This window comes from Amblyomma americanum, chromosome 8 (assembly GCF_052857255.1).
Source record: "Amblyomma americanum isolate KBUSLIRL-KWMA chromosome 8, ASM5285725v1, whole genome shotgun sequence".
Lineage (NCBI taxonomy): Eukaryota > Metazoa > Arthropoda > Arachnida > Ixodida > Ixodidae > Amblyomma > Amblyomma americanum.
The window spans coordinates 215,441-276,388 of record NC_135504.1 but is presented as its reverse complement, the minus strand read 5'-3'; the positions used below and the strand labels follow the sequence as shown (position 1 = coordinate 276,388).

The window sequence follows — 60,948 nt, the reverse complement described above, 5'->3', positions numbered from 1 at the left end:
GCGCGCGGCTGTGATATTTTGTTGCAGTGGGTGCCATCCCGTGTGGGAGTGCCAGGAAACGAAGCTGCTGACCGACTCGCCAAGGCAGTCCACTCCAACCCAGCAGCTCCAGTTTGTGAGGCTATCTCGGCCTTTGACGCAGCGCGTCACATACTGCGCCACAAGGTTCCACTTTGCCACCCAGACCCCCGCGTCGCATCCGGCAAGCTCCCAAGGCCTGTCCCGTACACTGCCTTCGGACGCGCGGCATACTCTTTACTCCTGCACATCAGGATTGGTTGTGTCTTCACGGCAGACCGACGCCACCGCCTCATGGGAGAGGCCGACACAAACTGTATTGACTGCGGAGAGACAGAAACAGTTGAGCACCTGCTCTGTGAGTGCCCCGTTCATGCTAACGTGCGCTCCATAATGCGCGCCGAATACAGCAAGCTCGGCCTGCCCTCTGCCACTGCCGGCGACCCAGTCTTCCCTGAGGCATCGCCACACAAAAGGAAAGCTGCCCTGTCCGCTCTCGTCTCCTTCGTCGATGAGGCAGGCCTTCGCAGGCGCATCTAGTGTCACCCAAGTGCTTTGTGCTGCGTGCTGTGAACACAAACCTTCTGTGCATTGTGCCCCAGTGTGCTGAATTTTCACCATCGCGCGCTACATTGTGTGTGCCCGCAAACCCCTTTCCAGAGACTCTTTGGCGTCTCCACTTCCCCTCCTCCTGCACTAAGAAACATACTGTGATCAATGAGTGCATGGGTGTCTTCTGACTCACACCAGTGCGCGCTTCGCAATGTGTGCCCGCCCACTGTTTCTCGTGCCTGTGTATCGCGCTTTTCGTGCCGCATTCTGCCGTGCACTTGCCGCCCTTTCCGCCATCTGACCCGTCCTCTATTCTATCTCTTTAACTCCCCTCCCCTAACCCTGTGCAGTGCAGCGAAGGTGTTCTCCAAGAAACAGTTGCACGCCCTGCACACAAATTTTTCGCCAACAACCAGAACCACTTACGACAGTTAAAAGGCAGAGCCTTGTGACACTCCCGTGTCAGCGTGTCACCAGGCACTGCAGTGTTAAAAATGTGGTGGAAGTAACGCCAAAATTTAGGCTTAGAAAGTCGGGCCATTAGCAACGTTGTCGTTTTTGCTATGAAAAATCGGGCCACTAACAACAGCGTACTGCGTCATTATTGCAAAGGGCCAGAGAGCGGTGGGTGCGAGTAGCCCGAGTTTTTTTCTCGGTGGCGGCGAGTGGGCTTTCGAGGTGATGTGCTCGGCTTTGCCTTGCGTCTGAAAGTCGCCTCGCCTCGCCTCGCAGCGGTACGCACTCATTGACGATTTCTTCTGGATGTGTCGAATCACCGTTTAGCGGAAATTTTTCTCTTCAAAGCTAGTGCAGTGATGCGGAGCGATCGGGCTGTGCAGCACCGAGCCGTCGTTTTCTGCAGCAGCTTACTGCATCCTTTCGAACTATGCAGACACGCAGAGGCTTTCAGCGTTTTCCACGTTGCCCTGCTGTGTGTCAAAAGGAAGTTTGCGTAGCAGGCGTAGAATAACACCGAGCGGCACGCTTTTGCGATCGTATTCCTCGGCGTCGGAAGGGCTGCCGGCGGCTCTACGCCCGTGCGAGGGGAACGACTGCGGCGGGCTGCGCGCTTTCGAGGCACCTTATTTCTCAAAACCCTTAAAATAACGGTCGTCCGGCCATTGCAGCCCGCAACGGCTCAGCGCTCTGCACTTGATCCCATTGCATTCGCTCGATCTTGTGTGTCTGAAATGGATCACCTTGCGCTTTGGTGTATATATTAATTGCGCTGTACCGACTGCTGCAACGCTAAACGCTCACCGTAAAATGCTTCTCTCTGTTACGCTCGCTTATTCTCGCTGGAATTTCACTCAGAGATGTTATACGACAGTATATACCAAGCTTATAAATCCGCGTCGTCCGGAGCGCAGGTGGCCCCCCCCCCAAGTAGTATTCGCACAGTGCGAGTTTAGCACTGCAAAACTATGTATATATAGATTAAGTGAAAAACCTCTCTGAATGCGCCGCTGCCATGCGCGCGAGAGCACATGAACCCTGTACAATACGCGCGCATGCAGCTCAGCTTCTGTAGCATGGGGCTATTAATTGTTAACCCCGCAGCTACGCGTTCGGACCAAACCTAGCTCTGTCATACAGTTATTCTGCAGCATAACTTCAACGGTGCTCACCTGGTCGGTATTCTCAGTCAGCCGATAAATATCAACTTGGCTAACATATATGCGCGTTCAGAATAAACGATACAGCGTAGCCGATACGACCTAGCTGTGCAACTTGCACCACCTTTCTCAACCTTGTTTACAAATCCCCAAGATATTGCTGCAGGAACTAAGGTGGAAATGGTTCTTCTTGGTCATATAAGCAAGAGGCCCCGTTGACCTACCTTAGTCTCCACCTCTTGTTGAAAGGATTTCATCAGTTCGTGCTGGCCTGCAGGGCCTGTTTACACAGTTTTGTGCATGTCCAAATGTATAATAGTGAAAGTAGAGCAGTGACACCATGTTGCATAGTCAGAAACATTTATTTGGGCTCTTGACCAACCAATATGGCCAGTAAGCAAATATAGGAGGCATTATTTACATTATCAGCGTGCAATCAAACAATAGTTAAATATACATGGTGAATGCTATGCACAAAAAAAAAGGGGGATTCAGGGTTTACTAACCAGTCATTGACGAGTGTGAGCTGAACAAAAAATTTATCCGCAAAAACTAGCAGAGGATACAGACTGAGGACTTATGACTATTGCAAGATTAAACTACTGGCCGCAGTGCATAGCCAGAACCCTCCTGAAATGATGATAACCCCTTCCCCCTCTCTCCCAAATGATGCTCCACTGGACATGCATTCCTTTGCCTCACTGTTTCGGAAAGAAACTCGGTAGCTACATGCCCGCTACTGGCCCTTAAACTGGGTAAGCTTCCTAAAAATTAGTCGCACATGGCTATCCTGGTAGCTTTCTGTGACCTTCTTGCCTACGTGATAGAGCCTATGTTTAAAAAGCACCCTGCAATGCTCTGCACTAGAAGGACATAATGATCCTCAAGCGGAAACATGTGGCCATGAAGCTCCAGAAACAGATCTTTGCTGGAATGAAACCAAAACTTCATGCACAAGGTTAGTTAACAAAGTTCTTGATGACAGGCTTTTACCGTGCAATGGCAATCGAACAAGAGACTCAGATTTACGACAGATTTTAATTACACTCTCTCTCTGATGGGTAGCTCAGCCCTCCGCTACTTTTTCTCTGAATGAAAGAGTATGTGTCACCCTGTGGTCGAGATGCAAACAACGCTACCGCGCACTGGTCGCACAGCAGCTTAGTATGCAACTTGTGTGAAACGTAACCAGCCAGGTACGTCACTACTCTGTCTCCCCATTCAGTATTATGCTCTGGATGTGAGATACAGTCGTGATCTCTGGCTATTTGGTGCTGCGCAGCAGTGTCCGCATCCAAGATGCGCCTCCTGCCTTTTGACGCGTTTAGTGTCTCAGTTGCTGAAGCAATAATAGCACTACCGCACGACAAGATTGCTGCAGTTTCTAAAGGCAAGCAGTTCCCTGTTGCTACATCACCGAGCTCATTGTGAACTACTACTTTTCTGAAAGCAGCACGAAATTGTACAACAGTTGGGTGGTCGTTGTGGCCTCTGTGGGACCTGATAAGTCCGAAAAAAAGTTCCAGGCAGTCTTGACAAATTTTGTGTGCTTATATATATTTGAGGACTTTCTTTTCCATGACAGTGAAATTGTAGAGTGCAAGTAAGCTTTTCATACATGTGGTGAAATCTAAAAATCCCGTTTTTTGTGCCGTCTCAATCATGCTGTGGCCACTGGTAGACTTGCTCAGTGATGACAGGTAAATGATGGAGGCTCTAAACATGGCTTCAACATCTTTGAAATTTCACTCATTTAAAACTTTCTTGAATCCCTTTTGCTGTATGGACCTTCATTTCAACGCATCAAAGGTATTGTTAATGCACCTCAAAAATTCTTCACTTGGCTGTGAGTCGGCAAAACCATCTACTTTGAGCACTCGACATTCAGCAAGTGCTGTGGCCACAGAAGTGCTCATAACTTGGGCCGCACACCTGACCTTCCTCGGCTGCCTCTGCCATAGAATATGCGCTCTGTGCAGCTTGTTGGCCAAGTGAAGCCCTTCTTTTTGTTGCAAACTATGTAGCCGCTCAATATGCTGCCATGCCACCGTGTTTCCCTTGTTGATTTTTTGTGCGCTAGAGCATTTGTGACAAGTTTTAACATATGACAAGGGTCAAGAAATGCTGCCGCTGGTTTTTGGGTGGCAGGATGAGAGAATGTCGTCTTCAGTTGGTCTACATTTTTGAAGCTGCAGCCCAGCTCCTCTGACATGGCTGTATTTGCTGGAGCTCCATCGCCTGTTAGAGCTACAACCATTGCCCCAGCATCAAGGGCAAGAAGCAGGCTTTGTGTATATAACTAGATCAGCTCGCTGCTCGCCGAGAAGACCATCTACTAAAAAGTATCCGAGCGGCAGCTTCCACCGTCCGTTAATTGCTACTGCCATTACAACAAAAAGCAGCTTTTGCCTGTGGCAGGCAGTCACCATCAACTCCTGTGCCCTTGTCAGCAAACCCCTCAGAATTGCCCCTGTTCCACTGAACCTGCTGCCTGACTGACATTTCATCAGTCATCAGACTGCATACAGTTTGGTGGCCTCGGCTGCTCATCTCGGTGCATTTCATTTTTAGAGCATTGAATGCCTCAGTTGAAAAGCCAGCATTGCCATCTACAGTCTGATACCACTCTCGCAGTGTTCTTTGGTGGGGCAAGCAGGTGTCGAAGACCTGTCTCACGTAATTGTATGCTTGTGGCGAGTAGAAATTGAGTGACAGCGCAAAGGCCCTGAGCTCAGGTGAAAACTGCCTCGGCACATCCCGGCCAGGGCGCTTGGATATCTGTTTTTTAGGGAGGTGTTGATTGGCTATTCCAAGGGTGTCAAGCACAGCCACCTGATCCTTCAGCACGATATTTTGCCTCTGTAGCATTTGAATCTCAGCCTTCAATTCTTCAAGCGTTTTTTTTTTCTGGGGTCTTCTAGACTGCTGCAGCCGCTTGATCCGCTTTCGAGTCTTTATGTGCTCCGAGGCAAATTTTGCTGCACGTGCTCTCAAGAAAGCTTTCTCCGGAGTGTCAACCTATGAAGCAGAATCAAAATTTAGTCACCTTCTACAATCACAAGCTGCTCGGTTCCAGCCACGTGTACTTTCTTCAGGGGTAACAAAAATGCAGGAGGTTCGCACTGAGGTGTAGGAAAAAAAATTTCCTTTGCACTCGCCGTTGCTTGTTTTGCTGGACACCCATTTCCAAGCCGAGAGATCTGGCAGGGGCTCTCTCAGCTTGATGTGGAGGACACACACACTAAAAAATTTATTGGTTTATTGATAAAAAAAAGGCATACAAATGTTTTAAGTGTGTTAGCAAGAGTCATGGGTGTAAAATCAAGCTGATCCAGTCACTCAAGACCCCTTACCTATGCGCTGTAAATAGGTTGCAGTAATAAAAACATGCCAGAAATAAGCCATTCACATACACATGTGAAAGCTCTGGTGTTGTATGTTGTTTTCAGGTTAACCTTGCCTGCCTGCCTTACTTACCACCGCTTGTTTTCTCTTTTCTGGTGTTTGAACAGAACTCGAAGTTTGTGGAGGCAACATTCCCTGCACAGATTGATATTCAAAGGGCATTATTTGATTGCCAAGATATCCTTTGCCAGATTAAGAGAAGTATACGGTATACAGAAGATTATATTGTAGTGACAGCTTGTAATTTTGCTCACATCGTGTCCATTGTCCGAAGATTCATTTTCCTACTGAAGCTTACCTAACAGAAAAGAAATGTCACAGTATATCAGCCATAATTGATTGCCAAGATATCCTTTGCCAGATTAAGAGAAGTATGCGGTATACAGAAGATTATTTTGTAGTGACAGCTTGTAATTTTGCTCACATCGTGTCCATTGTCTGAAGATTAATTTTCCTATTGAAGCTTACCTAACAGAAAAGAAATGTCACAGTATATCAGCCATAATCAGCACGCATATAATTTAAAGAATGGCAGTTAGCTTCCCCAGACAGCACATGGAAACCAAAAAGAGATAATTCTGTTGGGGTACAAACAGCAATTACCCATGTGAAAAGGTTTTTTACTTTAACAACATCTCAAACATTTTCAAACAAATTAACACCGTGGAAAAAAGAAGAATGTATAATTCACTGTGCAACTCGCAAACCGATATTCTTTTACCTCTGCAAGGCCTCTCTGCCTTGATGGGAAGCAACACTGATATTACATTCTGAATCTACTGGATATTTCTAAAGACCCCACAAAACAAAGCACTTATTTTAGTACTTTCTTTTTTATCTACGTAATGTTGCAACCAGCATTGGGAATTCACAAACGGGAATTCTTAACATTCAGAGCTGCAACGGATATACATATGGCATGCAATGTTCCGCACCACCATGCAGGCTCTGAAATGAATTGCAGTGCATATTTATGTTTGTTTAATTCTATGTGTGTGTGAGCAAGGTTCTCATACATGCAATAAAGCTTCAGTAAGTGGACATTGGCATAGTTGCTGTGTCACTTGCCCATAAGGCCCTGGACGCGCATTAGTAGAGGTTTTCAGCCACATAGTCTCGGTGCATGCTCGCTGAGGCATAACATGTGCAATCAGGAAGAAAACAGTAGCACTGAAAATGCAAGACATTTGTCATGCAGTTGCATTTTTGTATTACAGCCGCATTGAAATTTAGTAGCTTGAGACAGTTGTTTATCATGGAAGTTTCTGCACTAAATATGCCCTAAGCCATAGCAAATATTGAACAAAAGCAGTTAATTCTGACAGGGGCATGTACCGACAGGAAAGCAGACTGTGTGCCGCTGGTAAGCACACAAAACTTTCAAGAGGAAGAATTCAACGTGCCGCATGTGCCAATTTTAGCACAGAAACTAAAATGCGGTGTACCAATTGCTTGCAGCCAAAGGCAGCTCACGTGATACCGCGCGGCAAGAAACCCTTGCAGCTCCGATGCAGTGCACATGAAAGCTCTACAAAGACTAGAAGATGTGAAAAAAATTGTAAATTGTGGGACACGTCACGAAGCGACACATTGTCGGTGAGGGACGCCGTAGTGAAGGGATCTGGATTAATTTCGACCACCCGTAAGTCTGATATTTCACAGCACACTCCTGCCTTTCGCCTTCATCGAATGGCGCGGCCGCGTTATTGAACCCGAGTCGTCGGCTCAGTCGCCTCGAGCGCTCCTACGTACCACTGAACCGGCGCAACAGGTGTTGAAAAACTACCGATATTCCTCCAAGGATTTGCATGATATAAGCTCTCTTCGCAGCCATTCTGTTACAAAAAGCGGTCGCTCGTAATGGGCAGCGGTTGCTGGTACTGTACTGTACATCAAATATTCAGCTCCGCGCTGTAGCAGTCGCGCTGCGACAATATATAACAGGCCAACTTGCAGCGAGTGAATGAAGCGTCCTAAACCACTGCCCAAACTTAAGCGCGAACAGACGACGCACTCCGAAAAGTTCGCACTTGAATTTTTAATCAAGAATTAGCCCGCATTGCCCGAAGGTGTTATAGCAGTATAGCAGGGTCCCGGATTCACGGATTGGCAAAAAAAAAAAAAAACGTCTTCGTTTACAGCGGACACTTGAACCTCCGAAAGTCGATTCCACTGTTGCACAGTTTCAACAAAAAATGAATTCGCGAACAAGTTCGTCCTGGGACGGTACTCGCAAATTTTACAAGACTGGTCATGTCGTTTAGAAGCAGCAAGACTTTTCCACGTCAATAATAATAATAATAATAATAATAATAATAATAATAATAATAATAATAATAATTGGTTTAGGGGAAAGGAAATGGCGCAGTATCTGTCTCATATATCGTTAGACACCTGAACAGCGCTGTAAGGGAAGGGATAAGGAGGGAGTGAAAGAAGAAATGAAGAATGAGGTGCTCTAGTGGAGGGCTCCGGAATAATTTCGACCACCTGGGGATCTTTAACGTGCACTGACATCGCACAGCACACGGGCGCCTTAGCGTTTTGCCTCCATAAAAACGCAGCCGGCACGGTCGGGTTCGAAACCGGGAACTCCGGATCAGTAGTCGAGCGCCCTAACCGCTGAGCCACCGCGGCGGGGCTTCCACTTCAAGACATTATTAATTTCTGTACAACTTTCCCTGCGCCCGGCCGTACCTGCCCGAGACGAATCTTGCTGCCCTGTTGTGAATTTGCTCCAATTGCTGTGCAGTGTCCCATACAGTAGAGGCGTATTAAATAAAGGGACGAACACAGGACAGAGAAAGTTTTGTTGAGATTTGGCCGTGAAAATTCATTAGCGGGAATTGAAACAGCTTGGCAGCGCCGTAGTTACAAGCGCACATAACCGAAAGACCCGGAATACAGATTGAAGTACTCGATTCAATCCATCCGCCAACATGAGTAATGGTTGCGTTTAATTTTGCGATTAGTTTCTTTTTATAATGCAAATTAAAATGCAATTTTTGCGGGCATGTTGCTTCAGGGAATTTAGCATGTCATCTCTCTTGCATAAAAGTTTGTATAACAGGTGGAGAAACCTCTATGCTTAAATAGACGTTATCAAGTAGTTGCAGCGTTGCAAGTGCCCCCTGCTAAATGTTGCATAGGTACAAATCTTCTTTAATAAAGTGAGCCACACTAACGTTTTTTTATTTGCGATTAGTTTCATTTACTTCAAATAAATTAGATTTTAAGCAGGCAGAATACGAGTAAAGCTTGGACCCCTGCAGTCAGTAGGGCTGCTTCAGACAATTCAAGTTGTCATCAATCTTGCATACTACTTTGTAAGATACATGGAGAGACAAACAAGACCTAGCACATGGCAAGAAGTTGTTGCTTTGCATGTGCCCTCTGTTCAAAGTTGCAAAGGTTAGTATTTTTTAAATACATTCCGCCAACGCAAATAGTGTTTGAGTTTGCTATTAATCGTTTTTTTATTACTGCAAATAAATCGTTCCTTTCGCGGGTAGATTACTTAAGGCAATTTGGCTTGTCATCTCTCTTGAAGAGAAATTTGTATAACATATGGAGAAACAAAACTAAAATAACCCTTAGTACGAAGTTGTAGTCCTTCTGGTGGCCTCTGATAAAAGTTGCAAAGGTACATATTACCGAAAATATTGTCTGTTTTTATGTTACTATTAGTTTGTTTTTACTTATGGAAACTAAAAAAGAATTTAGGCAGATAGTTACGTGGGACGTTAGTACTCCTGCTGTTAGCTGGGTTGCTTCAGACAATTAAACATCTCATATCTCTTGCATTCAACTTAATATACCAATGGAAAAACAAACACAACTTAGCACATTGCAAGAAGTTGTTGCTTTGGAAGTGCCCTCTGTTCAAAGTTGCAAAGGTAAGTTTTTTTACATCAAATCCGCCAAAGTAAATAATGCTTGCGCTTCAAAGTGCTTTAACTTGAATGGCATTTTGCAATGATAGCTACACTGGGCTACCAGTCGAGCATTTTGCGGTACATGGCAGAGGCCAGTTGGGATTCAATATGGCGGAGTCTGTTAAGTTGTCTCCCCCCGGCGCTGGTTTGAGACACCCAAGGCCTTGTTGTTGTGTGCCGCCATCTATCAGCACGCTGCAAAACTGCGAGATTCCTCGCGCAACGTCCGGAGCATAAGACAAGCGGCGCCGTTGGTACACCTATCTATTCTTACACCGTGCTCTCGGCCGTCACCGCGCGCTGTTGCCTAATATTTATAACGCGTAATCTTTAAGCAGCGACACCACAAACTGTGTACGCTCAGTGCGCGCGGCTGTGATATTTTGTTGCAGTGGGTGCCATCCCGTGTGGGAGTGCCAGGAAACGAAGCTGCTGACCGACTCGCCAAGGCAGTCCACTCCAACCCAGCAGCTCCAGTTTGTGAGGCTATAGGCTCCGTACAGTCAAGTTTGGTCACGATCCTTGCGCCACCTAGCGCCGCTCCAGCGAGTCTGTGGGCCGGCTGAATGGAAGCACCGCCGCCGTGCTCAGCTGCACCGCCTGCACGCACTTTCAGTCGCGTTGCAACGATGGCAAGCAGTAGTAGTGGCGGTGGCCTCGGCAAAAAAAATGCGAAAATAAAAAGCAGTTGTCGGTATTGCTGCGTGAAGGATTGCCATAGCCGCGAAGGACAGTTTGGCATTAAGCTGTACAGATTTCCAGGTAGGCCGTACGAAAGAGATCGACGAAAGAAGTGGATCACGGCAGTGCGGAGAATCAAGTAAGTTCTTTGTCGCATTTAACACCAGTCTTAGCGTCTTTTCAACATAGTACGTTTAGGAGTTTCATACCGCGAGTGGTAATTTTAAATGTGAACGCCTCGCCGCGCTCCGGGCGGTGAAGTTTGCGGAAGTTTTGTTCGAACCTCGTGCATATGTACCTACGCATACGTGTCATTCTCATCGCGGATATATCGCCGCACTTAACTTTCTATGGCGTATGTCCGCGCTGCATTTCTTCGATTGTACTTCTTTAGTCGCGCCTACGTACAAACTTCCTCACATGTGTGTACATACTGCACTTGCCTAGGAACGTTCGTACGGCGCACCGGGTTGGGTACGGAAGAAGTTATCGTGCATGCACATTCGCTAGGAGTGCGGTTGGCTCATGTGTCAAAGCTATTTTGGGCCCTGCAAATGGCGAAAAGTGTGGCAAACATGATAGAGCGTGCCGGTAGAACTTTTATGCGGTGTACGCAGACCACTTCTCCGTAGTGTAAACATCTTGTGTTCTGTAAAATTGCAGGCCAATTAGGGAAACATTATGCATGTATTGTCTGCCTCCGCCCTCTGTGGGTTGAGGATTTTGTGGTGTAAACAATGCTGTGTCGTCTTTTTCAGCATGGCCGACGGTTCCGAGTGGGTGCCGAATGAGAGGACAAGAATATGCTCTAAGCATTTCGTCAACGGAGAGAAGAGTACGATCGCATCGCATCCAGGGTACTACCCAACCATATTCCCGGATGCATACAGGGTCAGCCACGTCGATGCGACTAAGCAGCTTGCACGATATGAAAGGTATGAAATGTCTTTTAGCACTGTGAACCACCTATAAGAATTCAATATTTGAACTACTGTGTGCAATTCTAAGTTCAATTAGTCTGCAGAATTTGAATGCAGCTGGTAATTTTCATTATGTAACGTTCAGAAGAAGGACCACAAGGAGAATATGAATTTTCGAATGTTTCATATGCTTCAGGTTGCATAGGAGGAGGAGGGCTAGGGCATCGTCTGCCTCAGTAATGCCAAAGCAGGCATCTGCCACTGTTAGCGAAAAAGACACGGCATCAAGCACTGAAGAAGACACCTCTGAAACGGATCCCCTGAATCAAGAGCCATCCAACCTGGAGGTACTTTGCATGGCTGTTGACGCAGCACAAAAAGACGAGGTAAGCAACCGGGATGGGCATGGAAGAATGACGCTGCCATTCTTTATTTTGATGCAAAGCCGTCTCTGTGTACATGTTACATGCAGAGTTTAAGTGTGAAATTTCAGCAGCTTACTGCCTGCTCTCGTTACTGTGAATTAAAGTGTTTAACCTCTAATTTATGTATATGCATCTCACTGCAGTGCAGGTGACATAGCTGTCCAGTTTTATGACTGATACCTGTTTTTTCTTTTCTACGCAGTCTTGCCAAACCGACGACATTGCAAGATGTTCCGGCACATTTTCGGTGTTCCTGTGTTCGGCACGAGGCAATGAGGCGTGCACTCAAGTCAACCACAAAATTGTTCGCGACGCGGAAGTACAGTGCAAGCCTGCAGTGGTTTCCCGCCAGTCTGGTAGAGACAGCAGGACAGCTTGCTTCACAGGATACGACAGTGTCCAAGCATGTGCAGCTGCCATGAAGGATCTGTGCGGTGTGTCCCCCGACATATATGCCCTCCTGCTTAGCATAATGCCCCGTTCTGCTGAGCGAACTTGTGATGTGCCAATAACCGATAGGCTTGTGCTGTTTTTGATGAAGCTTAAACTTGGGATCACTTACTCATCTCTTGCAGTGCTTTTCTGCGTGTCCAGGAACACAGTCTCTCGTCATTTTAAGAGTGTTCTTAAAACACTTAGCATTGCCACGCAGAAGTGGATATATCGCCCTCCTGATCATGTCATTAGACAGACAATGCCAAATTGCTTTAAAGTTCACTACCAGGACTGCTCGATGATAATTGATTGTACAGAAGTCCGTACAGAACAACTGTACACTGTACAGCAACAGCGTGTGCTGTATTCACATTACAAAGGAGGATATACTCTGAAATTCCTCGTTGGAATCACGCCATGTGGTGCAGTCTGCTTCTGCTCAAAGGCATACGGAGGCAGGTGTTCAGATTCCTTTATTACAGTGGATTCTGGGTTTCTAGACCTAGTGCAACCAGGCGATGTTGTGATGGCCGATAAGGGGTTTCCGGGTATAAAGGCAGGCCTTGAAGAGGTACGGGCTGTATTAGTGATGCCCCCATTTTTGCATGGTCAGGACCAATTTTCTGGAAGTGAGGTGCATGAGACGTACCAAATTGCACAGGTGCGAATTCATGTGGAAAGAATTATCCAGCGCATAAAGATGTTCAACATCCTCAACACACGCATACCCACAGAGCTGATTGCAGTGATGAGCGACGTATTTCATGTCTGCTGCGTCTTGGCAAATCTCCAGCCGCCTATTATAAGCTCCGAACAGTGAGGTTTGAAGTGCTGCGCCATCTACAATCAGCAGACCTACGCTATATTCTCATTTCCACACATCTTTTTATTCAAACGAAAGGTTGATCACACTCTCGTGGACTTGACAAGGGCGGGGAGCAGCCACGTAAAGTAAAAGTCCTCCAGTGCTCGCACAGCTGAACATAGGAAGTCATCGTCTTTCTCTACAATGATGGTGATGCTTTGTTGTTCAGAATAAACAAAAAAAAAACATTCATTGAGATTACACACATACATTAACAGTTGCACCTGTGTGTAGTATCGGTGACTTGCAAGTAGCGTCAATTTGCCATTCTTGTACTTAATGTACGGCACAAATGTAATTTCCTGGTCTACATCAATTATGTCTCTGTTCCGTCTTGAAAACGGGCACTTTATCTCTAAAAGGCAAACACCCTTTGCCGTTTCAAAGAGCCCGTCAGGGCTTCCGCAAAGCCACGGCTGGGCTGTATGGACCACAAGTCCAGTCTGGAAAAAGAAATAATATTTTTCTGAAGCAAATGAAAATAGAAAAAGTACTTTTCTGAAGCGTATGTCCCACAAGTACACAATACAAATAATGCAAACGCAGACATAAAAGTGCAATGGTCATGTGCAAATATGAAAGCAATGAGGCTACCAAATGTGAAATCACAAATTTTTAAGTCAAGCAGGTTGTACACATGTAGCTTACCTCTAACACATCTGCACAAACTTTCTCCTCAAAGTTCTTGCGTGCCACTGGCTCCATTTTCATGCCTGAAAAGTAACTTTCAGTCAGCCCAACGTGCGATGTTGTGATATTGGAAAACGTACCATATGATGTGGCCTCAGAGCAAAACCCTCGACGATGCAGAATTGTCTTCAAGAGGTCTTGAGGAGGCTTCCTTGTTCTCAGTATCATGTGTGCTTGCGAACAAGTTATTCTTAATCTTCTTTCTCTGTGCCACCTGTTATAAATTTTAACAGGATAATTAGGAGATACGTTACATTGCAACTCTCCAAGATGACATATGAACAAGGAGGTGAAGCACCTACCTGTGATTATTAGCCTGCCCCTTTGTCAGTGCACATAGGTGCAGAGCACTTAAGCATTTTATGTTCTTGGCGTAGTACGCTGCCACTTCTGCTGGCATTTCTTCTTCGTACTCCTTTTTTTTAATTAATATTTTTGGAAACTTTGCTGTTACCATTAAAGAGTGCAGAGCCTTTTTTGGTTCTTGCAAAAGACTCCTGAGTTTTTCTATTTCTTCTTCAAGTAATACTTTATCTATGATATCTTGCAAGACTGTCTTGCATGCACTTTCATCATTTTCATTTTGTGCTTTCAGAATTCTAGACATTGGACATTGAATGTCAGGGAAGTGCTTTATCAGAAAGCTTGGGTCCAATGGTTTGGGAGGCTCTCCACCACCAACATGTGGGTGCTTGTTAGCTGTAAGAAAATATGCAGGTGCATTAGCTGAAATAAAGCTGGGGCATGCTTTGTGGAAACAGACTGAAAAGCACAAGCATTATTGTCTTCTACCACTGCGTAACAAGCAATAAGTTTCTGAACTAATGCCGAAATGTCGGGCAATACATAATAAAAATAGGTACATTTAACTTCCATTACTTCAGCAGTGAAATGCAATGCTTACCACCAAAAAGTTCTTCAATCGACGCTTTATCGTCCACACGGGCCTTTTTCGATGGTCTTCCCCACCTCTGCCTCTCAGATGTGCAGGAGATGTCGTCGTGCATGTTGACATGCAGCGCGACAGCCGCGCAGTGTTTGCAAGACCCTGCAGCGCCGTACCTGCAACTGCAAAGTCCAGCTTGCAGTTCGCGGTCATTCTTGTTTATCTGCGGTGAACACAATGTAAATGCAACAGTAGACACAAACTATGACCGCCAAACCAGCCACCCAACAACAAGAGAACGTTCGCACGTGATGCCCGCATATTAAGATTAATTACGTTCCCACCGCGCAATACATTTACAAACCCTCCTAAGAGACTTGAAAAACTCCACTATGCAAGGCAATCATATTCCTGAGAAGCGATGTTGCTTATTCGTGCACATGATAATGTCGCTGAAACAAGCCTCACGGAGATTTGAAAAGCGGTTCGCGAATCCACATGCTACGAACGATACAAAACGTGCACCGCCGACAGCGGGGTCCGTATTCAGCAGTGGCTGTTGCCACGTTAAAAATGCCACAACTTTACTCACGTGCAAAGAAACGTCGTAAACTTGTTTCCCTTGTTGAGAGCGGCACTTCGCCCGCACGTTGACGCCGTCAACTTCCGTCACAAAGGAAACGTGTCCAGCGTCGTACAACTTCTTCCCGCTCGTCAGAGAGGCTGGATGAAAATATTCTGCTGTACCCTTAATGGGCCTAAACCCCGCTAAAACCACCTGGGACATAGCAGAGGATCGTGCCGACCGTGGATGTAACACGAAAGCGGACGCTGGCCGTGCACACGAAGGCGAAAAGAGCAAGTGGGCAGCTTGCGCCCTGCCGCCCCCGCCGGCTCAGTAATGCGGAATCTGCCACGGCGGCGCTGAGCGCGGCGCTGCTCCGTAGCGCCCTCTGACCAGTGTACGGAGCCTATCTCGGCCTTTGACGCAGCGCGTCACATACTGCGCCACAAGGTTGCACTTTGCCACCCAGACCCCCGCGTCGCATCCGGCAAGCTCCCAAGGCCTGTCCCGTACACTGCCTTCGGACGCGCGGCATACTCTTTACTCCTGCACATCAGGATTGGTTGTGTCTTCACGGCAGACCGACGCCACCGCCTCATGGGAGAGGCCGACACAAACTGTATTGACTGCGGAGAGACAGAAACAGTTGAGCACCTGCTCTGTGAGTGCCCCGTTCATGCTAACGTGCGCTCCATAATGCGCGCCGAATACAGCAAGCTCGGCCTGCCCTCAGCCACTGCCGGCGACCCAGTCTTCCCTGAGGCATCGCCACACAAAAGGAAAGCTGCCCTGTCCGCTCTCGTCTCCTTCGTCGATGAGGCAGGCCTTCGCAGGCGCATCTAGTGTCACCCAAGTGCTTTGTGCTGCGTGCTGTGAACACAAACCTTCTGTGCATTGTGCCCCAGTGTGCTGAATTTTCACCATCGCGCGCTACATTGTGTGTGCCCGCAAACCCCTTTCCAGAGACTCTTTGGCGTCTCTACTTCCCCTCCTCCTGCACTAAGAAACATACTGTGATCAATGAGTGCATGGGTGTCTTCTGACTCACACCAGTGCGCGCTTCGCAATGTGTGCCCGCCCACTGTTTCTCGTGCCTGTGTATCGCGCTTTTCGTGCCGCATTCTGCCGTGCACTTGCCGCCCTTTCCGCCTTCTGACCCGTCCTTTATTCTATCTCTTTAACTCCCCTCCCCTAACCCTGTGCAGTGCAGCGAAGGTGTTCTCCAAGAAACAGTTGCACGTATTGGCTGTAGCATTTGAATCACAGCCTTCAATTCTTCAAGCGTTTTTTTTTTTCTGGGGTCTTCTAGACTGCTGCAGCTGCTTGATCCGCTTTCGAGTCTTTATGTGCTCCGAGGCAAATTTTGCTGCACGAGCTCTCAAGAAAGCTTTCTCCGGAGTGTCAACCTATAAAGCAGAATCAAAATTTAGTCACCTTCTACAATCACAAGCTGCTCGGTTCCAGCCACGTGTACTTTCTTCAGGGGTAACAAAAATGCAGGAGGTTCGCACTGAGGTGTAGGAAAAAAATTTCCTTTGCACTCGCCGTTGCTTGTGTTGCTGGACACCCATTTCCAAGCCGAGAGATCTGGCAGGGGCTCTCTCAGCTTGATGTGGAGGACACACACACTAAAAAATTTATTGGTTTATTGATAAAAAAAAGGCATACAAATGTTTTAAGTGTGTTAGCAAGAGTCACGGGTGTAAAATCAAGCTGATCCAGTCACTCAAGACCCCTTACCTATGCGCTGTAAATAGGTTGCAGTAATAAAAACATGCCAGAAATAAGCCATTCACATACACATGTGAAAGCTCTGGTGTTGTATGTTGTTTTCAGGTTAACCTTGCCTGCCTGCCTTACTTACCACTGCTTGTTTTCTCTTTTCTGGTGTTTGAACAGAACTCGAAGTTTGTGGAGGCAACATTCCCTGCACAGATTGATATTCAAAGGGCATTATTTGATTGCCAAGATATCCTTTGCCAGATTAAGAGAAGTATACGGTATACAGAAGATTATATTGTAGTGACAGCTTGTAATTTTGCTCACATCGTGTCCATTGTCCGAAGATTCATTTTCCTACTGAAGCTTACCTAACAGAAAAGAAATGTCACAGTATATCAGCCATAATTGATTGCCAAGATATCCTTTGCCAGATTAAGAGAAGTATACGGTATACAGAAGATTATTTTGTAGTGACAGCTTGTAATTTTGCTCACATCGTGTCCATTGTCTGAAGATTAATTTTCCTATTGAAGCTTACCTAACAGAAAAGAAATGTCACAGTATATCAGCCATAATCAGCACGCATATAATTTAAGGAATGGCAGTTAGCTTCCCCAGACAGCACATGGAAACCAAAAAGAGATAATTCTGTTGGGGTACAAACAGCAATTACCCATGTGAAAAGGTTTTTTACTTTAACAACATCTCAAACATTTTCAAACAAATTAACACCGTGGAAAAAAGAAGAATGTATAATTCACTGTGCAACTCGCAAACCGATATTCTTTTACCTCTGCAAGGCCTCTCTGCCTTGATGGGAAGCAACACTGATATTACATTCTGAATCTACTGGATATTTCTAAAGACCCCACAAAACAAAGCACTTATTTTAGTACTTTCTTTTTTATCTACGTAATGTAGCAACCAGCATTGGGAATTCAAAAACGGGAATTCTTAACATTCAGAGCTGCAACGGATATACATATGGCATGCAATGTTCCGCACCACCATGCAGGCTCTGAAATGAATTGCAGTGCATATTTATGTTTGTTTAATTCTGCGTGTGTGTGAGCAAGGTTCTCATACATGCAATAAAGCTTCAGTAAGTGGACATTGGCATAGTTGCTTTGTCACTTGCCCATAAGGCCCTGGACGCGCATTAGTAGAGGTTTTCAGCCACATAATCTCGGCGCATGCTCGCTGAGGCATAACATGTGCAATCAGGAAGAAAACAGTAGCACTGAAAATGCAAGACATTTGTCATGCAGTTGCATTTTTGTATTACAGCCGCATTGAAATTTAGTTGCTTGAGACAGTTGTTTATCATGGAAGTTTCTGCACTAAATATGCCCTAAGCCATAGCAAATATTGAACAAAAGCAGTTAATTCTGACAGGGGCATGTACCGACAGGAAAGCAGACTGTGTGCCGCTGGTAAGCACACAAAACTTTCAAGAAGAAGAATTCAACGTGCCGCATGTGCCAATTTTAGCACAGAAACTAAAATGCGGTGTACCAATTGCTTGCAGCCAAAGGCAGCTCACGTGATACCGCTCGGCAAGAAACCCTTGCAGCTCCGATGCAGTGCACATGAAAGCTCTACAAAGACTAGAAAATGTGAAAAAAATTGTAAATTGTGGGACACGTCACGAAGCGACACATTGTCGGTGAGGGACGCCGTAGTGAAGGGATCTGGATTAATTTCGACCACCCGTAAGTCTGATATTTCACAGCACAATCCTGCCTTTCGCCTTCATCGAAAGGCGCGGCCGCGTTATTGAACCCGAGTCGTCGGCTCAGTCGCCTCGAGCGCTCCTACGTACCACTGAACCGGCGCAACAGGTGTTGAAAAACTACCGATATTCCTCCAAGGATTTTCATGATATAAGCTCTCTTCGCAGCCATTCTGTTACAAAAAGCGGTCGCTCGTAATGGGCAGCGGTTGCTGGTACTGTACTGTACATCAAATATTCAGCTCCGCACTGTAGCAGTCGCGCTGCGACAATATATAACAGGCCAACTTGCAGCGAGTGAATGACGCGTCCTAAACCACTGCCCAAACTTAAGCGCGAACAGACGACGCACTCCGAAAAGTTCGGACTTGAATTTTTAATCAAGAATTACCACGCATTGCCCGAAGGTTTTATAGCAGTATAGCAGGGTCCCAGATTCACGAATTGGCAAAAAAAAAAAAAACGTCTTCGTTTACAGCGCACACTTGAACCTCCGAAAGTCGATTCCACTGTTGCACAGTTTCAACAAAAAATGAATTCGCGAACAAGTTCGTCCTGGGACGCTACTCGCAAATTTTACAAGAATGGTCATGTCGTTTAGAAGCAGCAAGACTTTCCCACGTCAATAATAATAATAATAATAATAATAATTGGTTTAGGGGAAAGGAAATGGCGCAGTATCTGTCTCATATATCGTTAGACACCTGAACAGCGCTGTCAGGGAAGGGATAAGGAGGGAGTGAAAGAAGAAATGAAGAATGAGGTGCTCTAGTGGAGGGCTCCGGAATAATTTCGACCACCTGGGGATCTTTAACGTGCACTGACATCGCACAGCACACGGGCGCCTTAGCGTTTTGCCTCCATAAAAACGCAGCCGGCACGGTCGGGTTCGAAACCGGGAACTCCGGATCAGTAGCCGAGCGCCCTAACCGCTGAGCCACCGCGGCGGGGCTTCCACGTCAAGACATTATTCATTTCTGTACAATTATCCCTGCGCCCGGCCGTACCTGCCCGAGACGAATCTTGCTGCCCTGTTGTGAATTTGCTCCAATTGCTGTGCAGTGTCCCATACAGTAGAGGCGTATTAAATAAAGGGACGAACACAGGACAGAGAAAGTTTTGTTGAGATTTGGCCCTGAAAATTCATTAGCGGGAATTGAAACAGCTTGGCAGCGCCGTAGTTACAAGCGCACATAACCGAAAAACCCGGAATACAAATTGAAGTACTCTATTCAATCCATGCGCCAACATGAGTAATGGTTGCGTTTAATTTTGCGATTAGTTTCTTTTTATAATGCAAATTAAAATGCAATTTTTGCGGGCATGTTGCTTCAGGGATATTAGCATGTCATCTCTCTTGCATAAAAGTTTGTATAACAGGTGGAGAAACCTCTATGCCTAAAATAGACGTTATCAAGAAGTTGCTGCGTTGCATGTGCCCCCTGCTAAATGTTGCATAGGTACGAATTGTCTTTAATAAAGTGTGCCACACTAACTAATGTTTTTTTATTTGCGATTAGTTTAATTTACTTCAAATAAATTAGATTTTAAGCAGGCAGAATACGAGTAAAGCTTGGACCCCTGCAGTCTGTAGGGCTGCTTCAGACAATTCAAGTTGTCATCAATCTTGCATACTACTTTGTAAAATACATGGAGAGACAAACAGGACCTACCACATGGCAAGAAGTTGTTGTTTAGCATGTGCCCTCTGTTCAAAGTTGCAAAGTTAAGTATTTTTTAAATACAATCCGCCAACGCAAATAGTGTTTGAGTTTGCTATTAATCGTTTTTTTATTACTGCAAATAAATCGTTCCTTTGGCGGGTAGATTGCTTAAGGCAATTTGGCTTGTCATCTCTCTTGAAGAGAAATTTGTATAACATATGGAGAAACAAAACTAAAATAACCCTTAGTACGAAGTTGTAGACCTGCTAGTGGCCTCTGATAAAAGTTGCAAAGGTACGTATTACCGAAAATATTGTCTGTTTTTATGTTACTATTAGTTTGTTTTTACTTATGGATACTAAAAAAGAATTTAGGCAGATAGTTACGTGGGACGTTAGTACTCCTGCTGTTAGCTGGGTTGCTTCAGACAATTAAACATCTCATATCTCTTGCATTCAACTTAATATACCAATGGAAAAACAAACACAACTTAGCACATTGCAAGAAGTTGTTGCTTTGGAAGTGCCCTCTGTTCAAAGTTGCAAAGGTAAGTTTTTTTACATCAAATCCGCCAAAGTAAATAATGCTTGCGTTTCAAAGTGCTTTAACTTGAACGGCATTTTGCAATGATAGCTACACTGGGCTACCAGTCGAGCATTTTACGGTACATGGCAGAGGCCAGTTGGGATTCAATATGGCGGAGTATCTTAAGTTGTCTCCCCCCGGCGCTGGTTTGAGACACCGAGGTCTTGTTGTTGTGTGCCGCCATCTATCGGCACGCTGCAAAACTGCGAGATTCCTCGCGCAACGTCCGGAGCATAAGACAAGCGGCGCCGTTGGTACACCTATCTATTCTTACACCGTGCTCTCGGCTGTCACCGCGCGCTGTTGCCTAACATTTATAACGCGTAATCTTTAAGCAGCGACACCACAAACTGTGTACGCTCAGTGCGCGCGGCTGTGATATTTTGTTGCAGTGGGTGCCATCCCGTGTGGGAGTGCCAGGAAACGAAGCTGCTGACCGACTCGCCAAGGCAGTCCACTCCAACCCAGCAGCTCCAGTTTGTGAGGCTATCTCGGCCTTTGACGCAGCGCGTCACATACTGCGCCACAAGGTTGCACTTTGCCACCCAGACCCCCGCGTCGCATCCGGCAAGCTCCCAAGGCCTGTCCCGTACACTGCCTTCGGACGCGCGGCATACTCTTTACTCCTGCACATCAGGATTGGTTGTGTCTTCACGGCAGACCGACGCCACCGCCTCATGGGAGAGGCCGACACAAACTGTATTGACTGCGGAGAGACAGAAACAGTTGAGCACCTGCTCTGTGAGTGCCCCGTTCATGCTAACGTGCGCTCCATAATGCGCGCCGAATACAGCAAGCTCGGCCTGCCCTCAGCCACTGCCGGCGACCCAGTCTCCCCTGAGGCATCGCCACACAAAAGGAAAGCTGCCCTGTCCGCTCTCGTCTCCTTCGTCGATGAGGCAGGCCTTCGCAGGCGCATCTAGTGTCACCCAAGTGCTTTGTGCTGCGTGCTGTGAACACAAACCTTCTGTGCATTGTGCCCCAGTGTGCTGAATTTTCACCATCGCGCGCTACATTGTGTGTGCCCGCAAACCCCTTTCCAGAGACTCTTTGGCGTCTCCACTTCCCCTCCTCCTGCACTAAGAAACATACTGTGATCAATGAGTGCATGGGTGTCTTCTGACTCACACCAGTGCGCGCTTCGCAATGTGTGCCCGCCCACTGTTTCTCTTGCCTGTGTATCGCGCTTTTCGTGCCGCATTCTGCCGTGCACTTGCCGCCCTTTCCGCCTTCTGACCCGTCCTCTATTCTATCTCTTTAACTCCCCTCCCCTAACCCTGTGCAGTGCAGCGAAGGTGTTCTCCAAGAAACAGTTGCACGTATTGGCTGTAGCATTTGAATCACAGCCTTCAATTCTTCAAGCGTTTTTTTTTTTTTCTGGGGTCTTCTAGACTGCTGCAGCTGCTTGATCCGCTTTCGAGTCTTTATGTGCTCCGAGGCAAATTTTGCTGCACGAGCTCTCAAGAAAGCTTTCTCCGGAGTGTCAACCTATAAAGCAGAATCAAAATTTAGTCACCTTCTACAATCACAAGCTGCTCGGTTCCAGCCACGTGTACTTTCTTCAGGGGTAACAAAAATGCAGGAGGTTCGCACTGAGGTGTAGGAAAAAAATTTCCTTTGCACTCGCCGTTGCTTGTGTTGCTGGACACCCATTTCCAAGCCGAGAGATCTGGCAGGGGCTCTCTCAGCTTGATGTGGAGGACACACACACTAAAAAATTTATTGGTTTATTGATAAAAAAAAGGCATACAAATGTTTTAAGTGTGTTAGCAAGAGTCACGGGTGTAAAATCAAGCTGATCCAGTCACTCAAGACCCCTTACCTATGCGCTGTAAATAGGTTGCAGTAATAAAAACATGCCAGAAATAAGCCATTCACATACACATGTGAAAGCTCTGGTGTTGTATGTTGTTTTCAGGTTAACCTTGCCTGCCTGCCTTACTTACCACTGCTTGTTTTCTCTTTTCTGGTGTTTGAACAGAACTCGAAGTTTGTGGAGGCAACATTCCCTGCACAGATTGATATTCAAAGGGCATTATTTGATTGCCAAGATATCCTTTGCCAGATTAAGAGAAGTATACGGTATACAGAAGATTATATTGTAGTGACAGCTTGTAATTTTGCTCACATCGTGTCCATTGTCCGAAGATTCATTTTCCTACTGAAGCTTACCTAACAGAAAAGAAATGTCACAGTATATCAGCCATAATTGATTGCCAAGATATCCTTTGCCAGATTAAGAGAAGTATACGGTATACAGAAGATTATTTTGTAGTGACAGCTTGTAATTTTGCTCACATCGTGTCCATTGTCTGAAGATTAATTTTCCTATTGAAGCTTACCTAACAGAAAAGAAATGTCACAGTATATCAGCCATAATCAGCACGCATATAATTTAAAGAATGGCAGTTAGCTTCCCCAGACAGCACATGGAAACCAAAAAGAGATAATTCTGTTGGGGTACAAACAGCAATTACCCATGTGAAAAGGTTTTTTACTTTAACAACATCTCAAACATTTTCAAACAAATTAACACCGTGGAAGAAAGAAGAATGTATAATTCACTGTGCAACTCGCAAACCGATATTCTTTTACCTCTGCAAGGCCTCTCTGCCTTGATGGGAAGCAACACTGATATTACATTCTGAATCTACTGGATATTTCTAAAGACCCCACAAAACAAAGCACTTATTTTAGTACTTTCTTTTTTATCTACGTAATGTAGCAACCAGCATTGGGAATTCACAAACGGGAATTCTTAACATTCAGAGCTGCAACGGATATACATATGGCATGCAATGTTCCGCACCACCATGCAGGCTCTGAAATGAATTGCAGTGCATATTTATGTTTGTTTAATTCTATGTGTGTGTGAGCAAGGTTCTCATACATGCAATAAAGCTTCAGTAAGTGGACATTGGCATAGTTGCTGTGTCACTTGCCCATAAGGCCCTGGACGCGCATTAGTAGAGGTTTTCAGCCACATAGTCTCGGTGCATGCTCGCTGAGGCATAACATGTGCAATCAGGAAGAAAACAGTAGCACTGAAAATGCAAGACATTTGTCATGCAGTTGCATTTTTGTATTACAGCCGCATTGAAATTTAGTAGCTTGAGACAGTTGTTTATCATGGAAGTTTCTGCACTAAATATGCCCTAAGCCATAGCAAATATTGAACAAAAGCAGTTAATTCTGACAGGGGCATGTACCGACAGGAAAGCAGACTGTGTGCCGCTGGTAAGCACACAAAACTTTCAAGAGGAAGAATTCAACGTGCCGCATGTGCCAATTTTAGCACAGAAACTAAAATGCGGTGTACCAATTGCTTGCAGCCAAAGGCAGCTCACGTGATACCGCGCGGCAAGAAACCCTTGCAGCTCCGATGCAGTGCACATGAAAGCTCTACAAAGACTAGAAGATGTGAAAAAAATTGTAAATTGTGGGACACGTCACGAAGCGACACATTGTCGGTGAGGGACGCCGTAGTGAAGGGATCTGGATTAATTTCGACCACCCGTAAGTCTGATATTTCACAGCACACTCCTGCCTTTCGCCTTCATCGAATGGCGCGGCCGCGTTATTGAACCCGAGTCGTCGGCTCAGTCGCCTCGAGCGCTCCTACGTACCACTGAACCGGCGCAACAGGTGTTGAAAAACTACCGATATTCCTCCAAGGATTTGCATGATATAAGCTCTCTTCGCAGCCATTCTGTTACAAAAAGCGGTCGCTCGTAATGGGCAGCGGTTGCTGGTACTGTACTGTACATCAAATATTCAGCTCCGCGCTGTAGCAGTCGCGCTGCGACAATATATAACAGGCCAACTTGCAGCGAGTGAATGAAGCGTCCTAAACCACTGCCCAAACTTAAGCGCGAACAGACGACGCACTCCGAAAAGTTCGCACTTGAATTTTTAATCAAGAATTAGCCCGCATTGCCCGAAGGTGTTATAGCAGTATAGCAGGGTCCCGTATTCACGGATTGGCAAAAAAAAAAAAAACGTCTTCGTTTACAGCGGACACTTGAACCTCCGAAAGTCGATTCCACTGTTGCACAGTTTCAACAAAAAATGAATTCGCGAACAAGTTCGTCCTGGGACGGTACTCGCAAATTTTACAAGACTGGTCATGTCGTTTAGAAGCAGCAAGACTTTTCCACGTCAATAATAATAATAATAATAATAATAATTGGTTTAGGGGAAAGGAAATGGCGCAGTATCTGTCTCATATATCGTTAGACACCTGAACAGCGCTGTAAGGGAAGGGATAAGGAGGGAGTGAAAGAAGAAATGAAGAATGAGGTGCTCTAGTGGAGGGCTCCGGAATAATTTCGACCACCTGGGGATCTTTAACGTGCACTGACATCGCACAGCACACGGGCGCCTTAGCGTTTTGCCTCCATAAAAACGCAGCCGGCACGGTCGGGTTCGAAACCGGGAACTCCGGATCAGTAGTCGAGCGCCCTAACCGCTGAGCCACCGCGGCGGGGCTTCCACTTCAAGACATTATTAATTTCTGTACAACTTTCCCTGCGCCCGGCCGTACCTGCCCGAGACGAATCTTGCTGCCCTGTTGTGAATTTGCTCCAATTGCTGTGCAGTGTCCCATACAGTAGAGGCGTATTAAATAAAGGGACGAACACAGGACAGAGAAAGTTTTGTTGAGATTTGGCCGTGAAAATTCATTAGCGGGAATTGAAACAGCTTGGCAGCGCCGTAGTTACAAGCGCACATAACCGAAAGACCCGGAATACAGATTGAAGTACTCGATTCAATCCATCCGCCAACATGAGTAATGGTTGCGTTTAATTTTGCGATTAGTTTCTTTTTATAATGCAAATTAAAATGCAATTTTTGCGGGCATGTTGCTTCAGGGAATTTAGCATGTCATCTCTCTTGCATAAAAGTTTGTATAACAGGTGGAGAAACCTCTATGCCTAAAATAGACGTTATCAAGAAGTTGCAGCGTTGCAAGTGCCCCCTGCTAAATGTTGCATAGGTACGAATTTTCTTTAATAAAGTGTGCCACACTAACTAATGTTTTTTATTTGCGATTAGTTTAATTTACTTCAAATAAATTAGATTTTAAGCAGGCAGAATACGAGTAAAGCTTGGACCCCTGCAGTCAGTAGGGCTGCTTCAGACAATTCAAGTTGTCATCAATCTTGCATACTACTTTGTAAGATACATGGAGAGACAAACAAGACCTAGCACATGGCAAGAAGTTGTTGCTTTGCATGTGCCCTCTGTTCAAAGTTGCAAAGGTAAGTATTTTTTAAATACATTCCGCCAACGCAAATAGTGTTTGAGTTTGCTATTAATCGTTTTTTTATTACTGCAAATAAATCGTTCCTTTCGCGGGTAGATTATTTAAGGCAATTTGGTTTGTCATCTCTCTTGAAGAGAAATTTGTATAACATATGGAGAAACAAAACTAAAATAACCCTTAGTACGAAGTTGTAGTCCTTCTGGTGGCCTCTGATAAAAGTTGCAAAGGTACATATTACCGAAAATATTGTCTGTTTTTATGTTACTATTAGTTTGTTTTTACTTATGGAAACTAAAAAAGAATTTAGGCAGATAGTTACGTGGGACGTTAGTACTCCTGCTGTTAGCTGGGTTGCTTCAGACAATTAAACATCTCATATCTCTTGCATTCAACTTAATATACCAATGGAAAAACAAACACAACTTAGCACATTGCAAGAAGTTGTTGCTTTGGAAGTGCCCTCTGTTCAAAGTTGCAAAGGTAAGTTTTTTTACATCAAATCCGCCAAAGTAAATAATGCTTGCGCTTCAAAGTGCTTTAACTTGAATGGCATTTTGCAATGATAGCTACACTGGGCTACCAGTCGAGCATTTTCGGTACATGGCAGAGGCCAGTTGGGATTCAATATGGCGGAGTCTGTTAAGTTGTCTCCCCCCGGCGCTGGTTTGAGACACCCAAGGCCTTGTTGTTGTTGTGTGCCGCCATCTATCAGCACGCTGCAAAACTGCGAAATTCCTCGCGCAACGTCCGGAGCATAAGACAAGCGGCGCCGTTGGTACACCTATCTATTCTTACACCGTGCTCTCGGCCGTCACCGCGCGCTGTTGCCTAATATTTATAACGCGTAATCTTTAAGCAGCGACACCACAAACTGTGTACGCTCAGTGCGCGCGGCTGTGATATTTTGTTGCAGTGGGTGGCATCCCGTGTGGGAGTGCCAGGAAACGAAGCTGCTGACCGACTCGCCAAGGCAGTCCACTCCAGCCCAGCAGCTCCAGTTTGTGAGGCTATCTCGGCCTTTGACGCAGCGCGTCACATACTGCGCCACAAGGTTGCACTTTGCCACCCAGACCCCCGCGTCGCATCCGGCAAGCTCCCAAGGCCTGTCCCGTACACTGCCTTCGGACGCGCGGCATACTCTTTACTCCTGCACATCAGGATTGGTTGTGTCTTCACGGCAGACCGACGCCACCGCCTCATGGGAGAGGCCGACACAAACTGTATTGACTGCGGAGAGACAGAAACAGTTGAGCACCTGCTCTGTGAGTGCCCCGTTCATGCTAACGTGCGCTCCATAATGCGCGCCGAATACAGCAAGCTCGGCCTGCCCTCAGCCACTGCCGGCGACCCAGTCTTCCCTGAGGCATCGCCACACAAAAGGAAAGCTGCCCTGTCCGCTCTCGTCTCCTTCGTCGATGAGGCAGGCCTTCGCAGGCGCATCTAGTGTCACCCAAGTGCTTTGTGCTGCGTGCTGTGAACACAAACCTTCTGTGCATTGTGCCCCAGTGTGCTGAATTTTCACCATCGCGCGCTACATTGTGTGTGCCCGCAAACCCCTTTCCAGAGACTCTTTGGCGTCTCTACTTCCCCTCCTCCTGCACTAAGAAACATACTGTGATCAATGAGTGCATGGGTGTCTTCTGACTCACACCAGTGCGCGCTTCGCAATGTGTGCCCGCCCACTGTTTCTCGTGCCTGTGTATCGCGCTTTTCGTGCCGCATTCTGCCGTGCACTTGCCGCCCTTTCCGCCTTCTGACCCGTCCTTTATTCTATCTCTTTAACTCCCCTCCCCTAACCCTGTGCAGTGCAGCGAAGGTGTTCTCCAAGAAACAGTTGCACGTATTGGCTGTAGCATTTGAATCACAGCCTTCAATTCTTCAAGCGTTTTTTTTTTTTTCTGGGGTCTTCTAGACTGCTGCAGCTGCTTGATCCGCTTTCGAGTCTTTATGTGCTCCGAGGCAAATTTTGCTGCACGAGCTCTCAAGAAAGCTTTCTCCGGAGTGTCAACCTATAAAGCAGAATCAAAATTTAGTCACCTTCTACAATCACAAGCTGCTCGGTTCCAGCCACGTGTACTTTCTTCAGGGGTAACAAAAATGCAGGAGGTTCGCACTGAGGTGTAGGAAAAAAATTTCCTTTGCACTCGCCGTTGCTTGTGTTGCTGGACACCCATTTCCAAGCCGAGAGATCTGGCAGGGGCTCTCTCAGCTTGATGTGGAGGACACACACACTAAAAAATTTATTGGTTTATTGATAAAAAAAAGGCATACAAATGTTTTAAGTGTGTTAGCAAGAGTCACGGGTGTAAAATCAAGCTGATCCAGTCACTCAAGACCCCTTACCTATGCGCTGTAAATAGGTTGCAGTAATAAAAACATGCCAGAAATAAGCCATTCACATACACATGTGAAAGCTCTGGTGTTGTATGTTGTTTTCAGGTTAACCTTGCCTGCCTGCCTTACTTACCACTGCTTGTTTTCTCTTTTCTGGTGTTTGAACAGAACTCGAAGTTTGTGGAGGCAACATTCCCTGCACAGATTGATATTCAAAGGGCATTATTTGATTGCCAAGATATCCTTTGCCAGATTAAGAGAAGTATACGGTATACAGAAGATTATATTGTAGTGACAGCTTGTAATTTTGCTCACATCGTGTCCATTGTCCGAAGATTCATTTTCCTACTGAAGCTTACCTAACAGAAACGAAATGTCACAGTATATCAGCCATAATTGATTGCCAAGATATCCTTTGCCAGATTAAGAGAAGTATACGGTATACAGAAGATTATTTTGTAGTGACAGCTTGTAATTTTGCTCACATCGTGTCCATTGTCTGAAGATTAATTTTCCTATTGAAGCTTACCTAACAGAAAAGAAATGTCACAGTATATCAGCCATAATCAGCACGCATATAATTTAAGGAATGGCAGTTAGCTTCCCCAGACAGCACATGGAAACCAAAAAGAGATAATTCTGTTGGGGTACAAACAGCAATTACCCATGTGAAAAGGTTTTTTACTTTAACAACATCTCAAACATTTTCAAACAAATTAACACCGTGGAAAAAAGAAGAATGTATAATTCACTGTGCAACTCGCAAACCGATATTCTTTTACCTCTGCAAGGCCTCTCTGCCTTGATGGGAAGCAACACTGATATTACATTCTGAATCTACTGGATATTTCTAAAGACCCCACAAAACAAAGCACTTATTTTAGTACTTTCTTTTTTATCTACGTAATGTAGCAACCAGCATTGGGAATTCAAAAACGGGAATTCTTAACATTCAGAGCTGCAACGGATATACATATGGCATGCAATGTTCCGCACCACCATGCAGGCTCTGAAATGAATTGCAGTGCATATTTATGTTTGTTTAATTCTGCGTGTGTGTGAGCAAGGTTCTCATACATGCAATAAAGCTTCAGTAAGTGGACATTGGCATAGTTGCTTTGTCACTTGCCCATAAGGCCCTGGACGCGCATTAGTAGAGGTTTTCAGCCACATAATCTCGGCGCATGCTCGCTGAGGCATAACATGTGCAATCAGGAAGAAAACAGTAGCACTGAAAATGCAAGACATTTGTCATGCAGTTGCATTTTTGTATTACAGCCGCATTGAAATTTAGTTGCTTGAGACAGTTGTTTATCATGGAAGTTTCTGCACTAAATATGCCCTAAGCCATAGCAAATATTGAACAAAAGCAGTTAATTCTGACAGGGGCATGTACCGACAGGAAAGCAGACTGTGTGCCGCTGGTAAGCACACAAAACTTTCAAGAAGAAGAATTCAACGTGCCGCATGTGCCAATTTTAGCACAGAAACTAAAATGCGGTGTACCAATTGCTTGCAGCCAAAGGCAGCTCACGTGATACCGCTCGGCAAGAAACCCTTGCAGCTCCGATGCAGTGCACATGAAAGCTCTACAAAGACTAGAAAATGTGAAAAAAATTGTAAATTGTGGGACACGTCACGAAGCGACACATTGTCGGTGAGGGACGCCGTAGTGAAGGGATCTGGATTAATTTCGACCACCCGTAAGTCTGATATTTCACAGCACAATCCTGCCTTTCGCCTTCATCGAAAGGCGCGGCCGCGTTATTGAACCCGAGTCGTCGGCTCAGTCGCCTCGAGCGCTCCTACGTACCACTGAACCGGCGCAACAGGTGTTGAAAAACTACCGATATTCCTCCAAGGATTTTCATGATATAAGCTCTCTTCGCAGCCATTCTGTTACAAAAAGCGGTCGCTCGTAATGGGCAGCGGTTGCTGGTACTGTACTGTACATCAAATATTCAGCTCCGCACTGTAGCAGTCGCGCTGCGACAATATATAACAGGCCAACTTGCAGCGAGTGAATGACGCGTCCTAAACCACTGCCCAAACTTAAGCGCGAACAGACGACGCACTCCGAAAAGTTCGGACTTGAATTTTTAATCAAGAATTACCACGCATTGCCCGAAGGTTTTATAGCAGTATAGCAGGGTCCCAGATTCACGAATTGGCAAAAAAAAAAAAAAAACGTCTTCGTTTACAGCGCACACTTGAACCTCCGAAAGTCGATTCCACTGTTGCACAGTTTCAACAAAAAATGAATTCGCGAACAAGTTCGTCCTGGGACGCTACTCGCAAATTTTACAAGAATGGTCATGTCGTTTAGAAGCAGCAAGACTTTCCCACGTCAATAATAATAATAATAATAATAATTGGTTTAGGGGAAAGGAAATGGCGCAGTATCTGTCTCATATATCGTTAGACACCTGAACAGCGCTGTCAGGGAAGGGATAAGGAGGGAGTGAAAGAAGAAATGAAGAATGAGGTGCTCTAGTGGAGGGCTCCGGAATAATTTCGACCACCTGGGGATCTTTAACGTGCACTGACATCGCACAGCACACGGGCGCCTTAGCGTTTTGCCTCCATAAAAACGCAGCCGGCACGGTCGGGTTCGAAACCGGGAACTCCGGATCAGTAGCCGAGCGCCCTAACCGCTGAGCCACCGCGGCGGGGCTTCCACGTCAAGACATTATTCATTTCTGTACAATTATCCCTGCGCCCGGCCGTACCTGCCCGAGACGAATCTTGCTGCCCTGTTGTGAATTTGCTCCAATTGCTGTGCAGTGTCCCATACAGTAGAGGCGTATTAAATAAAGGGACGAACACAGGACAGAGAAAGTTTTGTTGAGATTTGGCCCTGAAAATTCATTAGCGGGAATTGAAACAGCTTGGCAGCGCCGTAGTTACAAGCGCACATAACCGAAAAACCCGGAATACAAATTGAAGTACTCTATTCAATCCATGCGCCAACATGAGTAATGGTTGCGTTTAATTTTGCGATTAGTTTCTTTTTATAATGCAAATTAAAATGCAATTTTTGCGGGCATGTTGCTTCAGGGATATTAGCATGTCATCTCTCTTGCATAAAAGTTTGTATAACAGGTGGAGAAACCTCTATGCCTAAAATAGACGTTATCAAGAAGTTGCTGCGTTGCAAGTGCCCCCTGCTAAATGTTGCATAGGTACGAATTGTCTTTAATAAAGTGTGCCACACTAACTAATGTTTTTTTATTTGCGATTAGTTTAATTTACTTCAAATAAATTAGATTTTAAGCAGGCAGAATACGAGTAAAGCTTGGACCCCTGCAGTCAGTAGGGCTGCTTCAGACAATTCAAGTTGTCATCAATCTTGCATACTACTTTGTAAAATACATGGAGAGACAAACAGGACCTACCACATTGCAAGAAGTTGTTGTTTAGCATGTGCCCTCTGTTCAAAGTTGCAAAGGTAAGTATTTTTTAAATACAATCCGCCAACGCAAATAGTGTTTGAGTTTGCTATTAATCGTTTTTTTATTACTGCAAATAAATCGTTCCTTTGGCGGGTAGATTGCTTAAGGCAATTTGGCTTGTCATCTCTCTTGAAGAGAAATTTGTATAACATATGGAGAAACAAAACTAAAATAACCCTTAGTACGAAGTTGTAGACCTGCTAGTGGCCTCTGATAAAAGTTGCAAAGGTACGTATTACCGAAAATATTGTCTGTTTTTATGTTACTATTAGTTTGTTTTTACTTATGGATACTAAAAAAGAATTTAGGCAGATAGATACGTGGGACGTTAGTACTCCTGCTGTTAGCTGGGTTGCTTCAGACAATTAAACATCTCATATCTCTTGCATTCAACTTAATATACCAATGGAAAAACAAACACAACTTAGCACATTGCAAGAAGTTGTTGCTTTGGAAGTGCCCTCTGTTCAAAGTTGCAAAGGTAAGTTTTTTTACATCAAATCCGCCAAAGTAAATAATGCTTGCGTTTCAAAGTGCTTTAACTTGAACGGCATTTTGCAATGATAGCTACACTGGGCTACCAGTCGAGCATTTTACGGTACATGGCAGAGGCCAGTTGGGATTCAATATGGCGGAGTATCTTAAGTTGTCTCCCCCCGGCGCTGGTTTGAGACACCGAAGGTCTTGTTGTTGTGTGCCGCCATCTATCAGCACGCTGCAAAACTGCGAGATTCCTCGCGCAACGTCCGGAGCATAAGACAAGCGGCGCCGTTGGTACACCTATCTATTCTTACACCGTGCTCTCGGCTGTCACCGCGCGCTGTTGCCTAACATTTATAACGCGTAATCTTTAAGCAGCGACACCACAAACTGTGTACGCTCAGTGCGCGCGGCTGTGATATTTTGTTGCAGTGGGTGCCATCCCGTGTGGGAGTGCCAGGAAACGAAGCTGCTGACCGACTCGCCAAGGCAGTCCACTCCAACCCAGCAGCTCCAGTTTGTGAGGCTATCTCGGCCTTTGACGCAGCGCGTCACATACTGCGCCACAAGGTTGCACTTTGCCACCCAGACCCCCGCGTCGCATCCGGCAAGCTCCCAAGGCCTGTCCCGTACACTGCCTTCGGACGCGCGGCATACTCTTTACTCCTGCACATCAGGATTGGTTGTGTCTTCACGGCAGACCGACGCCACCGCCTCATGGGAGAGGCCGACACAAACTGTATTGACTGCGGAGAGACAGAAACAGTTGAGCACCTGCTCTGTGAGTGCCCCGTTCATGCTAACGTGCGCTCCATAATGCGCGCCGAATACAGCAAGCTCGGCCTGCCCTCTGCCACTGCCGGCGACCCAGTCTTCCCTGAGGCATCGCCACACAAAAGGAAAGCTGCCCTGTCCGCTCTCGTCTCCTTCGTCGATGAGGCAGGCCTTCGCAGGCGCATCTAGTGTCACCCAAGTGCTTTGTGCTGCGTGCTGTGAACACAAACCTTCTGTGCATTGTGCCCCAGTGTGCTGAATTTTCACCATCGCGCGCTACATTGTGTGTGCCCGCAAACCCCTTTCCAGAGACTCTTTGGCGTCTCCACTTCCCCTCCTCCTGCACTAAGAAACATACTGTGATCAATGAGTGCATGGGTGTCTTCTGACTCACACCAGTGCGCGCTTCGCAATGTGTGCCCGCCCACTGTTTCTCTTGCCTGTGTATCGCGCTTTTCGTGCCGCATTCTGCCGTGCACTTGCCGCCCTTTCCGCCTTCTGACCCGTCCTCTATTCTATCTCTTTAACTCCCCTCCCCTAACCCTGTGCAGTGCAGCGAAGGTGTTCTCCAAGAAACAGTTGCACGCCCTGCACACAAATTTTTCGCCAACAACCAGAACCACTTACGACAGTTAAAAGGCAGAGCCTTGTGACACTCCCGTGTCAGCGTGTCACCAGGCACTGCAGTGTTAAAAATGTGGTGGAAGTAACGCCAAAATTTAGGCTTAGAAAGTCGGGCCATTAGCAACGTTGTCGTTTTTGCTATGAAAAATCGGGCCACTAACAACAGCGTACTGCGTCATTATTGCAAAGGGCCAGAGAGCGGTGGGTGCGAGTAGCCCGAGTTTTTTTCTCGGTGGCGGCGAGTGGGCTTTCGAGGTGATGTGCTCGGCTTTGCCTTGCGTCTGAAAGTCGCCTCGCCTCGCCTCGCAGCGGTACGCACTCATTGACGATTTCTTCTGGATGTGTCGAATCACCGTTTAGCGGAAATTTTTCTCTTCAAAGCTAGTGCAGTGATGCGGAGCGATCGGGCTGTGCGGCACCGAGCCGTCGTTTTCTGCAGCAGCTTACTGCATCCTTTCGAACTATGCAGACACGCAGAGGCTTTCAGCGTTTTCCACGTTGCCCTGCTGTGTGTCAAAAGGAAGTTTGCGTAGCAGGCGTAGAATAACACCGAGCGGCACGCTTTTGCGATCGTATTCCTCGGCGTCGGAAGGGCTGCCGGCGGCTCTACGCCCGTGCGAGGGGAACGACTGCGGCGGGCTGCGCGCTTTCGAGGCACCTTATTTCTCAAAACCCTTAAAATAACGGTCGTCCGGCCACTGCAGCCCGCAACGGCTCAGCGCTCTGCACTTGATCCCATTGCATTCGCTCGATCTTGTGTGTCTGAAATGGATCACCTTGCGCTTTGGTGTATATATTAATTGCGCTGTACCGACTGCTGCAACGCTAAACGCTCACCGTAAAATGCTTCTCTCTGTTACGCTCGCTTATTCTCGCTGGAATTTCACTCAGAGATGTTATACGACAGTATATACCAAGCTTATAAATCCGCGTCGTCCGGAGCGCAGGTGGCCCCCCCCCCAAGTAGTATTCGCACAGTGCGAGTTTAGCACTGCAAAACTATGTATATATAGATTAAGTGAAAAACCTCTCTGAATGCGCCGCTGCCATGCGCGCGAGAGCACATGAACCCTGTACAATACGCGCGCATGCAGCTCAGCTTCAGTAGCATGGGGCTATTAATTGTTAACCCCGCAGCTACGCGGTCGGACCAAACCTAGCTCTGTCATACAGTTATTCTGCAGCATAACTTCAACGGTGCTCACCTGGTCGGTATTCTCAGTCAGCCGATAAATATCAACTTGGCTAACATATATGCGCGTTCAGAATAAACGATACAGCGTAGCCGATACGACCTAGCTGTGCAACTTGCACCACCTTTCTCAACCTTGTTTACAAATCCCCAAGATATTGCTGCAGGAACTAAGGTGGAAATGGTTCTTCTTGGTCATATAAGCAAGAGGCCCCGTTGACCTACCTTAGTCTCCACCTCTTGTTGAAAGGATTTCATCAGTTCGTGCTGGCCTGCAGGGCCTGTTTACACAGTTTTGTGCATGTCCAAATGTATAATAGTGAAAGTAGAGCAGTGACACCATGTTGCATAGTCAGAAACATTTATTTGGGCTCTTGACCAACCAATATGGCCAGTAAGCAAATATAGGAGGCATTATTTACATTATCAGCGTGCAATCAAACAATAGTTAAATATACATGGTGAATGCTATGCACAAAAAAAAAGGGGGATTCAGGGTTTACTAACCAGTCATTGACGAGTGTGAGCTGAACAAAAAATTTATCCGCAAAAACTAGCAGAGGATACAGACTGAGGACTTATGACTATTGCAAGATTAAACTACTGGCCGCAGTGCATAGCCAGAACCCTCCTGAAATGATGATAACCCCTTCCCCCTCTCTCCCAAATGATGCTCCACTGGACATGCATTCCTTTGCCTCACTGTTTCGGAAAGAAACTCGGTAGCTACATGCCCGCTACTGGCCCTTAAACTGGGTAAGCTTCCTAAAAATTAGTCGCACATGGCTATCCTGGTAGCTTTCTGTGACCTTCTTGCCTACGTGATAGAGCCTATGTTTAAAAAGCACCCTGCAATGCTCTGCACTAGAAGGACATAATGATCCTCAAGCGGAAACATGTGGCCATGAAGCTCCAGAAACAGATCTTTGCTGGAATGAAACCAAAACTTCATGCACAAAGTTAGTTAACAAAGTTCTTGATGACAGGCTTTTACCGTGCAATGGCAATCGAACAAGAGACTCAGATTTACGACAGATTTTAATTACACTCTCTCTCTGATGGGTAGCTCAGCCCTCCGCTACTTTTTCTCTGAATGAAAGAGTATGTGTCACCCTGTGGTCGAGATGCAAACAACGCTACCGCGCACTGGTCGCACAGCAGCTTAGTATGCAACTTGTGTGAAACGTAACCAGCCAGGTACGTCACTACTCTGTCTCCCCATTCAGTATTATGCTCTGGATGTGAGATACAGTCGTGATCTCTGGCTATTTGGTGCTGCGCAGCAGTGTCCGCATCCAAGATGCGCCTCCTGCCTTTTGACGCGTTTAGTGTCTCAGTTGCTGAAGCAATAATAGCACTACCGCACGACAAGATTGCTGCAGTTTCTAAAGGCAAGCAGTTCCCTGTTGCTACATCACCGAGCTCATTGTGAACTACTACTTTTCTGAAAGCAGCACGAAATTGTACAACAGTTGGGTGGTCGTTGTGGCCTCTGTGGGACCTGATAAGTCCGAAAAAAAGTTCCAGGCAGTCTTGACAAATTTTGTGTGCTTATATATATTTGAGGACTTTCTTTTCCATGACAGTGAAATTGTAGAGTGCAAGTAAGCTTTTCATACATGTGGTGAAATCTAAAAATCCCGTTTTTTGTGCCGTCTCAATCATGCTGTGGCCACTGGTAGACTTGCTCAGTGATGACAGGTAAATGATGGAGGCTCTAAACATGGCTTCAACATCTTTGAAATTTCACTCATTTAAAACTTTCTTGAATCCCTTTTGCTGTATGGACCTTCATTTCAACGCATCAAAGGTATTGTTAATGCACCTCAAAAATTCTTCACTTGGCTGTGAGTCGGCAAAACCATCTACTTTGAGCACTCGACATTCAGCAAGTGCTGTGGCCACAGAAGTGCTCATAACTTGGGCCGCACACCTGACCTTCCTCGGCTGCCTCTGCCATAGAATATGCGCTCTGTGCAGCTTGTTGGCCAAGTGAAGCCCTTCTTTTTGTTGCAAACTATGTAGCCGCTCAATATGCTGCCATGCCACCGTGTTTCCCTTGTTGATTTTTTGTGCGCTAGAGCATTTGTGACAAGTTTTAACATATGACAAGGGTCAAGAAATGCTGCCGCTGGTTTTTGGGTGGCAGGATGAGAGAATGTCGTCTTCAGTTGGTCTACATTTTTGAAGCTGCAGCCCAGCTCCTCTGACATGGCTGTATTTGCTGGAGCTCCATCGCCTGTTAGAGCTACAACCATTGCCCCAGCATCAAGGGCAAGAAGCAGGCTTTGTGTATATAACTAGATCAGCTCGCTGCTCGCCGAGAAGACCATCTACTAAAAAGTATCCGAGCGGCAGCTTCCACCGTCCGTTAATTGCTACTGCCATTACAACAAAAAGCAGCTTTTGCCTGTGGCAGGCAGTCACCATCAACTCCTGTGCCCTTGTCAGCAAACCCCTCAGAATTGCCCCTGTTCCACTGAACCTGCTGCCTGACTGACATTTCATCAGTCATCAGACTGCATACAGTTTGGTGGCCTCGGCTGCTCATCTCGGTGCATTTCATTTTTAGAGCATTGAATGCCTCAGTTGAAAAGCCAGCATTGCCATCTACAGTCTGATACCACTCTCGCAGTGTTCTTTGGTGGGGCAAGCAGGTGTCGAAGACCTGTCTCACGTAATTGTATGCTTGTGGCGAGTAGAAATTGAGTGACAGCGCAAAGGCCCTGAGCTCAGGTGAAAACTGCCTCGGCACATCCCGGCCAGGGCGCTTGGATATCTGTTTTTTAGGGAGGTGTTGATTGGCTATTCCAAGGGTGTCAAGCACAGCCACCTGATCCTTCAGCACGATATTTTGCCTCTGTAGCATTTGAATCTCAGCCTTCAATTCTTCAAGCGTTTTTTTTTTCTGGGGTCTTCTAGACTGCTGCAGCCGCTTGATCCGCTTTCGAGTCTTTATGTGCTCCGAGGCAAATTTTGCTGCACGTGCTCTCAAGAAAGCTTTCTCCGGAGTGTCAACCTATGAAGCAGAATCAAAATTTAGTCACCTTCTACAATCACAAGCTGCTCGGTTCCAGCCACGTGTACTTTCTTCAGGGGTAACAAAAATGCAGGAGGTTCGCACTGAGGTGTAGGAAAAAAAATTTCCTTTGCACTCGCCGTTGCTTGTTTTGCTGGACACCCATTTCCAAGCCGAGAGATCTGGCAGGGGCTCTCTCAGCTTGATGTGGAGGACACACACACTAAAAAATTTATTGGTTTATTGATAAAAAAAAGGCATACAAATGTTTTAAGTGTGTTAGCAAGAGTCATGGGTGTAAAATCAAGCTGATCCAGTCACTCAAGACCCCTTACCTATGCGCTGTAAATAGGTTGCAGTAATAAAAACATGCCAGAAATAAGCCATTCACATACACATGTGAAAGCTCTGGTGTTGTATGTTGTTTTCAGGTTAACCTTGCCTGCCTGCCTTACTTACCACCGCTTGTTTTCTCTTTTCTGGTGTTTGAACAGAACTCGAAGTTTGTGGAGGCAACATTCCCTGCACAGATTGATATTCAAAGGGCATTATTTGATTGCCAAGATATCCTTTGCCAGATTAAGAGAAGTATACGGTATACAGAAGATTATATTGTAGTGACAGCTTGTAATTTTGCTCACATCGTGTCCATTGTCCGAAGATTCATTTTCCTACTGAAGCTTACCTAACAGAAAAGAAATGTCACAGTATATCAGCCATAATTGATTGCCAAGATATCCTTTGCCAGATTAAGAGAAGTATGCGGTATACAGATGATTATTTTGTAGTGACAGCTTGTAATTTTGCTCACATCGTGTCCATTGTCTGAAGATTAATTTTCCTATTGAAGCTTACCTAACAGAAAAGAAATGTCACAGTATATCAGCCATAATCAGCACGCATATAATTTAAAGAATGGCAGTTAGCTTCCCCAGACAGCACATGGAAACCAAAAAGAGATAATTCTGTTGGGGTACAAACAGCAATTACCCATGTGAAAAGGTTTTTTACTTTAACAACATCTCAAACATTTTCAAACAAATTAACACCGTGGAAAAAAGAAGAATGTATAATTCACTGTGCAACTCGCAAACCGATATTCTTTTACCTCTGCAAGGCCTCTCTGCCTTGATGGGAAGCAACACTGATATTACATTCTGAATCTACTGGATATTTCTAAAGACCCCACAAAACAAAGCACTTATTTTAGTACTTTCTTTTTTATCTACGTAATGTAGCAACCAGCATTGGGAATTCACAAACGGGAATTCTTAACATTCAGAGCTGCAACGGATATACATATGGCATGCAATGTTCCGCACCACCATGCAGGCTCTGAAATGAATTGCAGTGCATATTTATGTTTGTTTAATTCTATGTGTGTGTGAGCAAGGTTCTCATACATGCAATAAAGCTTCAGTAAGTGGACATTGGCATAGTTGCTGTGTCACTTGCCCATAAGGCCCTGGACGCGCATTAGTAGAGGTTTTCAGCCACATAGTCTCGGTGCATGCTCGCTGAGGCATAACATGTGCAATCAGGAAGAAAACAGTAGCACTGAAAATGCAAGACATTTGTCATGCAGTTGCATTTTTGTATTACAGCCGCATTGAAATTTAGTAGCTTGAGACAGTTTATCATGGAAGTTTCTGCACTAAATATGCCCTAAGCCATAGCAAATATTGAACAAAAGCAGTTAATTCTGACAGGGGCATGTACCGACAGGAAAGCAGACTGTGTGCCGCTGGTAAGCACACAAAACTTTCAAGAGGAAGAATTCAACGTGCCGCATGTGCCAATTTTAGCACAGAAACTAAAATGCGGTGTACCAATTGCTTGCAGCCAAAGGCAGCTCACGTGATACCGCGCGGCAAGAAACCCTTGCAGCTCCGATGCAGTGCACATGAAAGCTCTACAAAGACTAGAAGATGTGAAAAAAATTGTAAATTGTGGGACACGTCACGAAGCGACACATTGTCGGTGAGGGACGCCGTAGTGAAGGGATCTGGATTAATTTCGACCACCCGTAAGTCTGATATTTCACAGCACACTCCTGCCTTTCGCCTTCATCGAATGGCGCGGCCGCGTTATTGAACCCGAGTCGTCGGCTCAGTCGCCTCGAGCGCTCCTACGTACCACTGAACCGGCGCAACAGGTGTTGAAAAACTACCGATATTCCTCCAAGGATTTGCATGATATAAGCTCTCTTCGCAGCCATTCTGTTACAAAAAGCGGTCGCTCGTAATGGGCAGCGGTTGCTGGTACTGTACTGTACATCAAATATTCAGCTCCGCGCTGTAGCAGTCGCGCTGCGACAATATATAACAGGCCAACTTGCAGCGAGTGAAAGAAGCGTCCTAAACCACTGCCCAAACTTAAGCCCGAACAGACGACGCACTCCGAAAAGTTCGCACTTGAATTTTTAATCAAGAATTAGCCCGCATTGCCCGAAGGTGTTATAGCAGTATAGCAGGGTCCCGGATTCACGGATTGGCAAAAAAAAAAAAAACGTCTTCGTTTACAGCGGACACTTGAACCTCCGAAAGTCGATTCCACTGTTGCACAGTTTCAACAAAAAATGAATTCGCGAACAAGTTCGTCCTGGGACGGTACTCGCAAATTTTACAAGACTGGTCATGTCGTTTAGAAGCAGCAAGACTTTTCCACGTCAATAATAATAATAATAATAATAATAATAATAATAATAATATTAATAATAATAATAATAATAATAATTGGTTTAGGGGAAAGGAAATGGCGCAGTATCTGTCTCATATATCGTTAGACACCTGAACAGCGCTGTAAGGGAAGGGATAAGGAGGGAGTGAAAGAAGAAATGAAGAATGAGGTGCTCTAGTGGAGGGCTCCGGAATAATTTCGACCACCTGGGGATCTTTAACGTGCACTGACATCGCACAGCACACGGGCGCCTTAGCGTTTTGCCTCCATAAAAACGCAGCCGGCACGGTCGGGTTCGAAACCGGGAACTCCGGATCAGTAGTCGAGCGCCCTAACCGCTGAGCCACCGCGGCGGGGCTTCCACTTCAAGACATTATTAATTTCTGTACAACTTTCCCTGCGGCCGGCCGTACCTGCCCGAGACGAATCTTGCTGCCCTGTTGTGAATTTGCTCCAATTGCTGTGCAGTGTCCCATACAGTAGAGGCGTATTAAATAAAGGGACGAACACAGGACAGAGAAAGTTTTGTTGAGATTTGGCCCTGAAAATTCATTAGCGGGAATTGAAACAGCTTGGCAGCGCCGTAGTTACAAGCGCACATAACCGAAAGACCCGGAATACAGATTGAAGTACTCGATTCAATCCATCCGCCAACATGAGTAATGGTTGCGTTTAATTTTGCGATTAGTTTCTTTTTATAATGCAAATTAAAATGCAATTTTTGCGGGCATGTTGCTTCAGGGAATTTAGCATGTCATCTCTCTTGCATAAAAGTTTGTATAACAGGTGGAGAAACCTCTATGCTTAAATAGACGTTATCAAGAAGTTGCAGCGTTGCAAGTGCCCCCTGCTAAATGTTGCATAGGTACGAATCTTCTTTAATAAAGTGTGCCACACTAACGTTTTTTTATTTGCGATTAGTTTAATTTACTTCAAATAAATTAGATTTTAAGCAGGCAGAATACGAGTAAAGCTTGGACCCCTGCAGTCAGTAGGGCTGCTTCAGACAATTCAAGTTGTCATCGATCTTGCATACTACTTTGTAAGATACATGGAGAGACAAACAAGACCTAGCACATGGCAAGAAGTTGTTGCTTTGCATGTGCCCTCTGTTCAAAGTTGCAAAGGTTAGTATTTTTTAAATACATTCCGCCAACGCAAATAGTGTTTGAGTTTGCTATTAATCGTTTTTTTATTACTGCAAATAAATCGTTCCTTTCGCGGGTAGATTACTTAAGGCAATTTGGCTTGTCATCTCTCTTGAAGAGAAATTTGTATAACATATGGAGAAACAAAACTAAAATAACCCTTAGTACGAAGTTGTAGTCCTTCTGGTGGCCTCTGATAAAAGTTGCAAAGGTACATATTACCGAAAATATTGTCTGTTTTTATGTTACTATTAGTTTGTTTTTACTTATGGAAACTAAAAAAGAATTTAGGCAGATAGTTACGTGGGACGTTAGTACTCCTGCTGTTAGCTGGGTTGCTTCAGACAATTAAACATCTCATATCTCTTGCATTCAACTTAATATACCAATGGAAAAACAAACACAACTTAGCACATTGCAAGAAGTTGTTGCTTTGGAAGTGCCCTCTGTTCAAAGTTGCAAAGGTAAGTTTTTTTACATCAAATCCGCCAAAGTAAATAATGCTTGCGCTTCAAAGTGCTTTAACTTGAATGGCATTTTGCAATGATAGCTACACTGGGCTACCAGTCGAGCATTTTTCGGTACAAGGCAGAGGCCAGTTGGGATTCAATATGGCGGAGTCTGTTAAGTTGTCTCCCCCCGGCGCTGGTTTGAGACACCCAAGGCCTTGTTGTTGTTGTGTGCCGCCATCTATCAGCACGCTGCAAAACTGCGAAATTCCTCGCGCAACGTCCGGAGCATAAGACAAGCGGCGCCGTTGGTACACCTATCTATTCTTACACCGTGCTCTCGGCCGTCACCGCGCGCTGTTGCCTAATATTTATAACGCGTAATCTTTAAGCAGCGACACCACAAACTGTGTACGCTCAGTGCGCGCGGCTGTGATATTTTGTTGCAGTGGGTGGCATCCCGTGTGGGAGTGCCAGGAAACGAAGCTGCTGACCGACTCGCCAAGGCAGTCCACTCCAGCCCAGCAGCTCCAGTTTGTGAGGCTATCTCGGCCTTTGACGCAGCGCGTCACATACTGCGCCACAAGGTTGCACTTTGCCACCCAGACCCCCGCGTCGCATCCGGCAAGCTCCCAAGGCCTGTCCCGTACACTGCCTTCGGACGCGCGGCATACTCTTTACTCCTGCACATCAGGATTGGTTGTGTCTTCACGGCAGACCGACGCCACCGCCTCATGGGAGAGGCCGACACAAACTGTATTGACTGCGGAGAGACAGAAACAGTTGAGCACCTGCTCTGTGAGTGCCCCGTTCATGCTAACGTGCGCTCCATAATGCGCGCCGAATACAGCAAGCTCGGCCTGCCCTCAGCCACTGCCGGCGACCCAGTCTTCCCTGAGGCATCGCCACACAAAAGGAAAGCTGCCCTGTCCGCTCTCGTCTCCTTCGTCGATGAGGCAGGCCTTCGCAGGCGCATCTAGTGTCACCCAAGTGCTTTGTGCTGCGTGCTGTGAACACAAACCTTCTGTGCATTGTGCCCCAGTGTGCTGAATTTTCACCATCGCGCGCTACATTGTGTGTGCCCGCAAACCCCTTTCCAGAGACTCTTTGGCGTCTCTACTTCCCCTCCTCCTGCACTAAGAAACATACTGTGATCAATGAGTGCATGGGTGTCTTCTGACTCACACCAGTGCGCGCTTCGCAATGTGTGCCCGCCCACTGTTTCTCGTGCCTGTGTATCGCGCTTTTCGTGCCGCATTCTGCCGTGCACTTGCCGCCCTTTCCGCCTTCTGACCCGTCCTTTATTCTATCTCTTTAACTCCCCTCCCCTAACCCTGTGCAGTGCAGCGAAGGTGTTCTCCAAGAAACAGTTGCACGTATTGGCTGTAGCATTTGAATCACAGCCTTCAATTCTTCAAGCGTTTTTTTTTTTCTGGGGTCTTCTAGACTGCTGCAGCTGCTTGATCCGCTTTCGAGTCTTTATGTGCTCCGAGGCAAATTTTGCTGCACGAGCTCTCAAGAAAGCTTTCTCCGGAGTGTCAACCTATAAAGCAGAATCAAAATTTAGTCACCTTCTACAATCACAAGCTGCTCGGTTCCAGCCACGTGTACTTTCTTCAGGGGTAACAAAAATGCAGGAGGTTCGCACTGAGGTGTAGGAAAAAAATTTCCTTTGCACTCGCCGTTGCTTGTGTTGCTGGACACCCATTTCCAAGCCAAGCCGAGAGATCTGGCAGGGGCTCTCTCAGCTTGATGTGGAGGACACACACACTAAAAAATTTATTGGTTTATTGATAAAAAAAAGGCATACAAATGTTTTAAGTGTGTTAGCAAGAGTCACGGGTGTAAAATCAAGCTGATCCAGTCACTCAAGACCCCTTACCTATGCGCTGTAAATAGGTTGCAGTAATAAAAACATGCCAGAAATAAGCCATTCACATACACATGTGAAAGCTCTGGTGTTGTATGTTGTTTTCAGGTTAACCTTGCCTGCCTGCCTTACTTACCACTGCTTGTTTTCTCTTTTCTGGTGTTTGAACAGAACTCGAAGTTTGTGGAGGCAACATTCCCTGCACAGATTGATATTCAAAGGGCATTATTTGATTGCCAAGATATCCTTTGCCAGATTAAGAGAAGTATACGGTATACAGAAGATTATATTGTAGTGACAGCTTGTAATTTTGCTCACATCGTGTCCATTGTCCGAAGATTCATTTTCCTACTGAAGCTTACCTAACAGAAAAGAAATGTCACAGTATATCAGCCATAATTGATTGCCAAGATATCCTTTGCCAGATTAAGAGAAGTATACGGTATACAGAAGATTATTTTGTAGTGACAGCTTGTAATTTTGCTCACATCGTGTCCATTGTCTGAAGATTAATTTTCCTATTGAAGCTTACCTAACAGAAAAGAAATGTCACAGTATATCAGCCATAATCAGCACGCATATAATTTAAGGAATGGCAGTTAGCTTCCCCAGACAGCACATGGAAACCAAAAAGAGATAATTCTGTTGGGGTACAAACAGCAATTACCCATGTGAAAAGGTTTTTTACTTTAACAACATCTCAAACATTTTCAAACAAATTAACACCGTGGAAAAAAGAAGAATGTATAATTCACTGTGCAACTCGCAAACCGATATTCTTTTACCTCTGCAAGGCCTCTCTGCCTTGATGGGAAGCAACACTGATATTACATTCTGAATCTACTGGATATTTCTAAAGACCCCACAAAACAAAGCACTTATTTTAGTACTTTCTTTTTTATCTACGTAATGTAGCAACCAGCATTGGGAATTCAAAAACGGGAATTCTTAACATTCAGAGCTGCAACGGATATACATATGGCATGCAATGTTCCGCACCACCATGCAGGCTCTGAAATGAATTGCAGTGCATATTTATGTTTGTTTAATTCTGCGTGTGTGTGAGCAAGGTTCTCATACATGCAATAAAGCTTCAGTAAGTGGACATTGGCATAGTTGCTTTGTCACTTGCCCATAAGGCCCTGGACGCGCATTAGTAGAGGTTTTCAGCCACATAATCTCGGCGCATGCTCGCTGAGGCATAACATGTGCAATCAGGAAGAAAACAGTAGCACTGAAAATGCAAGACATTTGTCATGCAGTTGCATTTTTGTATTACAGCCGCATTGAAATTTAGTAGCTTGAGACAGTTTATCATGGAAGTTTCTGCACTAAATATGCCCTAAGCCATAGCAAATATTGAACAAAAGCAGTTAATTCTGACAGGGGCATGTACCGACAGGAAAGCAGACTGTGTGCCGCTGGTAAGCACACAAAACTTTCAAGAGGAAGAATTCAACGTGCCGCATGTGCCAATTTTAGCACAGAAACTAAAATGCGGTGTACCAATTGCTTGCAGCCAAAGGCAGCTCACGTGATACCGCGCGGCAAGAAACCCTTGCAGCTCCGATGCAGTGCACATGAAAGCTCTACAAAGACTAGAAGATGTGAAAAAAATTGTAAATTGTGGGACACGTCACGAAGCGACACATTGTCGGTGAGGGACGCCGTAGTGAAGGGATCTGGATTAATTTCGACCACCCGTAAGTCTGATATTTCACAGCACACTCCTGCCTTTCGCCTTCATCGAATGGCGCGGCCGCGTTATTGAACCCGAGTCGTCGGCTCAGTCGCCTCGAGCGCTCCTACGTACCACTGAACCGGCGCAACAGGTGTTGAAAAACTACCGATATTCCTCCAAGGATTTGCATGATATAAGCTCTCTTCGCAGCCATTCTGTTACAAAAAGCGGTCGCTCGTAATGGGCAGCGGTTGCTGGTACTGTACTGTACATCAAATATTCAGCTCCGCGCTGTAGCAGTCGCGCTGCGACAATATATAACAGGCCAACTTGCAGCGAGTGAATGAAGCGTCCTAAACCACTGCCCAAACTTAAGCCCGAACAGACGACGCACTCCGAAAAGTTCGCACTTGAATTTTTAATCAAGAATTAGCCCGCATTGCCCGAAGGTGTTATAGCAGTATAGCAGGGTCCCGGATTCACGGATTGGCAAAAAAAAAAAAACGTCTTCGTTTACAGCGGACACTTGAACCTCCGAAAGTCGATTCCACTGTTGCACAGTTTCAACAAAAAATGAATTCGCGAACAAGTTCGTCCTGGGACGGTACTCGCAAATTTTACAAGACTGGTCATGTCGTTTAGAAGCAGCAAGACTTTTCCACGTCAATAATAATAATAATAATAATAATAATAATAATAATTGGTTTAGGGGAAAGGAAATGGCGCAGTATCTGTCTCATATATCGTTAGACACCTGAACAGCGCTGTAAGGGAAGGGATAAGGAGGGAGTGAAAGAAGAAATGAAGAATGAGGTGCTCTAGTGGAGGGCTCCGGAATAATTTCGACCACCTGGGGATCTTTAACGTGCACTGACATCGCACAGCACACGGGCGCCTTAGCGTTTTGCCTCCATAAAAACGCAGCCGGCACGGTCGGGTTCGAAACCGGGAACTCCGGATCAGTAGTCGAGCGCCCTAACCGCTGAGCCACCGCGGCGGGGCTTCCACTTCAAGACATTATTAATTTCTGTACAACTTTCCCTGCGCCCGGCCGTACCTGCCCGAGACGAATCTTGCTGCCCTGTTGTGAATTTGCTCCAATTGCTGTGCAGTGTCCCATACAGTAGAGGCGTATTAAATAAAGGGACGAACACAGGACAGAGAAAGTTTTGTTGAGATTTGGCCGTGAAAATTCATTAGCGGGAATTGAAACAGCTTGGCAGCGCCGTAGTTACAAGCGCACATAACCGAAAGACCCGGAATACAGATTGAAGTACTCGATTCAATCCATCCGCCAACATGAGTAATGGTTGCGTTTAATTTTGCGATTAGTTTCTTTTTATAATGCAAATTAAAATGCAATTTTTGCGGGCATGTTGCTTCAGGGAATTTAGCATGTCATCTCTCTTGCATAAAAGTTTGTATAACAGGTGGAGAAACCTCTATGCTTAAATAGACGTTATCAAGAAGTTGCAGCGTTGCAAGTGCCCCCTGCTAAATGTTGCATAGGTACGAATCTTCTTTAATAAAGTGTGCCACACTAACGTTTTTTTATTTGCGATTAGTTTAATTTACTTCAAATAAATTAGATTTTAAGCAGGCAGAATACGAGTAAAGCTTGGACCCCTGCAGTCAGTAGGGCTGCTTCAGACAATTCAAGTTGTCATCGATCTTGCATACTACTTTGTAAGATACATGGAGAGACAAACAAGACCTAGCACATGGCAAGAAGTTGTTGCTTTGCATGTGCCCTCTGTTCAAAGTTGCAAAGGTTAGTATTTTTTAAATACATTCCGCCAACGCAAATAGTGTTTGAGTTTGCTATTAATCGTTTTTTTATTACTGCAAATAAATCGTTCCTTTCGCGGGTAGATTACTTAAGGCAATTTGGCTTGTCATCTCTCTTGAAGAGAAATTTGTATAACATATGGAGAAACAAAACTAAAATAACCCTTAGTACGAAGTTGTAGTCCTTCTGGTGGCCTCTGATAAAAGTTGCAAAGGTACATATTACCGAAAATATTGTCTGTTTTTATGTTACTATTAGTTTGTTTTTACTTATGGAAACTAAAAAAGAATTTAGGCAGATAGTTACGTGGGACGTTAGTACTCCTGCTGTTAGCTGGGTTGCTTCAGACAATTAAACATCTCATATCTCTTGCATTCAACTTAATATACCAATGGAAAAACAAACACAACTTAGCACATTGCAAGAAGTTGTTGCTTTGGAAGTGCCCTCTGTTCAAAGTTGCAAAGGTAAGTTTTTTTACATCAAATCCGCCAAAGTAAATAATGCTTGCGCTTCAAAGTGCTTTAACTTGAATGGCATTTTGCAATGATAGCTACACTGGGCTACCAGTCGAGCATTTTTCGGTACAAGGCAGAGGCCAGTTGGGATTCAATATGGCGGAGTCTGTTAAGTTGTCTCCCCCCGGCGCTGGTTTGAGACACCCAAGGCCTTGTTGTTGTTGTGTGCCGCCATCTATCAGCACGCTGCAAAACTGCGAAATTCCTCGCGCAACGTCCGGAGCATAAGACAAGCGGCGCCGTTGGTACACCTATCTATTCTTACACCGTGCTCTCGGCCGTCACCGCGCGCTGTTGCCTAATATTTATAACGCGTAATCTTTAAGCAGCGACACCACAAACTGTGTACGCTCAGTGCGCGCGGCTGTGATATTTTGTTGCAGTGGGTGGCATCCCGTGTGGGAGTGCCAGGAAACGAAGCTGCTGACCGACTCGCCAAGGCAGTCCACTCCAACCCAGCAGCTCCAGTTTGTGAGGCTATCTCGGCCTTTGACGCAGCGCGTCACATACTGCGCCACAAGGTTGCACTTTGCCACCCAGACCCCCGCGTCGCATCCGGCAAGCTCCCAAGGCCTGTCCCGTACACTGCCTTCGGACGCGCGGCATACTCTTTACTCCTGCACATCAGGATTGGTTGTGTCTTCACGGCAGACCGACGCCACCGCCTCATGGGAGAGGCCGACACAAACTGTATTGACTGCGGAGAGACAGAAACAGTTGAGCACCTGCTCTGTGAGTGCCCCGTTCATGCTAACGTGCGCTCCATAATGCGCGCCGAATACAGCAAGCTCGGCCTGCCCTCAGCCACTGCCGGCGACCCAGTCTTCCCTGAGGCATCGCCACACAAAAGGAAAGCTGCCCTGTCCGCTCTCGTCTCCTTCGTCGATGAGGCAGGCCTTCGCAGGCGCATCTAGTGTCACCCAAGTGCTTTGTGCTGCGTGCTGTGAACACAAACCTTCTGTGCATTGTGCCCCAGTGTGCTGAATTTTCACCATCGCGCGCTACATTGTGTGTGCCCGCAAACCCCTTTCCAGAGACTCTTTGGCGTCTCTACTTCCCCTCCTCCTGCACTAAGAAACGTACTGTGATCAATGAGTGCATGGGTGTCTTCTGACTCACACCAGTGCGCGCTTCGCAATGTGTGCCCGCCCACTGTTTCTCGTGCCTGTGTATCGCGCTTTTCGTGCCGCATTCTGCCGTGCACTTGCCGCCCTTTCCGCCTTCTGACCCGTCCTTTATTCTATCTCTTTAACTCCCCTCCCCTAACCCTGTGCAGTGCAGCGAAGGTGTTCTCCAAGAAACAGTTGCACGTATTGGCTGTAGCATTTGAATCACAGCCTTCAATTCTTCAAGCGTTTTTTTTTTTCTGGGGTCTTCTAGACTGCTGCAGCTGCTTGATCCGCTTTCGAGTCTTTATGTGCTCCGAGGCAAATTTTGCTGCACGAGCTCTCAAGAAAGCTTTCTCCGGAGTGTCAACCTATAAAGCAGAATCAAAATTTAGTCACCTTCTACAATCACAAGCTGCTCGGTTCCAGCCACGTGTACTTTCTTCAGGGGTAACAAAAATGCAGGAGGTTCGCACTGAGGTGTAGGAAAAAAATTTCCTTTGCACTCGCCGTTGCTTGTGTTGCTGGACACCCATTTCCAAGCCAAGCCGAGAGATCTGGCAGGGGCTCTCTCAGCTTGATGTGGAGGACACACACACTAAAAAATTTATTGGTTTATTGATAAAAAAAAGGCATACAAATGTTTTAAGTGTGTTAGCAAGAGTCACGGGTGTAAAATCAAGCTGATCCAGTCACTCAAGACCCCTTACCTATGCGCTGTAAATAGGTTGCAGTAATAAAAACATGCCAGAAATAAGCCATTCACATACACATGTGAAAGCTCTGGTGTTGTATGTTGTTTTCAGGTTAACCTTGCCTGCCTGCCTTACTTACCACTGCTTGTTTTCTCTTTTCTGGTGTTTGAACAGAACTCGAAGTTTGTGGAGGCAACATTCCCTGCACAGATTGATATTCAAAGGGCATTATTTGATTGCCAAGATATCCTTTGCCAGATTAAGAGAAGTATACGGTATACAGAAGATTATATTGTAGTTACAGCTTGTAATTTTGCTCACATCGTGTCCATTGTCCGAAGATTCATTTTCCTACTGAAGCTTACCTAACAGAAAAGAAATGTCACAGTATATCAGCCATAATTGATTGCCAAGATATCCTTTGCCAGATTAAGAGAAGTATACGGTATACAGAAGATTATTTTGTAGTGACAGCTTGTAATTTTGCTCACATCGTGTCCATTGTCTGAAGATTAATTTTCCTATTGAAGCTTACCTAACAGAAAAGAAATGTCACAGTATATCAGCCATAATCAGCACGCATATAATTTAAGGAATGGCAGTTAGCTTCCCCAGACAGCACATGGAAACCAAAAAGAGATAATTCTGTTGGGGTACAAACAGCAATTACCCATGTGAAAAGGTTTTTTACTTTAACAACATCTCAAACATTTTCAAACAAATTAACACCGTGGAAAAAAGAAGAATGTATAATTCACTGTGCAACTCGCAAACCGATATTCTTTTACCTCTGCAAGGCCTCTCTGCCTTGATGGGAAGCAACACTGATATTACATTCTGAATCTACTGGATATTTCTAAAGACCCCACAAAACAAAGCACTTATTTTAGTACTTTCTTTTTTATCTACGTAATGTAGCAACCAGCATTGGGAATTCAAAAACGGGAATTCTTAACATTCAGAGCTGCAACGGATATACATATGGCATGCAATGTTCCGCACCACCATGCAGGCTCTGAAATGAATTGCAGTGCATATTTATGTTTGTTTAATTCTGCGTGTGTGTGAGCAAGGTTCTCATACATGCAATAAAGCTTCAGTAAGTGGACATTGGCATAGTTGCTTTGTCACTTGCCCATAAGGCCCTGGACGCGCATTAGTAGAGGTTTTCAGCCACATAATCTCGGCGCATGCTCGCTGAGGCATAACATGTGCAATCAGGAAGAAAACAGTAGCACTGAAAATGCAAGACATTTGTCATGCAGTTGCATTTTTGTATTACAGCCGCATTGAAATTTAGTTGCTTGAGACAGTTGTTTATCATGGAAGTTTCTGCACTAAATATGCCCTAAGCCATAGCAAATATTGAACAAAAGCAGTTAATTCTGACAGGGGCATGTACCGACAGGAAAGCAGACTGTGTGCCGCTGGTAAGCACACAAAACTTTCAAGAAGAAGAATTCAACGTGCCGCATGTGCCAATTTTAGCACAGAAACTAAAATGCGGTGTACCAATTGCTTGCAGCCAAAGGCAGCTCACGTGATACCGCTCGGCAAGAAACCCTTGCAGCTCCGATGCAGTGCACATGAAAGCTCTACAAAGACTAGAAAATGTGAAAAAAATTGTAAATTGTGGGACACGTCACGAAGCGACACATTGTCGGTGAGGGACGCCGTAGTGAAGGGATCTGGATTAATTTCGACCACCCGTAAGTCTGATATTTCACAGCACAATCCTGCCTTTCGCCTTCATCGAAAGGCGCGGCCGCGTTATTGAACCCGAGTCGTCGGCTCAGTCGCCTCGAGCGCTCCTACGTACCACTGAACCGGCGCAACAGGTGTTGAAAAACTACCGATATTCCTCCAAGGATTTGCATGATATAAGCTCTCTTCGCAGCCATTCTGTTACAAAAAGCGGTCGCTCGTAATGGGCAGCGGTTGCTGGTACTGTACTGTACATCAAATATTCAGCTCCGCACTGTAGCAGTCGCGCTGCGACAATATATAACAGGCCAACTTGCAGCGAGTGAATGACGCGTCCTAAACCACTGCCCAAACTTAAGCGCGAACAGACGACGCACTCCGAAAAGTTCGGACTTGAATTTTTAATCAAGAATTACCACGCATTGCCCGAAGGTTTTATAGCAGTATAGCAGGGTCCCAGATTCACGAATTGGCAAAAAAAAAAAAAAACGTCTTCGTTTACAGCGCACACTTGAACCTCCGAAAGTCGATTCCACTGTTGCACAGTTTCAACAAAAAATGAATTCGCGAACAAGTTCGTCCTGGGACGGTACTCGCAAATTTTACAAGAATGGTCATGTCGTTTAGAAGCAGCAAGACTTTCCCACGTCAATAATAATAATAATAATAATAATAATAATAATTGGTTTAGGGGAAAGGAAATGGCGCAGTATCTGTCTCATATATCGTTAGACACCTGAACAGCGCTGTAAGGGAAGGGATAAGGAGGGAGTGAAAGAAGAAATGAAGAATGAGGTGCTCTAGTGGAGGGCTCCGGAATAATTTCGACCACCTGGGGATCTTTAACGTGCACTGACATCGCACAGCACACGGGCGCCTTAGCGTTTTGCCTCCATAAAAACGCAGCCGGCACGGTCGGGTTCGAAACCGGGAACTCCGGATCAGTAGCCGAGCGCCCTAACCGCTGAGCCACCGCGGCGGGGCTTCCACGTCAAGACATTATTCATTTCTGTACAATTATCCCTGCGCCCGGCCGTACCTGCCCGAGACGAATCTTGCTGCCCTGTTGTGAATTTGCTCCAATTGCTGTGCAGTGTCCCATACAGTAGAGGCGTATTAAATAAAGGGACGAACACAGGACAGAGAAAGTTTTGTTGAGATTTGGCCCTGAAAATTCATTAGCGGGAATTGAAACAGCTTGGCAGCGCCGTAGTTACAAGCGCACATAACCGAAAAACCCGGAATACAAATTGAAGTACTCTATTCAATCCATGCGCCAACACGAGTAATGGTTGCGTTTAATTTTGCGATTAGTTTCTTTTTATAATGCAAATTAAAATGCAATTTTTGCGGGCATGTTGCTTCAGGGATATTAGCATGTCATCTCTCTTGCATAAAAGTTTGTATAACAGGTGGAGAAACCTCTATGCCTAAAATAGACGTTATCAAGAAGTTGCTGCGTTGCAAGTGCCCCCTGCTAAATGTTGCATAGGTACGAATTGTCTTTAATAAAGTGTGCCACACTAACTAATGTTTTTTTATTTGCGATTAGTTTAATTTACTTCAAATAAATTAGATTTTAAGCAGGCAGAATACGAGTAAAGCTTGGACCCCTGCAGTCAGTAGGGCTGCTTCAGACAATTCAAGTTGTCATCAATCTTGCATACTACTTTGTAAAATACATGGAGAGACAAACAGGACCTACCACATGGCAAGAAGTTGTTGTTTAGCATGTGCCCTCTGTTCAAAGTTGCAAAGGTAAGTATTTTTTAAATACAATCCGCCAACGCAAATAGTGTTTGAGTTTGCTATTAATCGTTTTTTTATTACTGCAAATAAATCGTTCCTTTGGCGGGTAGATTGCTTAAGGCAATTTGGCTTGTCATCTCTCTTGAAGAGAAATTTGTATAACATATGGAGAAACAAAACTAAAATAACCCTTAGTACGAAGTTGTAGACCTGCTAGTGGCCTCTGATAAAAGTTGCAAAGGTACGTATTACCGAAAATATTGTCTGTTTTTATGTTACTATTAGTTTGTTTTTACTTATGGATACTAAAAAAGAATTTAGGCAGATAGATACGTGGGACGTTAGTACTCCTGCTGTTAGCTGGGTTGCTTCAGACAATTAAACATCTCATATCTCTTGCATTCAACTTAATATACCAATGGAAAAACAAACACAACTTAGCACATTGCAAGAAGTTGTTGCTTTGGAGTGCCCTCTGTTCAAAGTTGCAAAGGTAAGTTTTTTTACATCAAATCCGCCAAAGTAAATAATGCTTGCGTTTCAAAGTGCTTTAACTTGAACGGCATTTTGCAATGATAGCTACACTGGGCTACCAGTCGAGCATTTTACGGTACATGGCAGAGGCCAGTTGGGATTCAATATGGCGGAGTATCTTAAGTTGTCTCCCCCCGGCGCTGGTTTGAGACACCCAAGGCCTTTTGTTGTGTGCCGCCATCTATCAGCACGCTGCAAAACTGCGAGATTCCTCGCGCAACGTCCGGAGCATAAGACAAGCGGCGCCGTTGGTACACCTATCTATTCTTACACCGTGCTCTCGGCTGTCACCGCGCGCTGTTGCCTAACATTTATAACGCGTAATCTTTAAGCAGCGACACCACAAACTGTGTACGCTCAGTGCGCGCGGCTGTGATATTTTGTTGCAGTGGGTGCCATCCCGTGTGGGAGTGCCAGGAAACGAAGCTGCTGACCGACTCGCCAAGGCAGTCCACTCCAACCCAGCAGCTCCAGTTTGTGAGGCTATCTCGGCCTTTGACGCAGCGCGTCACATACTGCGCCACAAGGTTGCACTTTGCCACCCAGACCCCCGCGTCGCATCCGGCAAGCTCCCAAGGCCTGTCCCGTACACTGCCTTCGGACGCGCGGCATACTCTTTACTCCTGCACATCAGGATTGGTTGTGTCTTCACGGCAGACCGACGCCACCGCCTCATGGGAGAGGCCGACACAAACTGTATTGACTGCGGAGAGACAGAAACAGTTGAGCACCTGCTCTGTGAGTGCCCCGTTCATGCTAACGTGCGCTCCATAATGCGCGCCGAATACAGCAAGCTCGGCCTGCCCTCTGCCACTGCCGGCGACCCAGTCTTCCCTGAGGCATCGCCACACAAAAGGAAAGCTGCCCTGTCCGCTCTCGTCTCCTTCGTCGATGAGGCAGGCCTTCGCAGGCGCATCTAGTGTCACCCAAGTGCTTTGTGCTGCGTGCTGTGAACACAAACCTTCTGTGCATTGTGCCCCAGTGTGCTGAATTTTCACCATCGCGCGCTACATTGTGTGTGCCCGCAAACCCCTTTCCAGAGACTCTTTGGCGTCTCCACTTCCCCTCCTCCTGCACTAAGAAACATACTGTGATCAATGAGTGCATGGGTGTCTTCTGACTCACACCAGTGCGCGCTTCGCAATGTGTGCCCGCCCACTGTTTCTCTTGCCTGTGTATCGCGCTTTTCGTGCCGCATTCTGCCGTGCACTTGCCGCCCTTTCCGCCTTCTGACCCGTCCTCTATTCTATCTCTTTAACTCCCCTCCCCTAACCCTGTGCAGTGCAGCGAAGGTGTTCTCCAAGAAACAGTTGCACGCCCTGCACACAAATTTTTCGCCAACAACCAGAACCACTTACGACAGTTAAAAGGCAGAGCCTTGTGACACTCCCGTGTCAGCGTGTCACCAGGCACTGCAGTGTTAAAAATGTGGTGGAAGTAACGCCAAAATTTAGGCTTAGAAAGTCGGGCCATTAGCAACGTTGTCGTTTTTGCTATGAAAAATCGGGCCACTAACAACAGCGTACTGCGTCATTATTGCAAAGGGCCAGAGAGCGGTGGGTGCGAGTAGCCCGAGTTTTTTTCTCGGTGGCGGCGAGTGGGCTTTCGAGGTGATGTGCTCGGCTTTGCCTTGCGTCTGAAAGTCGCCTCGCCTCGCCTCGCAGCGGTACGCACTCATTGACGATTTCTTCTGGATGTGTCGAATCACCGTTTAGCGGAAATTTTTCTCTTCAAAGCTAGTGCAGTGATGCGGAGCGATCGGGCTGTGCGGCACCGAGCCGTCGTTTTCTGCAGCAGCTTACTGCATCCTTTCGAACTATGCAGACACGCAGAGGCTTTCAGCGTTTTCCACGTTGCCCTGCTGTGTGTCAAAAGGAAGTTTGCGTAGCAGGCGTAGAATAACACCGAGCGGCACGCTTTTGCGATCGTATTCCTCGGCGTCGGAAGGGCTGCCGGCGGCTCTACGCCCGTGCGAGGGGAACGACTGCGGCGGGCTGCGCGCTTTCGAGGCACCTTATTTCTCAAAACCCTTAAAATAACGGTCGTCCGGCCACTGCAGCCCGCAACGGCTCAGCGCTCTGCACTTGATCCCATTGCATTCGCTCGATCTTGTGTGTCTGAAATGGATCACCTTGCGCTTTGGTGTATATATTAATTGCGCTGTACCGACTGCTGCAACGCTAAACGCTCACCGTAAAATGCTTCTCTCTGTTACGCTCGCTTATTCTCGCTGGAATTTCACTCAGAGATGTTATACGACAGTATATACCAAGCTTATAAATCCGCGTCGTCCGGAGCGCAGGTGGCCCCCCCCCAAGTAGTATTCGCACAGTGCGAGTTTAGCACTGCAAAACTATGTATATATAGATTAAGTGAAAAACCTCTCTGAATGCGCCGCTGCCATGCGCGCGAGAGCACATGAACCCTGTACAATACGCGCGCATGCAGCTCAGCTTCAGTAGCATGGGGCTATTAATTGTTAACCCCGCAGCTACGCGGTCGGACCAAACCTAGCTCTGTCATACAGTTATTCTGCAGCATAACTTCAACGGTGCTCACCTGGTCGGTATTCTCAGTCAGCCGATAAATATCAACTTGGCTAACATATATGCACGTTCAGAATAAACGATACAGCGTAGCCGATACGACCTAGCTGTGCAACTTGCACCACCTTTCTCAACCTTGTTTACAAATCCCCAAGATATTGCTGCAGGAACTAAGGTGGAAATGGTTCTTCTTGGTCATATAAGCAAGAGGCCCCGTTGACCTACCTTAGTCTCCACCTCTTGTTGAAAGGATTTCATCAGTTCGTGCTGGCCTGCAGGGCCTGTTTACACAGTTTTGTGCATGTCCAAATGTATAATAGTGAAAGTAGAGCAGTGACACCATGTTGCATAGTCAGAAACATTTATTTGGGCTCTTGACCAACCAATATGGCCAGTAAGCAAATATAGGAGGCATTATTTACATTATCAGCGTGCAATCAAACAATAGTTAAATATACATGGTGAATGCTATGCACAAAAAAAAAGGGGGATTCAGGGTTTACTAACCAGTCATTGACGAGTGTGAGCTGAACAAAAAATTTATCCGCAAAAACTAGCAGAGGATACAGACTGAGGACTTATGACTATTGCAAGATTAAACTACTGGCCGCAGTGCATAGCCAGAACCCTCCTGAAATGATGATAACCCCTTCCCCCTCTCTCCCAAATGATGCTCCACTGGACATGCATTCCTTTGCCTCACTGTTTCGGAAAGAAACTCGGTAGCTACATGCCCGCTACTGGCCCTTAAACTGGGTAAGCTTCCTAAAAATTAGTCGCACATGGCTATCCTGGTAGCTTTCTGTGACCTTCTTGCCTATGTGATAGAGCCTATGTTTAAAAAGCACCCTGCAATGCTCTGCACTAGAAGGACATAATGATCCTCAAGCGGAAACATGTGGCCATGAAGCTCCAGAAACAGATCTTTGCTGGAATGAAACCAAAACTTCATGCACAAAGTTAGTTAACAAAGTTCTTGATGACAGGCTTTTACCGTGCAATGGCAATCGAACAAGAGACTCAGATTTATGACAGATTTTAATTACACTCTCTCTGATGGGTAGCTCAGCCCTCCGCTACTTTTTCTCTGAATGAAAGAGTATGTGTCACCCTGTGGTCGAGATGCAAACAACGCTACCGCGCACTGGTCGCACAGCAGCTTAGTATGCAACTTGTGTGAAACGTAACCAGCCAGGTACGTCACTACTCTGTCTCCCCATTCAGTATTATGCTCTGGATGTGAGATACAGTCGTGATCTCTGGCTATTTGGTGCTGCGCAGCAGTGTCCGCATCCAAGATGCGCCTCCTGCCTTTTGACGCGTTTAGTGTCTCAGTTGCTGAAGCAATAATAGCACTACCGCACGACAAGATTGCTGCAGTTTCTAAAGGCAAGCAGTTCCCTGTTGCTACATCACCGAGCTCATTGTGAACTACTACTTTTCTGAAAGCAGCACGAAATTGTACAATAGTTGGGTGGTCGTTGTGGCCTCTGTGGGACCTGATAAGTCCGAAAAAAAGTTCCAGGCAGTCTTGACAAATTTTGTGTGCTTATATATATTTGAGGACTTTCTTTTCCATGACAGTGAAATTGTAGAGTGCAAGTAAGCTTTTCATACATGTGGTGAAATCTAAAAATCCCGTTTTTTGTGCCGTCTCAATCATGCTGTGGCCACTGGTAGACTTGCTCAGTGATGACAGGTAAATGATGGAGGCTCTAAACATGGCTTCAACATCTTTGAAATTTCACTCATTTAAAACTTTCTTGAATCCCTTTTGCTGTATGGACCTTCATTTCAACGCATCAAAGGTATTGTTAATGCACCTCAAAAATTCTTCACTTGGCTGTGAGTCGGCAAAACCATCTACTTTGAGCACTCGACATTCAGCAAGTGCTGTGGCCACAGAAGTGCTCATAACTTGGGCCGCACACCTGACCTTCCTCGGCTGCCTCTGCCATAGAATATGCGCTCTGTGCAGCTTGTTGGCCAAGTGAAGCCCTTCTTTTTGTTGCAAACTATGTAGCCGCTCAATATGCTGCCATGCCACCGTGTTTCCCTTGTTGATTTTTTGTGCGCTAGAGCATTTGTGACAAGTTTTAACATATGACAAGGGTCAAGAAATGCTGCCGCTGGTTTTTGGGTGGCAGGATGAGAGAATGTCGTCTTCAGTTGGTCTACATTTTTGAAGCTGCAGCCCAGCTCCTCTGACATGGCTGTATTTGCTGGAGCTCCATCGCCTGTTAGAGCTACAACCATTGCCCCAGCATCAAGGGCAAGAAGCAGGCTTTGTGTATATAACTAGATCAGCTCGCTGCTCGCCGAGAAGACCATCTACTAAAAAGTATCCGAGCGGCAGCTTCCACCGTCCGTTAATTGCTACTGCCATTACAACAAAAAGCAGCTTTTGCCTGTGGCAGGCAGTCACCATCAACTCCTGTGCCCTTGTCAGCAAACCCCTCAGAATTGCCCCTGTTCCACTGAACCTGCTGCCTGACTGACATTTCATCAGTCATCAGACTGCATACAGTTTGGTGGCCTCGGCTGCTCATCTCGGTGCATTTCATTTTTAGAGCATTGAATGCCTCAGTTGAAAAGCCAGCATTGCCATCTACAGTCTGATACCACTCTCGCAGTGTTCTTTGGTGGGGCAAGCAGGTGTCGAAGACCTGTCTCACGTAATTGTATGCTTGTGGCGAGTAGAAATTGAGTGACAGCGCAAAGGCCCTGAGCTCAGGTGAAAACTGCCTCGGCACATCCCGGCCAGGGCGCTTGGATATCTGTTTTTTAGGGAGGTGTTGATTGGCTATTCCAAGGGTGTCAAGCACAGCCACCTGATCCTTCAGCACGATATTTTGCCTCTGTAGCATTTGAATCTCAGCCTTCAATTCTTCAAGCGTTTTTTTTTTCTGGGGTCTTCTAGACTGCTGCAGCCGCTTGATCCGCTTTCGAGTCTTTATGTGCTCCGAGGCAAATTTTGCTGCACGTGCTCTCAAGAAAGCTTTCTCCGGAGTGTCAACCTATGAAGCAGAATCAAAATTTAGTCACCTTCTACAATCACAAGCTGCTCGGTTCCAGCCACGTGTACTTTCTTCAGGGGTAACAAAAATGCAGGAGGTTCGCACTGAGGTGTAGGAAAAAAAATTTCCTTTGCACTCGCCGTTGCTTGTTTTGCTGGACACCCATTTCCAAGCCGAGAGATCTGGCAGGGGCTCTCTCAGCTTGATGTGGAGGACACACACACTAAAAAATTTATTGGTTTATTGATAAAAAAAAGGCATACAAATGTTTTAAGTGTGTTAGCAAGAGTCATGGGTGTAAAATCAAGCTGATCCAGTCACTCAAGACCCCTTACCTATGCGCTGTAAATAGGTTGCAGTAATAAAAACATGCCAGAAATAAGCCATTCACATACACATGTGAAAGCTCTGGTGTTGTATGTTGTTTTCAGGTTAACCTTGCCTGCCTGCCTTACTTACCACTGCTTGTTTTCTCTTTTCTGGTGTTTGAACAGAACTCGAAGTTTGTGGAGGCAACATTCCCTGCACAGATTGATATTCAAAGGGCATTATTTGATTGCCAAGATATCCTTTGCCAGATTAAGAGAAGTATACGGTATACAGAAGATTATATTGTAGTGACAGCTTGTAATTTTGCTCACAGTGTGTCCATTGTCCGAAGATTCATTTTCCTACTGAAGCTTACCTAACAGAAAAGAAATGTCACAGTATATCAGCCATAATTGATTGCCAAGATATCCTTTGCCAGATTAAGAGAAGTATACGGTATACAGAAGATTATTTTGTAGTGACAGCTTGTAATTTTGCTCACATCGTGTCCATTGTCTGAAGATTAATTTTCCTATTGAAGCTTACCTAACAGAAAAGAAATGTCACAGTATATCAGCCATAATCAGCACGCATATAATTTAAGGAATGGCAGTTAGCTTCCCCAGACAGCACATGGAAACCAAAAAGAGATAATTCTGTTGGGGTACAAACAGCAATTACCCATGTGAAAAGGTTTTTTACTTTAACAACATCTCAAACATTTTCAAACAAATTAACACCGTGGAAAAAAGAAGAATGTATAATTCACTGTGCAACTCGCAAACCGATATTCTTTTACCTCTGCAAGGCCTCTCTGCCTTGATGGGAAGCAACACTGATATTACATTCTGAATCTACTGGATATTTCTAAAGACCCCACAAAACAAAGCACTTATTTTAGTACTTTCTTTTTTATCTACGTAATGTAGCAACCAGCATTGGGAATTCAAAAACGGGAATTCTTAACATTCAGAGCTGCAACGGATATACATATGGCATGCAATGTTCCGCACCACCATGCAGGCTCTGAAATGAATTGCAGTGCATATTTATGTTTGTTTAATTCTGCGTGTGTGTGAGCAAGGTTCTCATACATGCAATAAAGCTTCAGTAAGTAGACATTGGCATAGTTGCTTTGTCACTTGCCCATAAGGCCCTGGACGCGCATTAGTAGAGGTTTTCAGCCACATAATCTCGGCGCATGCTCGCTGAGGCATAACATGTGCAATCAGGAAGAAAACAGTAGCACTGAAAATGCAAGACATTTGTCATGCAGTTGCATTTTTGTATTACAGCCGCATTGAAATTTAGTAGCTT

General features: G+C 45.7%; 2 protein-coding genes across 2 annotated transcripts; one reads left to right on the top strand and one right to left on the bottom strand.

Annotated features, from left to right (window-relative positions):
* Positions 1-10,224: 10,224 nt before the first annotated feature.
* LOC144100741 (uncharacterized) lies at positions 10,225-12,807 on the top strand. The gene is made up of 4 exons (XM_077633571.1): positions 10,225-10,346; positions 10,966-11,142; positions 11,324-11,513; positions 11,755-12,807. Exons 2-4 carry the CDS (start codon positions 10,967-10,969, stop codon positions 12,805-12,807), a joined length of 1,419 nt encoding a protein of 472 aa, XP_077489697.1. The 5' UTR covers positions 10,225-10,346; position 10,966.
* LOC144100742 (uncharacterized) lies at positions 12,768-15,139 on the bottom strand. The gene is made up of 6 exons (XM_077633572.1): positions 15,021-15,139; positions 14,447-14,651; positions 13,845-14,241; positions 13,623-13,756; positions 13,501-13,565; positions 12,768-13,295 (listed from the first exon to the last, which is right to left on the bottom strand). Exons 2-6 carry the CDS (start codon positions 14,547-14,549, stop codon positions 12,894-12,896), a joined length of 1,101 nt encoding a protein of 366 aa, XP_077489698.1. The 5' UTR covers positions 14,550-14,651; positions 15,021-15,139; the 3' UTR covers positions 12,768-12,893.
* Positions 15,140-60,948: the final 45,809 nt, after the last annotated feature.

What these genes read in the sequence shown, in the direction of transcription:
- LOC144100741 (XM_077633571.1), top strand. Translation starts at nt 10,967, where the DNA reads ATGGCCGACGGTTCCGAGTGGGTGCCGAATGAGAGGACAAGAATATGC. An exon ending in CAGCTTGCACGATATGAAAG is followed by an intron (nt 11,143 to 11,323) that starts GTATGAAATGTC and finishes CATATGCTTCAG; the next exon opens with GTTGCATAGGAGGAGGAGGG. An exon ending in ACGCAGCACAAAAAGACGAG is followed by an intron (nt 11,514 to 11,754) that starts GTAAGCAACCGG and finishes TTTTCTACGCAG; the next exon opens with TCTTGCCAAACCGACGACAT.
- LOC144100742 (XM_077633572.1), bottom strand. Translation starts at nt 14,549, where the DNA reads ATGCACGACGACATCTCCTGCACATCTGAGAGGCAGAGGTGGGGAAGA. An exon ending in GATTGAAGAACTTTTTGGTG is followed by an intron (nt 14,242 to 14,446) that starts GTAAGCATTGCA and finishes ATTTTCTTACAG; the next exon opens with CTAACAAGCACCCACATGTT. An exon ending in TTTGTGCAGATGTGTTAGAG is followed by an intron (nt 13,296 to 13,500) that starts GTAAGCTACATG and finishes TTCTTTTTCCAG; the next exon opens with ACTGGACTTGTGGTCCATAC.